Source organism: Peromyscus californicus, unplaced genomic scaffold, assembly GCF_007827085.1.
Source record: "Peromyscus californicus insignis strain IS unplaced genomic scaffold, ASM782708v3 Scaffold_3__1_contigs__length_106647218, whole genome shotgun sequence".
NCBI lineage: Eukaryota > Metazoa > Chordata > Mammalia > Rodentia > Cricetidae > Peromyscus > Peromyscus californicus.
The window spans coordinates 55,678,768-55,749,765 of NW_026294551.1; the positions used below are offsets into that span (position 1 = coordinate 55,678,768).

Genomic DNA, 70,998 nt, shown 5'->3' on the forward strand with positions numbered 1-70,998 from the left:
TCTAAGTCAGATTCTAATGGAAACCACAATGAAACAGACTAGAACAATGAACTTAATATGTTGTTCTTATTCACACCTTCTCTCTACCATCTTCTGGTACTCCACTCTTGCTAAGTACCCTCTGCACATGGCCTGGGTTCGGGTAATCAGCTGGGCCAACTTGTCATCTCTCATCTCCTCTAGGAGCCCCAGAAGACCAGCTTTGAAGAACACCTGTTTGCGGACAATGTTGAAGATCAGAAACTTCATACAAAGTTCAAATGGCAGGAAGACATGAGGCTGAATTTTGAGAGGATTACCTTGGTGTGACCAAACTTATACTGAGTGTGGTCAATGTCGATGGAGCCAAGGAGCTTCTCAGAAGCCTTCTTGCTATCGATGAATTGTCCCTCGGGGATGGCACTTGCGTTTAGCACCTTGTATCTGTTTAAACCAACCAAATAAATGACATAGCTGTTGTCTCCCTACCATAGGAATCTCCCTACCATAGAAACACCAAAGCTGTTGGGTAGTCTAACAAAAAAAAAAAAAAAGAAACCATATTACCCTTTATCTATTCTTTGTATAGTCAAAGAACACACCACAGTGTGTCCCCAAGTCACTTGAATGTATTATTTTCCTCTTTGTTAAAAGGAAAAAGCAATAGCAAAAACCTAAAAGTAATCCACAGTGAAAAATATCCAACCTCTGCTTGAAGTCTGCATAGAGGATCCTGCTTGGGAACCCCTTCCGGCAGATGCGGATGCCTTCCAGCACCCCGTTACACCTCAGCTGGTGCAGGACCAGTTCATGCTCCATGGCACCTGGAAAAAATACACATGTGTTTCACGGTCAAGGCTCTAAAGCAAACACACTGGGACATGTCTGGGTAGATACCGGAAGTGTCTTACCAGGAGTCTTAGTTTCATTAGGGATGATGCAGCGTACAAAGTGGGGGTGGGTGCTCCTCAGATTGGTCATTAGCTTATTCAGATTCTCCTATGGAGTCATAGAATATCTTGTTTAATGTGTACTGTTTCAAACACTCATATTTACAGACATAACGGCCATGGGCCACCACTCTGGTTCAGTTCTGTTGAACAGTATCAAGGTTTGGATTTTCCAGAGTCACATCTGGAATTTCTAAGTTCTTGACATGCCCTCCTGGTTTCTGTTTTGTACACCAGGAGCATGTTTCCCTGTCAGCTGCTGAGGTGGCTGCTCACTGCTGATGAATTTCTTGGCATGTGTTATGTATTTATCATGGCACTGCAAACATACAAAGGTGCCCCATCCATACACGAACCACATATTGAGATCCTTGGTCTGGATTTGCTCCTAATCCAATGTTGCCTCCAGACCTCCCATTTCTTACTTTCCTTTCACAAGCTCTTTTCTTATCCTACCACACAGCTGTGTCATCCTACTAGCTCCATAGAAAGTGTCCGTTTCATGCCTCCTTCTTGGAACTGCCAAAAACTAACAGTCATATTACTGAATATCAAAAGCTTGCCACCTTTCAGAGAGAGTCTTTCAGAATAACAAGAACTTCCATTCTTCAAGATGTAATTAAGGGCTGAGATTGCCAAGAAAAAAGTAAATTTTCCTTGAAGACTTTTTTAAAAAAAATCACATCTGGTTTCTTATATTCCCTTCCTCTGACTCACACTCCAATTCCGTCCACCGCTCACCTGTCCTCCACTTTCAAATCTACTCATTGGAGGCCTCCGCTAGTATACACTTAGGAATCTAAATCACTTGGAAGCTCTCCGAAGTTCTAGAAAACTCATGATATATGCAGTCCTCTCCTGTTGGAGATTTTTAAATGCCAAATGACCTCACTGCCGACTTCCCAAATGGAGTGTTTCCATCTGAAGCTTCTGTAACTCACTCCTGACCCTTATCTTATTTAATGAGGCATTTCTTCAAAGCTATTCTGACCTTCCCTAAAAATCAGGTTTACCACTGTCAGCTGACCCACCCCACCCCATCCCACCTACATCACATCCAGTTCCAGAGCTTTTTGAGACACTATCCACTGCCCCACCCCACCCCCCATACACATCCGCGTGAACTCTAACATCCTAAACCTATTTAGGGAGAAAATGAAATTTGTACCCTGAAGAGAGCAGACACGGTCTGGAAAGAAGAACCCTTCTTCTTAGCGGCTTTCTTTCCACCACCGCCACCAGACTCTGAGGGAGCAAGGAAAGCGCAGAGAGTCAGAAGCCAGGCTTCTCCACTTAGAATTTCCACATTACATACAAATCGCTGATTGACAATCACCTGCTTCAGCAGCTGCTGCTGCCCCAGAGAAGAGGTAAGCCAGAGTTTTCATTGAAGACTTCTGGTACAGCCCCACCACCGTCTCATTCAGGGGGTCCTTGTTCTTGTCCAGCCAGCCGGCGATGTTGTAGTCCACGGTCCCCGCGTAGTGCACCAGCGAGAAGTGGGCCTCGGCCTTGCCTTTGGCGGGCTTGGGCTTCTGGAAGTTGTTGGACTTTCCAAGATGCTGTTCATAGAGCTTGTTCTTGAAGGAGGTGTCTGTTGCCTTGGGGAACATGCACTCCTCTTCCAGGATGGAGAAGATACCCATTGGCTAGAAGGATAAATACAGAAACAAATGCCACATGAAATCTGTCTGCTCACAGAAGTGACAGATGACGTGAAGGGCTAGATTCAGACTTCAGTTCCACGGAGCTAATGAAAACTCATTTGTTTGGTCAGAGGTTACTGACTTAACGAGACTCTTAGCTATGACAAAGAAAGACAGATAGGCTTTTCTGGACTTTGTGTCTACCCAAAAAGTCTTGGAGCAGTACTTCTCAAAGTGTGGCTTCCTAACTGGTGGCACTAGAATCCCTTCCTAACAATGCAGACTCCATGGCTTATTCAGCATTTGCTGTAAAGTACTCACGGGGGTGAGAGCAGGGGACACTGTGTTCAGTGCTTGGTGTGACTTTGACACAGCTGGAGTTTGGACGTCTCTGTCTACAGCATTAGAAATTTGTATTTCAGAGGTCAATAGGAGTGAATCTAAGGATGTCAGAGAAGTAAGTAAAACTATTCTAATAAGTGCTAAATTTTTTACATGGAAATAGCTTTCAGCGTTAAGGCTTTGGTTGTAAACTCTGGGTAGACATAGAATTCTGGACTCTTTAGAACACATTCTGTCTCGAATGTGGGGAACAAGAAGAATGAAGGAGTTGGAAGATGGGGGATGGGTGCTGTGAAACACTGTCATCTGGATGTGACGTAGCTGACCATGGAACTCATGAACTCAGTAGCTGTGGTTACTTGTCCAACACCTGCAGGAGATGGGGACTGTTAACCTTTCACCTTGGATGGGAGGTCTCATAGGCCCCGCCCTTCCCTGAGGAGCTACAAGCAGTCAGTGGCAGCTGGGAAGAAGGGGGTCTCTTCTTCCGTGGTGTCGCCACTGGTAAGCTGCCCATGGTGTGGTAAGCCATCCATCCCCTCCTCCCATGCTCATGCATGCTCATGGAAACTCAGTGGATCTAAAAAATATTTTAAAAATTAAAAAAAAAAAGGAGAAAGACTTGTTGAGGAGAAGGAGTCCAGAGTTGGTGTGTGTTTGGGGGAGGGGCAAACGATGGTAATGTGGGACGGGAATAACCAAAATATGTTATATACAACATATATTATATATGTGTCTGCAAAACTGTCAGAGAACGAACATTTTTTTAAAAGAAAAAATTCTGTATCATGTTACCAGCATACTTCCCTCATTTTGTGTATAGGTAGCAATCTTCTGCCATCACACACACCAAGGTTTTTTTTTTTTTTTTTTTTTTTTTTGTTTTTGTTTTTGTTTTTCGAGACAGGGTTTCTCTGTGTAGCTTTGCGCCTTTCCTGGATCTCGCTCTGTAGACCAGGCTGGCCTCGAACTCACAAAGATCCACCTGCCTCTGCCTCCCGAGTGCTGGGATTAAAGGCGTGCGCCACCACCGCCCGGCACACCAAGGTTTTTATTGGCTTTTGTTTACACACCATACAACTGTGATCTGAAAAGGGTATACTAACCTTCTCGATGAGCTCGATGCAGGCGGCCAGGTCCATCCCAAAGTCGATGAACTCCCACTCAATGCCTTCCTTCTTGTACTCCTCCTGCTCCAGCACGAACATGTGGTGGTTGAAAAACTGTTGCAGTTTCTCGTTGGTGAAGTTGATGCACAGCTGCTCCAGGCTGTTGAACTAAATAAGTGGAGAAGCAAATTAGCCTCCGATTTCTAATGAAGGCATCTCTGGCCTCTCCTCAGCTGGGAAGGCTAACTGATCTCTTAGGATGGAGGGGTTGGGTTTTGTGGGTTTTTTTTGTCCCATTTGTAGTAAACCCCTTCATTAAAATTTCATCTAGTTATCAATATGCTCATAGAAAAAGATTTTCAAATATGAGTTCAGCATGAGACCAGTTAGAAATACGACTGGTAGGTGGAGAGTCAGTCACTTTGACTGACCGGATTGTATAGCATTCTCTCTTAGGCAGACATATTTGAGTTTACTCAGTTGCTGTCTCCATCCACTGGACCCGGTCCTTGCAGACGTCACCTTAGTGACAACCTCCCCTATTAAGCAGACAGGAATCTCAGTGTCTGTGTCTGTTTGCCATCATCTTTCCCAGTACCATTTGATGCTATTGTTGGCTAATCATCTTCTCTATCATTTACTGATTGCTGATTGTGAATTGGGGATTATACTAAGGGCTCTAAGTGCAGCAATCTCATAATTGACAAAAAGATCTGCAAGAGGGTGTTACATAGATCGGTAGGTCCTCCTTGAAATGGTGCAATGGCACATGCCATTCCAACTATCCCACAGAGAGGAAATGACAGATCCGGAGTTTAACTCCAGAGTCCACACCCTTTCCCACGTTTCCAGTCCTCTCGCATGAATCGATTTATAATGTGGTTATTTTTCATAGCATTCCCTGGATGACTACAGGAACAAGACTCGCAAATGTTTCTGCTACTACGAAGTTTCTACCAACTCACATCAAAGATCTCAAAGCCAGCGATGTCCAAGACCCCGATGAAGTACTGCCTGGGCTGCTTGGTGTCCAGCTGCTGGTTGATGCGGGTGACCATCCACAGGAACATCTTCTCATAGACAGCTTTGGCCAGGGCGCCCACAGAGTTGTACACCTTCAGAGACAGGGTAGTTCTTGTTGGCATCGTTAATGATGTCAAGGAGGTCTTGGGTGTGTGTGCTTCACAGAGGGCATGCATTTACCTGCTGCACCGTCTGGCCTTTGGTGACGTACTCATTGCCGACCTTGACCCTAGGGTAACACAAGGCTTTGAGCAGGTCAGCAGAGTTCAGATTCTGGAGATAGGCAGCCTTGTCAGCAACTGCAGAAACATAATTCAGGGTCCCAATATTACCTTCTCTAGGCCCCATAATCCTCAGAGGCAGAGTGTTGAGTAGATTGCTTTGTACGTTCTGTGTGGGGATAAACTTGTGTGTGCCCACTAGTAGCTCAGTTACAGAGGAGACAGGAGTTTGGATTATATTTTCTCTGTAAACCCACGTAGAGAGTTCAGTTTGGTTTTGACTGAGTTTGGTACCTTCTGTGCCATCTGGCTCAGCCTGCTCCTCTCGCTGCTTCTGCTTGAACTTCATGTTCCCATAATGCATCACGGCTCCCGTGAGCTTATAGATGGAGACTCTTTCATCAGAAGTGAAGCCCAGAATATCAATGGCACTCTATGAGGAGCCAAGAGAGGATAAATGTAAGGGCGGAAGACACTACTTACTTGGCAGAATTCATAGTTTACCCTAACTAGGCTATTGCTGTCGTGCTCATACATAATGTGTGACTTACATCTGTGGCCATCAACTCTTCTTGGTCATCAATGCTTGGCACTGTGATCTCCCCCTGACTGACAAAGGCGTAGTCATATGGGTTGGTGGTGATCAGGAGCATTTCTGGGTACATAGGATTCAGGGTATATGTTTAGTATTAGAAAATGTTAATGAAAGCACTAACTTCTATTTATGAATTTAAGGTTATTACCAATTAGATCTGGCTTCTTGTTAGACATGATCTGATAAAAAATGTGGTAGCTTCTTTCAGCTTTTAGCTGGAAGGTGACTCTAGACTTCTCCAGAAGATCTGTAATGGAGAGTCAACATTATCTGAGAGGGGGCTCATCAAGTGTCTTAGAGTTGTTTTAGAATATGAAGTCATCAGCTAAGTCTTCTGACCCCTGGAGATCATAGCTCAATGATCATGAGGTACCACACACTACATCTCTACAGACACTGAGTTCCCTCTGACCACCTCTAGAGTGAAGATAAAATGTACTTGCCTAAAGGAACGCTCGCTTCTCCTAGAGAAGAACCTTGACATTTAGAATATAATCTAGTCCTGAAACTGCTGCTTCCAAGAGTCTCCTGGCATTCTAATAGACAGGCTACTAAGGGAAATAGTTACCAAGGCTCAGAAATGGAAGAATCACACACTTTGAACCCATAGGCAACTCAAATACCTGTGTTACCTTGCTCTTTGAGTATTTTGAAAGTGTAATGAGCCAGGATATTTCAAACAAGTCCAAAAATGCCTGGCAGTTTCTACAGAATCATTAGCTCATGCCTGGGTGGGTAAAAGCACACTGTGGGCTTTGCCTAAGGCTGGCACTCACTGCAAGCCTGCTTGGCAGCAGAGGTGTTTTCTGGGCTCCATGCTAAGCAGGCGCTGCAGAGTGTTCCTCCAAACCCTCATTTGTTATTCTTGGATTCCAGTTAGAAGGTCCAGTTACTCACATGTTTCAATATCAGCAGAAGCCAGTTTCCCTGTGGTACCAAAGTGGATCCTGATGAATTTACCCTTGGAAGGGAAAAAGATGATGTTAGCATCAAAGGCCGAAGCACCCAGAGAGGAGTGAATGCAGTGTTTCCGCTATGGTTCCAACTGAAGTCAGAGAAGACTAGGAGACTCACAAAGCGAGAGGAGTTGTCGTTCCTCACGGTCTTGGCATTCCCAAAGGCCTCCAGCAGGGGGTTGGCACTGATGATTTGATCTTCCAGGGTCCCCTGTAAGGGAAAGATCAGTCCTCACATCTCAGGCTCAGGACTTTCTTGCCTGAGAGCCCCAACAGAGCCTAGACTTCGTGACAGTCAGACTTACCTGCATTTTGCCAGAAGGCGCCTCCTCCTTTTTCTTCTCCCCAGTGACTGCGATTGTCGCAAAGTACTGGATGACACGCTTCGTGTTCACAGTCTTCCCGGCACCGGATTCTCCACTGTCCAATCAAGACCAGTATGTGGAAAATTAAGCTTTGTGGCCGATGAAACTATTTCTGCCAACAGTATTTACTCTCTTGTGTGTCTGTCTTTACATTTCTTTCATAGTTGTCTAGGTTAGGTCTTTTCATCCTACAAATAACTCATATTGTTTCCTTTAGTTTGCACTGACAAGTAGGTAAATTCATTTATTAAGTCATTCATGTGGTATGGGTGCTTAAAATGTTCCAGGTTCTTTTTCAAGGTGCTGAGACTTGTTCTTGAGGAATCCACCAAGCAGCCACTCAACAGCTGTGTAGTGAATGGAAGGATGAGCAAGAAACACAAAGTGATGTGTGTATTCCGTGGCTGCCTTAGACTAGAGGTAAGGCTCCAGTTAGATCTCACAGGGGTTAGAAGTCCCCTAGGCAGACCTCCTCTAACATGGCTGGGGCTAACCCCAGATTACCTTCATTAGGCTGTGTGCTATCCTCTGCACTGGACTGAGCTCTGGCCAAGCTCCAGGAGGGAATTTTGCATTCCCTACTTCTGGGAATGCCATGTGACACTCTCAAGGCTATCCTGACCAGCAAAATATATTACAGCATTGTTGTTTTACACCCGGACTCAATCTACTTTCTACAGTGAGTCCAAACCAGTTCCTAGCTCCTCACTGATTGTATCATTTCTTTCAGTACTAACTAATTTCCTCTTTGAGTTTCTCATTTTCCCAGTGAGAGTAAAACACCAGTAAGTTTCAGAAGAGAAATACATACGTGATCAAAATAGACTGATTCTCCCGATCTAGAAGAAAAGCAGTGTATAGTCAGCACATGTATTAGTCACGTAGATTTTTTTCTTGAGTCTCTGTGTCATATTTTTCATGGAAGTTTTTTTTCTTTGTTTTTATTGTATTATTGTAAAGTTATAGATGGGATTTATTCTCTGATCTTTTGAGTCAAGAAGGAAAGCCATAAAATGCTGTCATAACTACATCACCACAGGAAGGGTACCCTCTTGGTTTCATATAGAGGATAGTACACTCCAAAGTCAGACACACACCTTCACCCCAGTCTCTGTAAATCTCAGTGGCACACTTCCCACTGATAACTAGCTGTTACTAGAAATGCATTATGTGCTCTGGCTTTACAAGTTAGAATGGCGATGCTCAAGCCAAGGTTAGGATTTCATTTTTAAATGGGTGGATTCACCTCACCAAGACAGAATTTCTTGTCCTGTGGACCCAGACTACAACCTTATGATTAGCCTTCCTCGAATTATTAAAGGGTGATCATGAAGACATCGCAAAGGGCTTCTGAAAGTGAAATCCTTTGTGGGGTGAAAACTTCTAGTTATAAAATGTCTAGGGACCCCAAAGACCATCTTTACTAAGCAAAAGCCACTGTCAAGAACGCGTTCTGAGGACTTAAAACATCACAGTACTTCCAAAAGTAGCCAGTACAAGTGACATTAAACTGAGGCAGTGTGGGAGTGGATGGCATGATTTGCACTCCTGTCCAAGCCGGGTCCCTCGGGTACCTTCTTCTCATTATTCAAACACACAGAGGGAAGCACACTCTTCCTGAGCAAGGAGACTATAAGACACTGAGCCGCATGAAGAAGTTGCAAGCTCTGCTGAGGTAGTGGAGGGAGAGTCAGAAGCAACAGAGTTCAGCCCCTGACCTGATCATGTCTGCCTTTCTCTACATTTTTTTTTCCGAGACAGGGTTTCCCTGTGTAGCTTTGCACCTTTCCTGGAACTCACTTGGTAGCCCAGGCTGGCCTCGAACTCACAGAGATCCGCCTGGCTCTGCCTCCCGAGTGCTGGGATTAAAGGCAGGCGCCACCACCGCCCGGCACCACCTTCTACTTTTGAGAACACCGTGTTTCGTGGATAACTAGAATGTCATGAACAATTGACTCTTTCTAAAGGTCTTTTGGACTCTCTAACATTGTTGGAGTATAGGTGATAAAAATAGTTCATATGAAAACTCACTCACCCGTCAGCATGAACTGGTAGGCGTTGTCAGAGATGGAGAAGATGTGGGGCGGGGCCTCCTGTCGCTTTTTGCCTCGGTAGGCCGCCACTACCTCTGCATTGTACACTGGCAGCCACTTGTAGGGGTTGACAGTGACGCAGAACAGGCCCGAGTAAGTCTGCATCAAGGGGGAGCGCATAATTATTGGATGGGACATTTATTATCTACTATTTAAGAAAAAAAAAAAGACAACTTAATTACTCTGTTGAGCGAAAGGGCACAAGAGAGAACTCACGTAGATCATCCAGGCTGCGTAACGCTCTTTGAGGTTGTACAGCACTGCGGGTTCGTGCAGGTGGGTCATCATGGCCATGTCCTCGATCTTGTCGTACTTGGGAGGGTTCATGGGAAAGACTTGATCATCTTTTACTGTTACAGTCTGTCCATAAACAAGAGATTTTAGGTTAGGAACTAAGTGTCAGTCAAACTAGCCCAGTGGTGTAGTGTCACCAGGTCCAGATGTTTTACTTACAGCTCCACCTTCGGTCTTGGCTGTCACCTTCCCCCCTTCCCTGCTCTGCACCGTGGCTTTCACAAAAGACTCCTTAGCATCCACCACAAACACGGATGACTTGGCATCAAAAGGCTTGTTCTGAGCCTCAATCCGCTCCTTTTCAGACTTTCGGAGGTAAGGAGCAGCCTCCCCAAAAACGGCCATCTCGGCATCGGAACTCATGGCTGCGGGCTATGGGTGGCAGCCCAGTGAGAGAGCTGGCCTGGAAGAGGAAAAAATGGTAGAAATTTAAAAACCGGGCTATTAGAATCACATGCATTTTTTTTTTCATTCCCTGACAGTTGGGTGAATGCACTGCACCACGTCTAACCACCTCCCTGGCTGCGGTGTGGTTGAAATGTCAGACTGTCTGTTCCATGCCAGTGCTGACAAGTACTTAATCATGCATTTGGATGTAGCTGTTTGTGGCTCGCCTACTGTGAGAGATGTCAAGGCTGCTTCCTGAGCCTTGTTTGTTATGTATATTAACCTTTAGAAGCTGCCTACCATCGGCTCATACAGAACCCAAAGTGAAGAAGATGCTAAAATGTTCTCTGGCTCTTTGGACTTTTTTTTTTTTTCTTTCCCATTGGAATTTCAGCACCTTGCAGCAGGGAGTCCTCCTCTTTCTGGCATCCTTCACACCTCTGAGAACACATGCTGGATGCTGAGAAGGACTCAGAGCTGGCTGCCTTGGTAATAGAACAATCCGGATATGTGGCTAAAGTTTTAGGAACTCCCTTGTATGTGGAGAGCTTTGGTTTTTATTTCCCTTAGAGACTCAGCAATTACAAAGATTATACACTAGAAGAGAAAGCAGAAAGGTGAAGAACTTGGTTTGGCCTTGTTTTGTTAAAAACGACATCCTTTTGCAGGCCTTTTATCCTATCCCTGTATTTTGGCAAACTTCATTATGTTTTCTTCCTCTTTTACTCATATTCTTTTAAATGTTTTCCCTTTAAAATCCACTTCTTGCCATTCATGAACCCTGCCAATAGGCTTCATACATTATCTGTATTGTAATTTTAAATGATACCTCTCCTGGGAAAGCTCCGTTGTGTAAACTTTTCCACATTTCTCCCTTCAAACTGCAATAACTGGTATCAAAATTAAAGTGCTTTGTCTTGCTGAAACCATTTTCTCAATATTTAAATTTTTACTTGACTGATTATGAGGCAATCTGCAGATTTACACTTTGGTAAGGCAAGGGTTGATACATTCTGTCTATCTAGACATCATCTCACAGTTCTTATTAATTAGTGCTAAAAGCTGTAGCATAAGATGCTTATGTTTTTTTCCTTTTAAATGAGTAAACTGTGTTACATTGCATGCTGTAATCACTTGAAAGACAAACTACAAAAGTAGATATAGAAAAACCTCATGCACAAAGCTCCCAAGACTCTGAGAAAGGCTCTCATACACTGCAAAGGATCTGGGTTAGTGAGATCTAGTTTCCTAAGTCCCCTTGGAGTTTTCCAAGAGAAGCATGGTCAGCCATGACATTGAAATGCTTTTCATTTTTCAACCCCAGCAGACACTTTCCAAATGCTAAAGAAGATTTCTTGCACTCAGAATGAAGAAGAAAAGAAAAAAGAAAAGAATTCCTTACCTTTAGTGATGTAACCTCAACGGTGGGTCAGAACTGTAATTAAAAAAAAAAAAATGCCTTCTCATTAAATGCTAGTGACTCCCAATCAGAGCACAGTTCTTATCTGAAGAAACCAGCAAAGGACTGGGAAGACCACAACATCTAATTACAATTGCTACAGAGTAAGTTGGTGCTTCCAGTGGGAAGGCCTGCCAGGGGCAGTGGGAGCCAGGATGTGTGGCATGCACACTAGCAGCCAGGCATCCCTTCCCGTCCACACAGAGCCCTGTCCTCACACACTCTTACCTTGAAGCTTTATGAGGAAAGACAAGTCATTCTCATTCCAAGGGTACTTTTATAGGATCAAATATGGAAAACACGTAACCTCCTCCTCTTTCTTAAAACATATTTGGCAAAACGTGTTTTTGGCAATGAAGGTCTCCAAGCCTAATTCCCCTCATATTAAAGATGTTTGGATATAATTAGAAATATTCCCTCTCACATTGGGTTAAGTATATGAACCAATCTCCTATAAATAATTTGAGTTGTTGGTGATAGGAAAACGATCCGTCCTTGGAATAATGTAAGGTGTTGTTTTAAAGACTGCTGAGTTCTGGAATCCCTGGACTTTGTTGCCTGGAGCTCTTGTGTTTCACTGAGTGCCCTGTGTGAAGGCTCTTCAGCTGCCTGCACAATTGCAATATTATACCACGGAGGAAACTCTCTGCTTCTTCCCGAGTGTCGCTAAAACAGGGCTGTCTCCTCCCAAGAAGACAGGACTTTTTTTTTGCAATTCATTGTCCTTTTTGAAGGATGCTTCAAAGCTTAATTTTAAAATCCTGTTGATGAAGAACAGCCAAAGATAGACAGCTGCTTTTGTTTCCTGCAATCTGTCACCTCTGACTCACTGTCAAATCATCCCCTTCCCACTTCAGACCTATCCCCAAACCGCTGCCTAGTCACACACACACATTCTCTCATTAAGAAAAAAAAAAAAATCAAGTTGCCTGTGAAACCCTGTTTCCTCTATGAAATGGATATGAGGAAATATTAAAAACTGGGTACTTATTGTTTATAAATGCCAGCGAGTTTGACTTCTCCAGCAGCCCCTTGGTATATATTTAATTTTTCACTTACAAACAACCCCTGAACATTGTTTCCTATTTTAACGTTTGTTCGCTTTGCCATCTGAATAGCCTTGACGTCACATGACTGCGACTGAGCCCCCAGGCTCTTGTTTGGCACCCAACTGTATTCCACTGATGAGGTAAAACAAGTTGCCACGTGAAAGTAGATCTCTATCTAGAGATGCAGGTTGTGATGATCATATGATTTTATTACTGCATGGGACTATGTGATCCACATTTCTCATTTTTCTAACAAAGCAACCAAGCTCAAAGAATAGAGGAGAGTTCCACAAGTCACACAGCAGTTTAGACTTTGGGTGACTGAGCTGGGCTCAGCACACTTGCTGGTGACACTCGTCTATCTAGAGTGAATTGGCGGCACCAGGAAGGGTCTTGAAGGGCTGTGCATCCACCAGGAACTTTCCTAGCCAACTATTAGCTGCTTTGCTCCATCAGGTATATCAGTTTGCTTCTTACGTGTCTGTTTCTTTATTGGGTACCTGTAAAATGTGGCTAGCAGTTCTCAGAGCGAACATTGTCATAATTCTCTGAATAGGATTTGATGGGAATTTTAAAACGGACTTTGGTTCTATTCTGAGAAAACTCTCCAGGGAAAAGAAAGCAAGGCCTTGGTGTTGTTGTTGTTGTTGTTGTTGCTGTTGTTGTTGTTACTACCAAGTTATAAGATGCTTAAGCATTGATGGGTGAAGTGGGGTGGGGGAATGAAAGACAGACCAATACAGCAAGAGCAAGCTTGCGCTCTTCCTAAGACCAGTGCCAACCGGGTTACCTGCTAAATTGCCTCCACGTGTCTGATGGAAACCAGTCTCAGACTTGCCACTCAAGCCAAGACACTTTTGCTTTCGGCTCAGATGGGAAGTTAGCATTTAGCTTTTCCCGGGTGCTGTCTAGGAAGGCTGTGTTTTTGGCTGTGCATCAATGCTGTCTCCAGTTCTAAAACGTTATTCTTCTAGGAAAATGTCTCAGTAATCTAGATAGCTACCATGTCTGTTTTTATATGCATTTGAGTAAACTGCTTTGAGTTTCTTGGTCTGGTCTCTTAGTCATGACTGTAGGCTCTTAATATGATTATAGAGGAAGCTATAAAGAACATGAAAAGTAGGCACATAGCTTATCAATACCAAATTATAACATATAGAATAGTGCTTTCTGTGTGTCCAGATTTGATAGACACCCTACAACTTTCATAAGAAAGAGCTATTTCCAACTGATGACACAGAAGACCCAGTGCATATACTGTGGGTATATTCATGGTATTAATATTAATGTGGGAGAGAGTATTCATGAGCTAATGAAGAATGCTTGGTGTTTGCTCTCTTTACGCAGTTGTTAAACAAGGAGAATCAATGACATGATTAGTATGAATTATCTCTGTAGAAATATACTTAGCACAATTCCTTGTCTAGACCTGGAAAATCGGGTTTGTGTGATGGGATGTAGAAGCTACCTGGGATTTGACAATACCAAGATACCAGGGACCACTAAGACGAAATAGAAATGACTTCCAGAGTTCTGTTCATTGGAACAGGCTTTCTTGATAAGTGACAACTTTATCAACTTAAAGTGTCTCGATAAACCAAAGATACATGGGAATATGTGCATATTTCTTAGCAGCTGGTTGCATGTGACTATTATCAGCCTGAGCTTTCTCAAACTTTGACACTGCTTTAGGAAGATGACAAAAGACAGGCCAGCCTAAGGATATTGCTCGCAAAGGAACTTGGGTTCTTTATTTCCTTGCAATAGGATGGAATAGAATCCTATAGGGACATGACCAAAGGCTTCACATTTTATGCCTCCCTTCAGTCACTCCCCAGCATCAGGGCTTGCTCACTCTTCACTTATGATTTTGGTGTGAACCTCCCGGCTCTTCACCCGCAGCTTGTTGACCTGGGACTCAGCGATGTCAGCCCGCTCCTCGGCTTCCTCCAGCTCGTGCTGGATCTTCCGGAATTTGGATAGATTTGTGTTGGACTGTTCCTCCTGAGAATAAAAACAGAATTGTGATAAACCCATGCTGCAATCTTTCTAAGCTCTGTAGTCGGCAGAAGCAGAATTTGGCATCAACAGAGAAGTAAAAATCTTACCCTTTCTGAGATCCTGCTTACCACTGAAATTAATTTTATGATTCGAGATTGGTATCCCAAAATTATGTCATTCCAATTTTGTAACCAAAATATCTTTTTGTAAGGATCTTATTTGTGTGTGTGTGTGTGTGTGTGTGTGTGTGTGTGTGTGTGTGTGTGTGTGTGTGTGTGTGTACGTATGTATGTATGTCGGTCTGTTTTCATTTGTGTATGCAGACACTCTTGATGACCAGAAGAGGGCGTTGGATCTCCCGGAATCTGGAGTTACAGGTTGTTAGCTGCCTGGCATGTGTGCTGGGAACCAAACTCAGATCCTCTAAGAGAAACAAGCACTCTTAATGACTGGACCATCACTTCAGCCCTGACAACCAAAATATCTGAATGGACATGTGCCATGAATAAAGCAAGGAAGAAAAAAAATCAGAGAAGTCAAGAACATAAACAAGGCCAGCTGGTTAATTCTAGCTGTTTGGTGATAATTGTTAACTGAAATTAGTGATTCCTTGTCATATTAAGGATGATTTAATAGTCATTTAAACATTAAAATGTCCATTGAAGTTTACTATAGATTATATCGACACAAAGTGATTATTTCCTCCTGCTTTTGATATAACAGTTATATTGCCAGATCCCTGAATAAGATGTTACATTGTAGGACTTAAGCCTATTTATCCACTGATAGACAATTCCTTCAGTTAAGTGTGGGTTTTAGTGTGGAGTGGGTTTTAGTATTAGTCATGTATCCGTGCTGTGGCTGCAGTCAGGAGTAAGGATGCCTTCATTTCTGCCCGCTGTCCTCCCTTGGACGGGTTTTGGTATGAGGGTTATGCGAGCTTTGTAATGTGAATTGGAATGCTTTGCCTCTTTTCTCCTGCTCTTGAACAGCTTCCACAGCTGGGGATTATCTGTCCCTTGAAATTTTGAAAGACCTATCCAGACCTGGGTCCATTTCAATAGTAATTCCGAAGTGACTCCTTTGCCCGACTTGGTAACTCATGTTCTCCAGAAAAAAAATAATCAGTGTCTTTGTGACCTGAGCTCTTTGAATGGGTTTAATATATTACACTAAAAACACTCCTCTGTGTACAAGGCATGTTTCCCTTTTTATTAGTGACATGCTATTTGCATTTCCTCTCATTTTCTTCATTAAGCTAGCTATAAATGTATTTGTTTTATTAATTCTCCCGAAGTTATCAGGTATTATTAAAATGTCAAATTAGAAAACAGCATACTCAAATCAGTTAATTACTACCTTTATTTTAACAGAACTTCTTGCTTCCATTTGTGTTATGAGTATTAATTTCTAGATTGGATATGAATTTATTCATTTATTTTTATTTTTGATTAATGCTAAAAGCCTACAAAGCAATAAATTAACCCTCTAAACAGCTTTAGCTGTGTTCCATATATTTGTAAAAATCACATCTTCCTTGTAATTTTATTTATAATAAATAATTATCTGGTAATCATGCTTTTCTAATGTCTATGTTAGCCCAAGAGTTATTTTTACTTTTACTTTCTATTTTATGTGTGCAGATATTTTGCCTGAATGTATATCTGTGAACCACTTGTTTGGCTGATGCCTGTGGAGGCCAGAAGAGGGTGTCAGATCCCCTGGAACTGAAGTTGCAGATGGTTATGGGTGCTGGGAATTGAACACAGGTCCCCTGGAAGAGTAGCCAGTCCTCTTCACTGCTGAGCTGTCTCTCCAGCCCCCAAGAATCATTTTTAAGTTTGCTTATTAACAGCTATGTGTCTGGGAATTTCTGCTTATACTTCTTATATCCATATCACTTCATCCAACCATAGCCCTCAAGAACAGCCTTATTATTTCTGTTTTTAATTTGGGGGGATTTCTTTGGAAGTTGGGGTTTTCCCTTAAAATCAAGCTATTGAAACAATAAGCAAAGAAGTACAAAGATGTACAAAGCCCTGAAGTACAGAGTCTGTACAGCAAATGCTTCTTTACTAATGAGGCAGTAAATCAAATTCTTCAGTAGCTTTTCTCAATTCTAGGACTTCACTATTCCCTCTCCTAAGGATACTCCTAAGGATACTCACAGCCTCCTCGGCTTGTCTCTTGTAAGATTTCACTTTTGCCTGGAGTTTATCCACCAAATCCTGAAGTCTGAGAATATTTTTTCGGTCTTCTTCTGTCTGCAAGATTGTTAAGAACCACAAGGCATTACTCCCAAAGCAAGTGCTGTTACTGTGTCTCACACATATCTGAAGGGGGCTTCCTTGCTACTAAGGCCCACTGCCTACCTGGTAAGTGAGCTCCTTCACCCGCCTCTCGTGTTTGCGCAGACCTTTGACGGCCTCCACATTCCGCTTCTGCTCACTCTCAACCTCGCCCTCCAGTTCACGAACCTATAAAAGGGAAAGCTCTGAGGAATTTTGATCCAATGAGGCACTGGAAGCACACAGAAATGGACAAACATAGGGACCCACCCTGGCCTCCAGTTTCTGGATCTGCTTCTTGCCGCCCTTCAGTGCCAGCTGTTCAGCCTCATCCAGACGCAGCTGCAGGTCCTTCACCGTCTGCTCCATGTTCTTCTTCATCCGCTCCAGGTGGGCGCTGGTGTCCTGCTCCTTCTTCAACTCCTCTGCCATCATGGCAGCCTTATTAGGAAATCAAGAAAGCTATTGATATCAGGAGGTCTCACTGCTCACTCTGCAAAAATGTGACTCTACTCACGTCAGTGATGGCTTTCTTGGCCTTCTCTTCTGCATTGCGGGCTTCCTGGACAATGTCCTCCATCTCTCCCTGAATTTGGGAAATGTCTGTTTCCAGCTTCTTCTTGGTGTTGATGAGGCTGGTGTTCTGGTTAAAAATAAGTGTTACACTTTCTATGCTATCAAAGTACTTAGTGGTAGTTATTTCTTGAAAAACATAAGATAATAATTTGTAAGTAAAAGAAATGCCCTTTAACATTAAAGAATTCTGTTACATACCACAGTTATAAATAGAAAAGGATAGAAATGTTGCAGAATAGTCAGCATTTTCATGTGCATTAGAAGTAGATGAATCAGCTTTATGATTTTATAATTGTTATCTGCCAATCAGACTATCCATGCACATAAATAATATTACAACAGATGTTTGCAACATGCCATTTCTTCACAATAAAAATGTCAATGTTGATAGTAAGGGTGAATAGATATAAATAGGCACCCTTAAAATGTTCTAGGGAGAAAATCAATAACAATTGCTAACATAAAACAGTGAGAGATTTCCCAGTAACACAGTGAAATTTGGCAGAAGTTAAAACCTGGCTGTTATAGTAAAAGTTCAGGCTTTTATATTCTGAGATGTTTAAGTGTTTACTGCTGGGAGGTCTTTGTACAAAACCCTACCTGGGTGTGCAGGAGCTGCACGCGCTCACTGGCATCCAGCAGCTCCTGCTCTGCAATCTTCCTGCTCCTCTCTGTCTGCTCCAGTGTGGCCCGCAGCTCCTCAATCTCAGCCTGCAGCAGGTTGGCTCTGCGCTCAACCATGGCCAGCTGTTCCTTCAGGTCCTCCTGGCCTCGGAGAGCATCATCCAGGTGCAGCTGGGTATCCTGTGCAATAAACAATCAATGAGACACCATGTCCTCGGGCTGAGTCACCCCACTCATCTGGGGCCATCTCTTGGTGCCACCTACCTTGAGGATGCCCTGTGTGTTCCTATAATTTCTCAGGGCCTCAGCAGCCATGCGGTTGGAGTGGTTCAGCTGGATTTCCATCTCATTGAGGTCTCCCTCCATCTTCTTCTTGATCCTGATGGCGTCATTCCTGCTCCTGATCTCTGCGTCCAGAGTGCTCTGCATGGATTCCACAACTCTAATGTGGTTTCTCTTGAGCTGGTCGATCTCCTCATCCTTCTCAGCAATCTTCCTGTCAATCTCAGACTTGACTTGGTTCAGCTCCAGCTGGATGCGCAGGATCTTTCCCTCTTCATGCTCCAGAGATGCCTTAAGGACAGCAAGAGGCGACATCAGCAAACCACAAAGAAGCATGCTGGAGTGTTGCCACACACAGAGAATTGTGTGCCGCACATCTGTTTACTCGCCCTGTAGGTGGACTCAATTCTTCCCGGAAATGTTGATTGGCCAAGCATGCAGCCTGTACCTCTGCTTCCTCTAAAGCAGCCTGAAGTTCACATTTCTCTTGCTCTACTTGCTTCTTTATTTTCTCCAGTTCGTGAATACGCTTTCCTCCTTCTGCGATCTGCTCAGTGAGGTCGGAAATCTCCTCTGTTAATGGGAGTGGAAAACAGGTAAGAATATGGACAAAGCATGACAGAGAAGAGATACCTCTCAGTCACGGGTACTGTTGAGAGAGAAAGGGCCTCACGTTGTAAGTTCTTATTCTCTCGCTTCAGGGTTTCGAGTTGATCCAGAGACTCCTCGTAGGCATTCTTCATCTTGAAGAGCTCAGTGCCAAGGGAGCGGGACTCCTTCTGGGATGCCTCCAGCTCGGCATGTGTTTCCTCGTATTTCTGCTTCCACTCTGCCAGGATCTGGAAAACTGAGAGCAGTGAGCTGCTGTGAAGGAGAAGGGAAGGTATGCAGAGCAAAGAGAGGATGCTTCAGGAATCACCTTGTCGAAGTTTCTCTGCTTCTTGTCCAGGGCAGCGCAGGCCGCGTTGGTCCTCTCCACATCCAGCATGAGGTCCTCCACCTCATTCTGCAGCCGCTGCTTCGTCTTCTCCAGGGAAGCACACTTGGCGTTCACGGCTTCCACGTGCTCCTCAGCTGCCTGCAGACGCTGAGCCAGCTTCTTCCTTGAAGATTAAAGTTTCAGGGAGAAGAAACCATATGAAACAGATGAAGCCTCACCATATTGAAGAATATCGGAAGCTCCATATTAATGCTATTCATTCATCCATTTAACAAGAGTCACTGGGGGCCTCTTAAGAACCAGACATGATTATACAGCAGTGGACAAGATAAATGCCACCCGTTTTGTGAAGCTCACAGACAAGTGAGAGAAATCAACAAGCAGTCAAGTCTGAAGTTTCTTAATAACACCGATAGGATGCAAGTGCAGTGATGAGAAATAAACCATGGTGGTCGGAGGGCAAGAACTCTAGCCGTTTAGGGAAGGTCTTGCTAAGAACCCAGAGTGAACTAGTTAGTGAGAGACCTACAAGGACTGTTGCTTACAGAGGGACCAGTTAGTACAGAAGCAGCAATGGACTTGCGGCACTTGGCAAAGAGCAGCAAGCTCCGTGGTTAGCAATTATTCGTTATTCTTTGCTACCTTAACTGTTAAGTCAGTGGGGCAGGGATATGTTCATCCTGTTGGGGGATTATTACGATAGTCTGGAAAACAGAAGCTGGTCTGCAATGTTCTGGCATGGGTGTGTAAAGTTTCCTGTACCATTCTCTCCCAAATGTGCACATACTTGGCCTCCTCGAGCTCCTCCGTGCGCTGGATGGCGTCCGTCTCATATTTGGTCCTCCACTGGGCCACCTCACTGTTGGCCTTGGACAGCGCCCTCTGCAGCTCAGCCTTGGATTCCTGCTCCTCCTCATACTGCTCCCGCAGCAGGTCACAGTCATGGCGGGAGGATTGCAGGGCGTGGGCCAGCGCGTTCTTGGCCTATGGAGACGGTCACACCTTCATTGTACTAGATAGTTAAGTACTCAGTCCCCTTAAAATTGATGGAGCTATCTCTTTTTAGGGTCAGCCACCAGCCTTAGATCGGTCATCACCTTTACTTCCTCTTCAAGCTGCCTCTTTAACTCCTCAATCTGTTGGGTAAATGCTTGTTTCCCCCTTGATAACTGAGACACCAGCGCTTCCTTCTCATCAAGCTGCCGTGAAAATTCACCTGGGAAACAGAAGAAACAGCGCTGCTATTCTCTAAGTGAAGAACATATTCTGAAGCCCATCTGAGAAGTAAATTTAACTCTCAGCACCCCAGGTTGAGAGTTCGGATGATTAAATTATCTGCTAACATTTTCAGACTCTGTGCAAACACTCTAGGTCTTCTAATGAAACTTTCCTAGCAATCCAGATGAATAAATACAGTTTAAATTCCTTTTCCCTCTCCATAGTGAAATCTTTCTTGTACAACGTTACGCAAAATTTGGTACTGACTGTCAAAACAAGTACCTAATATATCTACTTCTACAGATGCACGCATGTGCTCATTTGTGTGTGTGTGTGTGTGTGTGTGTGTGTGTGTGTGTGTGTGTGTGTGTGTGTGATTGCTATAGTATACATGTGGAAGTCAGGGGACAACTTTATGGAGTCAGGGCTCCCCTCCCACCTTTATATGGGATCTGGAGATTGAACTCAGCACTCCAGGCTTGTGAGGCTTTATCCACTGAGCCTCCTTGAAGACCCTTCAGAGATGATTGAGAGACGGGCATGTGCATTGCCCCATTCCAAGAGTTAGTTCATGCTGAGCTAAACAAAAGGACACGAAAGACTGGGGAAGTAACTTCATGGCAGACTACTTGCTTAGCATGTATGAGGCCCTGGGTTTGATTCCCTGAGCTGCAAAATAGGAATAGCAACAACAAAAAATACAGGCTGAGACAGAAGCCCTGGGCTCCTGTTGGAGTGATTTCTGATCCCAACAACTGCTCTGTAGATAAATCCTCATGACCTTTCTGGATTAGAGCTTGAACTAGTCATGACCTTGGATGCAGGCTGAGCCTGAGCCTTCCGGTGAATCACCCATGTTCTCAGTTACTTATATTAGGTGCTTACATCACCAGGTGATTTTATTCTTAACTATCTCATCTCTATGCTCAGACACCATCGAGATGGAGATTTACCAGATTCGGTCTGCAAGCGTCCCCTCTGGGTCGTCAGGTCATTGATCAGCCGCTGCTGTTCTTCTTCCTTGGATTTGAGTTCGCTCACCTGGTCCTCCAGGGTGCGGCACAGCTTCTCTAAGTTTCCCTGAGAGAAAGGAGGGGGGATGACAATGCTTGGAGAGAATAAGCACTGTTGTATCTAGTTTTTCTGCAAAGGAGAACAATATTGGTTTGAACAAATAAGTCAAATTATCCTATAAATTAGATAATCTAGGCAACGCCTTTCCTTTTATTGAAGTAAAATTATAAAGCTATGTGCAATAGTAATATAAAAATTTGAAGATTAGATTCTGATTTGATGACTCTCTAAGAATTATATAGTCTGTTCTCTAAGAGGATATTAAAAACACTTCACTGCTTTTACATATACTAGAACATGGCCATATAGTAAAAAATATGAGAGACCTGTTCCATCCAGCTGGAAACCTGGATGGAGAACACAGGGAATCTGTACTCAAATCACCTATTAGCAATGTGATGGTCTGATGTGTTTGCCTTCTTTGAATCCCATGTCTTGGTATGTAAAACTTGTATCATTTCTCACCTTTCTGTATTACTGCAAATGACAAATGACTTGATGTATGAGAAGTGCCCTATGCAAACTGGCCTATCCATATAGATTAGCATCATTAATATCAATTTTCCAGCCATGTACCTTGGCCTTAGACACTGTCTCTACGTTACTGGCGAGGTCATCGATCTCCATCTTCATCTCGCTCTTCTCCTTCTCCAGCTTCTGCTTGACACGCTGCAGGTTGTCAATCTGCTCCCCAAGCTCAGCCACGCTGTCTGCGTGCTTCTTCCTCAGGGTGGCTGCTGTGGCTTCATGCTGCAGGGTGGCCTCCTCCAGGTCCCTGCGCATCTTCTGGAACTCAGCCTCTCTCTTCTTGTTCATCTCGATCTGGGCTGAAGTGGCCCCACCGGCTTCTTCCAGCCTCTCACTGATCTCCTCCAGTTCCCGGGAGAGGTCAGAGCGCTGCTTCTCTGCTTTGGCTCTGGAGGCCCTCTCTGCCTCGATTTCCTCCTCCAGCTCCTCAATGCGGGCCTGGGGGTGGTGGAAAGTACAGACTCAGCTTCTTGGGTCAGTCATTTTTTTTCCGATGAGTTAGACTGATGAAAGCCATTTACTTACTTGCAACTCCTTGATCTTCTTCTGCAGTTGAATACCAACTGCCTGCTCATCTTCAATCTTGCTCTGCAGATTGCTCATTTCAAACTCTTTCCTTAAAGGAGAAACAATAGATAGAAATTCTGTTCATTGCCAACACTGTAAGCAAAGCCCTAAGCAGTTCTTTCATGCTTACTTTTTGAGCCTTTCGTCAAGCTGCTGTTTCTCATTTTCAATATCCATGATGGACTCCTGGGCTAACTTCAAGTCACCCTCAAGTTTCCTCTTGGCTCTTTCTAGGTCCATGCGAAGTTTCTTTTCTTGCTCCAAGGACCCTTCAAGCTAAGTGAATATAGTGTTGCATCAAAAGGAGTGCATAGTTTCCTTTAGAAGGAAATCATTCCCTTGATAATACACAACTTACATCATCTACTTGCTGTTCAAGCTTGATTTTGGCTTTGGTCAGGGTGTTGACTTTGTCCTCCTCTGCCTGCAGGTCATCCAGAGTCTGCTGATGGGCCTCTTGGAGGGCCTTCTTTTCCTTGGTCAGCTTGGCGATAGTTTCATCCAGGCCTGCCATCTCCTCTGTGAGGTTTTTCACCTTAGGAAGCAAAGATGCTTTGCATTACATGTTATGTTTTAATAGATTGGCTCTTATGTTTTACTTGATAATCTAAAAGGGTCATAATTTTCCATGTATATATCTCATACCTTGTTCTCTGTGGCATGCTTCTCCTTCTCAACCTTGGCCAGTGTGAGCTCAAGGTCGTCGATGTCTTTCTTCAGCTCTGAGCACTCATCCTCCAGCTTCCTCTTCTTGGCGGTCAGCTCAGCGTTGATCTCCTCCTCATCCTCAGCTCTCTCTGTCACCTCCTTGATTTTGGCCTCCAGCTGGATTTTGGTTTTGATCAGCTGGTCGCATCGTTCCTCTGCATCAGCCAAGCCTTCAGCTTCCTGGAATTGGCAATACAATCAATATTAGGAAGAAAGAACAAATGTATTTCTATGATAAAACTTTAATTTCCTTAGGTTGGTCTATTGGGTATTTTATGTTCATTTATTTATGTTCTCAAGGACTTTTGTTTCATAAACCACCTACTGTGTGCAATGCATTTTGCATATGTGCAAAAAAGAAACTATGTTGTTTTCCTTTCCTTTATGACAGTATGTTTTATAATAGATGAGAACAGTCATCTCTCAAAGGCTGATATTAATCTAAAACATAATTCATAATTTTAGACATCAAACACATTGTTCTATGGTGCTTTCATGAAATTAGTTTTCAAGTTGGCCCTTGAGAGATAGGTAGGTGTGGAAGTGTGTAGGAATCAGCTTACAGTAGAAACAGCAGGGGGCAGATGGGGAAACATTTGTGCAGACAAAGTACAAAGTGCTACAGGTGCAGATATATTTTTCTTTGTGATACTGCAGAATGGCCCTACTTAAGATGCCCTGAATTCAAACTGAGGTGTAAAGTATTAAAATAAAATTTCTTGTAACCTGTTTTTTCCCAATTAAGGAGAATTGGGAGGACAGAAAATGAGAAACACGGAATATATATGTATATATATATATGTGTGTGTGTGTGTGTGTGTGTGTGTGTGTGTGTGTGTGTATATATATATATATATATATATATATATATATATATATATATGCACTAATGATCCTCAGCCATCACCCTTTGACTGCCTAAGAGTGTGGACAGGATCTGAGTAACTATCTAGGGAGCATAGAAAGAAACTGGATGCATATTTGAAGAAAGCAGAAAGAAGACCACCTCTGTAAGCCTGGAGGAGTTATTACACTGCCCCAACTTGACAGAAGAGACCAATCTTAATAGGATATTTATATGCCAGGTGATGAGTAACGTTTAACCCAAATAGTCCTATAAATTACATTCCCAGTACAATGAAGTATTTGTAAGATGGCTGACCCAGAAGCAAGCAGTTAGTAAATTTGATGGAATAAAGGATGGGTGAAAGCACACCAGCTTAGATTCAAAGATAGAATTGTAGGTGTGATACAATAGGTCTCTGCCCATGGAGATGGAAGAAATAACAAGCATGAATTTTTGAGGTCAATAACAAACAGTAATTCATTACAGCCTGATGCAGTAGAACACTGTGACCCATCAGCTGTCTATATGGTAATATGAGGCCAGTGGATGTCAAGATGTTGTTCAAGGAAGTTTTAAAGGAAAAAAATCTCTCTCCATGTTGTCTTCGTTTTAATATATTATTTGGGATTGAATTGTGTTAATCACTTTTGAGGACTGTCTTCAAGCTGAAAAGAAGCCACAATTCCTACAGACTGATGAAATTGTTTAGACTGGAAGACGACAGTTCTACCTCCTTGTCACAGCACTGTGTGTGTTCATTGGGCAGTGAGAGAAACGTGACCATTTGGAGTCTTTAACCATCTCTCTACATTGAGTGTCTCCCTGTCAATTATACATCTCAGTTATTATGGCCAGAGTGCTAGCACTTAATTCTGATTAGTGAGACCCAAAATAGAGCCCCTTACAAACTTACAGCTTGAACTTGGAGTTGCAAATCATTTTTTTCTTTTAACAGTGACACCATCTTTTCTTCCAGTTCTTTCCTCTTTGCCTCTGACTTGGCAAGGTCATCTTTGGTTTTCTGGAACTCCTCCTTCATGGTGGCCATCTCCTTCTCTGTCTCTGCACTCTTCAGGAGAGGCTTGATCTTGAAGAAGAGCTTCATCCAAGGCCAGTGCTTAACATTCATGAAGGCTCGGATGTTGTACTGGATGCAGAAGATGGACTCCCTGAAAATGCAGTGGTTACTAATTAGATACTGTGTGGATGATGAGGTGAGAGTAAAACTCTGGAGTGAGGGTTGGAGGTTCTGTCCCCCTCCATCCCACCCTGTTCTTCACTTGCATTCAACCTTGCAGATTAGAAACATTATATCTCATGGTGATGGTCAAGAACTTGTAACCATCCACTTCTCTACATCATTGCATCTCAAACTTGGACATGGTTAAGAATCACCTGAAGAGATTATTAAAACATACTGACTCTTGAATTCAACTTTCAGAAATTCAGACTTGGGGTATTTCAATGGACATGAAATTTCACATTTTTAATAAGGTCACAAAAGTTACCAATGACACAAATTGAGGACTTCCCTTTGGGAGGCATTGCTGTTCGTCAGTGCTTCAAATACTCTCTCTAAGATAGCAGAAGGCAGTAGAAGGGGCCATGGCCCTTGATAGAGGTGGTGTGGGAGACTTCAAAAGTCAGATTTCTTTGACAGTCTCTAGTTTTACATTTTTAGTGTTGTGAAGTTTGCATTATACTTTATGGTGCTACATTTGCCTTAATCTAGGTTATTTAAAAATCATTAACCACCATGTATAGGTACCTAGCCAAACACAACATCATGACAAGTAATAAAAGTTGTCTCATGTAACTTGTGTATGTTTGAATACAGACTTGTTTATATGTGTGGATGTACAGGTGCCATGTGACATGCTTCTCATTACTGGTCCTGAGACAGGCTCTGTCATCTTTTGGTTCTTCCCCTCCATCAATTAGACTACCAGGAAGTCAACTCCTTTAATGACACGGTCGTAACTTTCTGTGAAAACTTCTTCACAAATACCCTATTATAAATTACAATAGTTCAATGATAGAAATGATCCAACTGAAGAAATAGTTTTCTATACTATGTAAAACCATTTTCTGGAACTACTATACATTTCAAGGTCCCTATTTAATGATCTGTCTAATAAAACGGTGCCATAACTAAATAAGGATAAAAATTCATCTCTGCCTACTCATTGGTATATTTTCTCCTGTTAGATAAAGAACTATCTATGTTCGATACTCCTCAACTCCTCACCCAAACACTCAGAATGTGTTCAGTGCTGACAGACCTTAAGTTCTCTCCCACTTTCCCATGGAAGTTTTATTTATTCCTTCTTGCTTTGGTCTTCTTGTCACAGCTAAGGCCTAACTGTCAGCCACCTTGAGTGTATTTCTGAAGACACAAGATGTGAATCAACTATACATTTTCATACCTTCTCTCTACCATCTTCTGGTACTCCACTCTTGCCAAGAACCCCCTGCACATGGCCTGGGTCCGGGTAATCAGCTGGGCCAACTTGTCATCTCTCATCTCCTCTAGGAGCCCCAGAAGACCAGCTTTGAAGAACACCTGTGTGTGGACAATGTTGAAGATCAGAAACTTCATACAAAATTCAAATGGCAGGAAGACATGAGGCTGAATTTTGAGAGGATTACCTTGGTGTGACCAAACTTATACTGAGTGTGGTCAATGTCGATGGAGCCAAGGAGCTTCTCAGAAGCCTTCTTGCTATCAATGAATTGTCCCTCGGGGATGGCACTTGCATTTAGCACCTTGTATCTGTTAAAGTAAGTGTAATTTGTAAAGATTTGTCTTACAAACAGTAGCCAAATTCTAAATGATTTATTTAAAATTCAAAGCTTTTTATAATTATTGTTCTTTATTCACAACAGATATTATTTGCATGGTTTTTCAACCTATTGGCTATATATTTCTAATCCATTGTGCCTGCCTTTATAGTTGCAATCTCTCTTTCTCTCTCTCTCTCTCTCTCTCATTCTAGCCAGAGTCTCTCTACATATAGCCACGGCTGTCCTAGAACTCACTATGTAGACTAGAATAGCCTCAAATCACAGAGATACACCTTCCTCTGCTTCCCAGGTGCTGGGATTAAAGGTGTACACCACCATATCCATCCAGTTCCTTTATTTTTTAATCAGACCCTGTCCTCAAGGATTGTATAATTTTGTTCACATTTAGGAGTAAATGGCCTATGCAATATAATGTGTTATCTTTGTTTGATAAATTTGCTTTAATGGAAGATCATAAGTCCAGGAAATCCGCTTTTTTAAATTAATGAATATATTAATTAACACTATTTTTTTTTTTTTTTTGGTTTTTCGAGACAGGGTTTCTCTGTGTAGCTTTGCGCCTTTCCTGGAACTCACTTGGTAGCCCAGGCTGGCCTCAAACTCACAGAGATCCGCCTGGCTCTGCCTCCCGAGTGCTGGGATTAAAGGCGTGCGCCACCACCGCCTGGCTAATTAACACTATTAACTAAAGAAAAAAATCTATGAATTTGAGAAGGAAAAGGGGAGGGGAAACATGGGAGGAGCTGGAGGGAAGAAAGGAAAATGGGAAATGATGTCACGATATTTTAATAGTAAAAAATAATAAGGAATACAGTAGATGATGTTTTTGGTGTGAGAAATGATCCCATCAGCCTAAGAGCAAACTTTGGATGCCCTTCGGTCTGGAGTACTGCTATTCTCTGTCAACTTAACCATCTCTAGACTTAGAGGAGACCAGTGCCCTGCAGCTGCCACACAGAACTCATTCTCGAATCTCAAGATCAGCTTATCAGGGAGGAGAAAAAAGATCTAACCAAGGAGCTGTCGCCACGACATGCCCCCTCTTATTCTGGGGGATACTGGGAAGCTCTTCTGTGAGAGAGAACTGAAATCAAACAAATTAAGAAGGTGACCTATTTGTAGTTAGCTCTACATGTGACATCCCAATCCAGTGACTTATTAGCTTTGACTTTAAGCAAGTAATTTGGTCTCTCTGAACCCTTCATTTGTCCAGAAAACGAGGTCATAGTAGTTCTTTTCTCAACTGTGCCATGGTGAGGGTTAAACGACATTAAGTAGTGAAAAGGTGTAGCTCTCCTAATTACTGAGGCCAGGGGACATATCTATGAGCCTTAGTGAATCTAGTGAACATTTTGCACAGCACTTAACACATACTTTTTTGTGGGGTGTTTCTTTGCTTGTTTGTCTTTTTGGGTTTTTTTTTTTTTTTTGAGTTAGAGTTTCCTTGTGTAGCCCTGGCTGTCCTGGAACTTGCTCTGGAGACCAGGTTGACCTCGAACTCACAGATTTCCACCTGTCTCTTCCTCCCAAGTGCTGGCATGAGCCAGTACTGCCCAGCTCACATAGTATCTTTTTTAAAGTTTTATAAGACTCAAAATCTTTCGTTCTTGTGTGGTCAATGAAAAACATTAGAGGCACACTTTTCACTAAATTGCTTTGCTTACATCAAACTTGTTTATACTAAACATCAAAGGCACATCATAATTAGGAGAGCCTGACCTCTGCTTGAAGTCTGCATAGAGGATCCTGCTGGGGAACCCCTTCCGGCAGATGCGGATGCCTTCCAGCACCCCGTTACACCTGAGCTGGTGCAGGACCAGTTCATGCTCCATGGCACCTGGAAATACATGTTTATTTCACAGCAGAACACAACAAAGGACACGTGGCAGTCACGCCTTGTGCTTTCCCTCTAGAGATTCTTACCGGGAGTCTTGGTTTCATTGGGGATGATGCACCGCACAAAATGTGGGTGGGTGCTCCTGAGGTTGGTCATCAGCTTGTTCAAGTTCTCCTGTAAGGTCAGGAAACCATTGTCAGACTATCAGCAGAGGGATGAGCAGTCAGTGATAGCTGTAAAATCAACCTGTGGCTTGGGTTGACTGACTGCATAACTGGTTTTCTTTCTTTTATTTAGTGTGTGTGTGTGTGTGTGTGTGTGTGTGTGTGTGTGTGTGTGTGTGTGTTTTGTATGTGTGTATTCATGCATGTATACCACTCCTGTGGAGCGTTAGGCCAACCTTGGGTGTCAGTCCATAAATGCCTTCTACCTAGTGGCTGAGACAGGGTCTCTCATTGGACTAGAACATTGCCACCTTGGCCAGAGCTTGGGGACTTAGGATCCTCTAAGGATTCATCTATCTCTGCCTCTTGCCATTGGTAGGACTGTAGAGGTACACCACCATACCGGTTTTTATTTTTATGTGGGTTTTGAGAATCTGAACTCAGACCTCCAGACCTACAGGACAAGCACTTCACTCACTGAGCCCCCTGCTGTTGGCACAGGAGGGCCAGCTTTCAATCAAAGAAGACCTTTATCACTTCTGCTGAGATGCTCTTCCTCAGTCCATCTTCCCAAATTCTTGTTGGCAGGAGGGATGTATGTTAAGAAGGCTGGCATATGTTTCTTCTCACTCTACATCAGCACTGCCCTGCTTTCCTCCTTGACCTTTGGTCACCCAACCATATTTACCTATTAGATGGTGCCTTCATCTTTTACTAAATTCTACGGTTCTTCAATAAGGAAATGAAATTCTGTACCATATTTGGACCTTGGACTTTTTTTTCAGCTCCATCGATAAGGTAATAACCTTATAACTTGGTGTTGACCTCTGATTGGATCAGTAACAACTGTATCTTATTAGCTTCTTTGTAGGTTAGCTGCTAGGTTGCATTAATTTTATTTGTTTTGATGTTGGTTTAGTTTGGGGCTTGCTGTCTTTATTATATTCTCACAGTGTATCCCAGACTGTTTTCTAATTTTCAGTCCTCCTGATTCTGCCTCCCAAGTCCAGGCTTACAGGAGTGCAGCACCATGACTGACAGCTTCTTTAGTCTTACTGACGTTTTCTTACTCTTGCTGTACATGGCTTTGGTCCTCGTCACCCAACTAGATTCTGAATGGTGGACCATTAAGTTCTGTAAGGTTTCCTAAGAGGTCCCCTCATTCTATGATGGCTTAGCATGAGAGGTGAGATAAGCTAATGTCTGAATGACTTAAATCTCTCCCATTTCATATTAACAGAAGTTGTAAATGTCAGCCCTTTTCTAATGTCTCCTGGAAAGTGTGATCTCATACTTCTGAAGCCAAATTCCTAAGGTAATTGGAGGTGTCACAGTTTGTTCTTACTCTGAACAGGGCAGACACGGTCTGGAAAGAAGACCCCTTCTTCTTAGCACCTTTCTTCGCAGCTCCACCGCCACTGGCCTCTGAAGACAGAAAAGATAGCATCATTCAAACACAGTCTTGAGTCAGGGGCCTCCATCCTGCTGATTCCTTTGCTTTCAATGCTCAAGAGGAACTTTCCTCACTCCAGGAACTTTCTCCCACCACACTGACCCTCTTGAAACCTTGTTTTTTTCAACTAAGTTCACACCCACTGTTCTGTGATTCATTATCTTTGTGGAGGTGATGTGAATAGCAGTCACGTAATAATGAAGAGGTGGACCTTCTGATACTAATTCTTAGCACACAGTGACTTCAAAAATCATCAGTAGAAACTAGCACTAAAAGGCAGAATTCGGTCACTATATTGTCTTTAATATCTCCAGATGCTTCACCTTCATTAGAATGGGAGAGTAGGAGAGAATTACAGAACCCCAGGCTTTTCATTGGTTGAGAATCAGAGAGTTCCTTTCTGGCCATTATGATAAGGTCCCTGTCAGGAAGGAGGTGAGTAGCTTACTACTCAAGGAATGAGGGGTTTGGCATGCCACCCTTCTGCTGAGGCTATCTCACCAGCCTCAAACTAATAGCTCAGTTGTAATATTTATAGAAAGTTAAGGCTTAAAGGCCTCACCTGCTTCAGCAGTTTGAGCGCCAGAGAAGAGGTAAGCTAGAGTTTTCACTGAAGACTTCTGGTACAGCCCCACCACGGTCTCATTCAGGGGGTCCTTGTTCTTGTCCAGCCAACCAGTGATGTTGTAGTCCACGGTGCCCGCATAATGAATGAGGGAGAAGTGGGCTTCGGCCTTGCCTTTGACCACCTTAGGTTTCTGGAAGTTGGCAGACTTTCCAAGATGCTGTTCATACAGCTTGTTCTTGAAGGAGGTGTCTGTCGCTTTGGGGAACATGCACTCCTCTTCCAGGATGGAGAAGATGCCCATCGGCTGGATTGAAGGTGAGACAAAGGCATCTGAGTAACCATGAGCAGTGGAGTACATGGGAAGGGCGCTCAGAGCAGACGGAGTAGGATACCTTCTCGATGAGCTCGATGCAGGCAGCCAGGTCCATCCCGAAGTCAATGAACGTCCACTCAATGCCTTCCTTCTTGTACTCCTCCTGCTCCAGCACGAACATGTGGTGGTTGAAAAACTGTTGCAGTTTCTCGTTGGTGAAGTTGATGCACAGCTGCTCCAGGCTGTTGAACTAAACAAGTAGATGTACTTATTTCTCTCTGAAATTAACTGGGCATTTTATTTACAATACTTTTTAGATGATCGTGTCAACCTCATTGGTCAGGAGAGTCTTTTTTTGTAATACAAAACAAGAAAGTATGGAAGGTTTGAGGCACATGGAAGTCTCTGTTTGTTGCTGTTTTATAGAAAGTCTTAAGTCAGCATTAATACTCTTTTCTTGAATTTGCTTAAATTTACACATTTTTTTCTGAGTTTCTACTTATTCTCCCTATGTTTATTCCAGTTGCCCCCATGTCTTCCAGGGGCCTCATCTAAGAGCAAATTCTCAGTCCTCAAAAAGCTGGTTCAGAGACTGCATTGCAGGAACACCACTGTGGTCAGAATTTCAAGTGACTGCAATTGTTATTTAGTACAAAAGGAAAACAGTAAACAAGACACAACAGGCCACGTATAATATAACAACACACATTTGTATCTTTAAGAACCCTACCAAATGTCAAATGAATTAGATGTACTGAGTAGAATTACATGCTTTTCCTTGCTTCTCTGTATTTTCCGTTAAAGCCAAGTTTTATTGTAATAATCAGAAAGAAGATAAACTTTTAAAAAGCTGTGAGCAGGAAAATGTATTTCATGATCAAATAGAAATTTTTATTTCATGATATGACATTAACAAGCATTAAATTTTAATTGCATTTAATTAATGATGATTCTAAGCCTTTCTCAGCCTTTATTATCTCCCTAAGTATTTCTCAGTGATTTCTGTACTCTCAGAGTGTATTACGTGTTACTAAGTTTCACTGTACTATTTAATATCAGCTTCCTTTATATCTTGGGGTTTTTAGTGCCCCTCCCGTTCCCCAATCAAACTTCTTCCGTCCTGCCATGAGTTGAAGGGTCTTCATTACATGTGTTGTTTGTCATTTGCTACAGGAAATGACAAGTAGGTGACAAGCAAATCTCCTTTCACATAACAGACAGTGACAAGATGGGTCCTAATACTTGGAAATTCTTAGCAATAGATTCATCGCTATGAAGATGCTCCATCAATCAAGCAACTCACATCAAAGATTTCAAAGCCAGCGATGTCCAAGACACCAATAAAGTACTGCCTGGGCTGCTTGGTGTCCAGCTGCTGGTTGATGCGGGTGACCATCCACAGGAACATCTTCTCGTACATGGCCTTGGCCAGGGCACCCACTGCGTTGGTTACCTTAAAAGATGAAGACAGAACTCTTGAAGTTATATGAGGAATGTACGATGCTTTCATCCCTTGTGGTGGCTTTTAACTATATACTTACCTGCTCTACAGTCTGGCCCTTGGTGACATACTCATTGCCAACCTTGACCCTGGGGTAGCAGAGGGCTTTGAGCAGGTCAGCAGAGTTCAGACCCTGAAGGTAGGCAGCCTTGTCAGCAACTAAAAGGAAGGGTGGATACAATGGTATTAGGGCCCAAAGAAGCCCATTTTCTTAAGAAAATGTAATCTTCATGCATGTTGCACAGTGTTTTCAGTATATTTTTAATAGTCTTGCCTATGTTCTCACAGAGTTCAAGACCTTGACTACCAAAAATCATGATCATGCTTTACACAGTATATTTTTTAATTGCTCTGTAAAGCTCAGATCTAAAATGTGAGTTTGCCTTCCTAGGAAAACTCAGAGTAACACATTAAGAACATGAGTTTCAGATGAAGCACGAAGTTAGGTGGAAGGTGCAACTACCTTCGGTGCCATCCGGCTCAGCCTGCTCCTCACGCTGCTTCTGCTTGAACTTCATGTTCCCATAATGCATCACGGCTCCCGTGAGCTTATAGATGGAGACCTTTTCATCATTGGTAAAGCCCAAAATGTCAATAGCACTCTGCCAACAAAATCAAGATGATAACTGTTAGGTTATGATCTGTTGTTTACAGCTCCTATTCCCATTCTTCCTTAGCTGGTCAAACTGAGGAAACCACATCAGCAGTACTGGAGGGAAGGGCATGGAAAGGATGCTCACTGGAGCAATGAAGTGATAGGTGTGTGTCACCTCACGGGTCAAAAGGAAGCCTCCAAGAAAAACACGACAAACCTCAGACACTTATTATTTTGAGAAGTCACACCTGGAAGTCAGCAAGGACTTTGGCAAACTCTGAGGTGAAATTGGTCAAAGCCTGTTGAGAGACAGCATCTAACCCCAGGGGCCCAGTGTTTGCTTAACACCCCCACCTCTTTCTTTGCTGTTTCTCCTGGAGGCTCTGAAGAGTTATCGGAGTGGACCACCTCTCTGCCCCTGCACAGTAATCCCTAGCATTGCTCTGTGTTCTACTTACATCTGTGGCCATCAGTTCTTCCTGGTCATCAATGCTGGCCACACTGATCTCCCCTTGGCTGACGAATGGGTAATCGTATGGGTTTGTGGTAATCAGTAGCATTTCTAAGCACATGGAAGAGAGCAAAGATGAGCACAGTCACTGTCTTCATCAAAGCAAGAGATTTCCAGATAGATTCTAAGAGAGTGAAAGATGATTGACGTGCACTAAATACCTCGAAGATGATTCCCTGTCACTGGCTAATTTTTAAACACTGTTACAATATAACAAATGGTATGCATGTATGAAATTTTCAAAGAATATAGATTACCTCATATTAGTATTTCTAGTGGCTAGTATTTAAAAATCAGAAATGAAAGCAGACTAAAGCCTCAAAGGGGAAGGGATATTATTAAGTAAATTTTGCCTATCTCTAGTGTGGAGCACTATGCAACCACCCATAATACTGCGGAGCAATATTAATAAGAAGAAACCATGACACACTCAGTAAATATATATAAATTACAGAAGTGTAACTATAACTTCAACTGTGTAAATTGTATGTATTTGTCTGCACATAATGATATAAGTATAGAAGGTAAGTAGAATGGTATTTGTCTAGGTGTTTATATGGTTATTTCATAGTGGAAATTGGAGATGGTTTTTCACTTTCCTTTCCTTTCTCAAGAATTTTTATGATAAGCAAATACAAATTTTAACCAACTTTCAAAGCTTCCCTTTTTTGATACTTGGGCTCAGCTCTGAGCTATATAAACAACCCCGTAAAGCTATTATTTTTAATGAAATAAAAAGAAAAAACTCAACAAAATTATGACATGGAGTATCAGAATGAGCACTGACAGGTGTTGTGTGGTGACTGGAGAGGAACTGACTGACATTCCTTACCAATCAGCTCTGGCTTCTTGTTGGATGTGATCTGATAAAAAATATGGTAGCTTCTCTCCGCCTTAAGCTGGAAAGTGACCCGGGACTTCTCTAGCAGATCTAGAAGAAAGCAGGAGAGCTGTAAAAACTGACACGGTGAGCAGGTTTGCTTTTCAACAGCTTGAGCGGTCCTAAGAACAGAATGGCGCTGCAGATCAGCACTCACATGTCTCGATGTCAGCGGATGCCAGTTTCCCCGTGGTGCCAAAGTGGATCCTGATGAATTTACCCTTGAAAGGAAAACTAACATGTCTACTTTGTTTTCAATAATATCAAATCACTGAAAATGTTCAAAACACTTGGAACATGACTGCTTTAATTTTAAACCATGTCAGAAACTATTTACAACAGGAATAAAATATCTATCTTCCATTTTACAAGTAGAAGGATTTTATCTTTGATTTAAGAATTTATGGATATAAATATAGGAGGTGATGCTGTGTTAATTAGCTTGAATTAATTAGCCTATAATGTATAAATATATTAAAACATCCCATTGTTTCTCATAAATAGATGCGGTTATTGATAATTAAAATTAAAAATAGAATATTTTGCAGTGTAAGTAATAACAATAACAATAAGAATAAGAAACATTCCAGAAAAGAGTCACATATCCTTTAGGCCAGAGTTTTTTGATCTGTGGAATAAGCCAAAGAAAACCACAGTATAATATACTGTGAATGAAAGATTCAAAGACAGCATCACGGACATCCTGCAGCAGATTTCAGCCAATGGACAGTGCCCGTCACAGTGTACAAGAGACTCACAAAGCGAGAGGAGTTGTCGTTCCTCACGGTCTTGGCATTCCCAAAGGCCTCCAGCAGGGGGTTGGCACTGATGATTTGATCTTCCAGGGTCCCCTGTAAGGGAAAGATCAGTCCTCACATCTCAGGCTCAGGGCTTTCTTGCCTAAGAGCCCCCAAAAGAGCCTGGACTCTGTGACAATCAGACTCACCTGCATTTTGCCAGAAGGCGCCTCCTCCTTCTTCTTGTCCCCAGTGACTGCGATTGTCGCAAAGTACTGGATGACACGCTTGGTGTTCACAGTCTTCCCGGCCCCGGATTCTCCGCTGTCAAATCAAAACAATCAGAGGAGGCTCCACATCCAGCAACTTTCCACAGCCGTGAAAAGAAGCATGAAAACCTACTTACGTGATCAGGATTGACTGATTCTCCCGGTCTGCAAAAGAAATTGCAGGCACTTAATGTCGTTTCGAACCCAATTGTGAATGACTAGAACAGTCCAAGGGTATGAAATTGATATTTCTCGGTTTAGCAGCCTTAGGGCCTGGTGCACACTGGCCTAACATCTTTCCAGTTCCCCTCTCCTCTGCTCCCCCTACTTAGCTCACATGCACCCCTTCACACCAAACCCAACCACTCTTACATCTTCCCAGAACATTTCATTCAAGGGGAGGGGTGGAATCCTGTGATGAAGAAAAATGCCTTGGTCTAAGGGGTGACTCCATGGCTGCATTTTCCTGAGGCACAAGTACTCTACCACTAAATCAATATCTAAACTAGCCCTGGCTTTTCCATCCCATTTTGATGACAACTTAAGTTAGTGACTCCTTCACGGTGGGCCAAAGGACTAATGAGACTTGGACATTGGAAATGTTTTGATGGATGAGGAGTAATAAGGGGGTAAAAGTAGAAGCTTTGACGGTATCATGGTTTCGTTGTGTTTTAAAAGGGAAGCAAGAATTTGTTCTGATGCTTTACTCTGCCTAATGAATTCTCCAGGCCCTTGCCAACGGGGCCACAGGTACATAAGATCAAGCTAGCTGAGAGAAACACCTGAGAGGTAGAGTCACAACCTAATGTCCTAACACCAGACACTCCTTAAAATCTGACTAGTTGGTTCTGGCAAAGGCAACACCCTCTGTACTGTTTGTCACAATCTATGACATGGAGGAGAAAAATCACGGAAGCCAAGTTTGTTCTCCTGCTTCTTGCCTTATGGTAATAGAGAACCAGTCTGTATGTGTGGCTGTGTCTATGTGTGCATGTATGTGTATCTGCACAGGGATGCTTGTATTTTTGTGTTTATAAGTCTCACACTGTCAATCTCTGTTGACTTTTAAACATTAAAGAGCTCATAAGCCTTCTATGCTATCTCACAGGAGCCTCTGAGAAGGGATCATCCTAAGGGATGTGATGTAATTGATTCAAGACTCTCTTTAGGGATCTGCGGGGGAGAAAGATTAGGTCCATACAAAATAGCCAAGCCACTCACCCGTCAGCATGAACTGGTAGGCGTTGTCAGAGATGGAGAAGATGTGGGGCGGGGCCTCCTGGCGCTTTTTGCCTCGGTAGGCTGCCACCACCTCAGGGTTGTACACCGGCAGCCACTTGTAGGGGTTGACAGTGACACAGAAGAGGCCCGAGTAGGTCTGTGTAAGGAAAGAGAGAATGACTACCCAAGAAGCCCTCTTGTCTGTGCAACTCACTTAGCTGGATTTTAAGAAAAAGAAGCACTTTCCATGAGTACATTTCTTCCCAGAATCAGCATGGAAGCCAATGGTTGTCAGATAGCAACATCTTTGAGGGAAATGACAGATTCAGAGTTCCTATTGCTTCCCTTGGCACTTATCATGGTTTTCCCACAGCAGGAGCATCAAAGTCATATCTGTCCATTTGATTTAGAGTGTGGACTTTAAAAAATGAGACATTTTTGTTGTTTGAAAGAAATGGGAATGTATTTCCTTTGCAGACTTGAGACAATTTGAATGTTTAAGAACATAAATTTGAACATAAATGTATTCAACAATAAGGGGTGATTGGGGACTTTGGAACATTTTGAGACAACATGATAAAAGCCCTTCAAAAACAAATGGGGCAGTATGTAGATGTAGCAGCATTGGGAAGCACTGTAAACTATTTTTGAGTTATAGAGTGACAGAGATCAAATAAATGCATCATGATTACCATGCAGGGATTTAAAAGATGTCTGTCAACTGGTTAAGGACTGGCACCCACCAGGAGCATAAATATCTGAACTGTGTGGATGTTGTCCCGCTGAATACCAGTAACAGCTAAACTGTATAAAAATACGAATATATAATATACGACACTCAAAATGTTTATTATGTGCTAGGAGATATGTTATGTGCCAGGACCCTGCAAGGCAGTCAGACTATAATATAAATAAGATGGTGTTCCTTGAGAAATTCCCAGGTAACACAGGAGATGGGAAAGTCAGTGAATGACCAGGAAAAACATAGTCAATGTGAATAAAAAAAAGGGGGGGATGTGAACAGCAGGACAAAGCCTGGAAGGGGTTCAAGGAGGGAAGGACCAGAACCAAATTATTGCTATGTGGGGAGAGAGTGAAAATGAACGGAATTTGTCCCTGAAAATTGTATTTTTAAATGTTACAGTGTGTTTATCTTTTCCTTCATTGAGATGATTCGGCAACAGCAATGGAGAGGGAAGGGAGGCCTGAGCATGTTTGATCAACACATCCGTGGTCAAGGCAGACAGCAAAGACTGTGGCCTTCCCTTGGGCGAGGAGATAAAGTGTTGCTTTCAGGATGCGCCTTACATTTGCAATAGTAACTAGTAATTCTGCTAGTGACTTCCAGGGACTAATAGATACTTGTGACACATTGGTGAGTCGGTGTGAGTGATGATGGACTTTTAGGGCACATGGTGATGACCGTAACAACCCCTGGTGGAGGGTCACTCACGTAGATCATCCAGGCTGCATAACGCTCTTTGAGGTTGTACAGCACTGCGGGTTCGTGCAGGTGGGTCATCATGGCCATGTCCTCGATCTTGTCGTACTTGGGAGGGTTCATGGGGAAAACCTGGTCTTCCTTCACCGTCAGGGTCTGGTAAACAGGAAATATAACTATCGGTGTCAAGGGAGTGACCAATCCTTCAGAATGCAGTGTAACGAGGCAGGTACAGCGTGGCAGGCTCTCTACTTACCGCTCCCGCTTCGGTTTTCACGGTCACCTTCCCTGCGTCTTTGCTCTGAATGGTGCCTTTGACGAAGGACTCCTTGGGCTCCGCCACAAAGACAGATGTTTTGGCGTCAAAAGGCCTATTCTGGGCCTCGATTCGCTCCTTTTCAGACTTTCGGAGGTAAGGAGCAGCCTCCCCGAAAACAGCCATCTCGGCGTCAGAACTCATGGCTGCTGAACTCACAGACTCTAAAGGAGATTAAAAAACAATAATAATAATAAAAATCATACAGTCTGCAATGCCCGGTATACCAGCAGGTTTTTTAAAAAATTATTATTATTTGATCTGTTTGACTATCTTCCCTGTATGTATGTGTGTACTTATGCATGTAATTGTAATATGCATGTGTATACCTGGTATCTGCAGAAGCCAGAAGGGAGTGTCAGATCCCTTGGAACTAGAGTTACAGATGGTTGTGAGGCACCGTATGGGTGCTGGGAACTGAGCTCGGGTCCTCAACGAGAGTAGCAAATGCTCTTAACCACTGAGGCTTTCTCCAGTCCAACCAGCAGATCTTCGCATTGTTTATTTCAGGGGCCCAGTAGTAAATGACGCTAGGCAGTTCTACTGCTACCAGGCTGCAGCTACTGAAGCAAACCTCACAAGAACAAAAATGCATGAGGTTGCAGGGATGTGTGCTCATTGGCCTCCAGCATTTCCCATCCTCTGAGACAGGCATCCTAGCTGGGGAACTAGGTTACAGGTAGAGTGATGATGCCAAGGATCGTGGGACCTTGGGTAAGTCTCTTGATCATTTTGAGCCTCGGTGGCTCCCTCCTTAGGGCAGGGATTATATAATACCAGCTTCTTTTCACTTTGAAGCCCTAAGGACAGGGTGGTGTAAAGTGGGAAAACCATGTTAAAATGCCTACTAAGTAATTGGAAAGGGTTCAGGCTATTACTTGCATATAAAATGTCATTTACTCTAACGTCACACATCTTTCTGGCCATGTAAGGTAAGATAACTTTATTTCCTCTTATAGAGATTCAGGCAAATTTACACAGAGTAGTTTTGGAAGACTTTTAATTTTGTTTCCCTCCCCCACCCCCTTTTGTTGGATGCTGGGTGGAGCTACTCCAGCATGATGTCTTTGCACACTAAACCAAGATCAACTCATGAAGGAGACAACCCACACCCACCCTCATCCTTGCACACCCACATGGCAGGGCTCCCAGGGCTCTCAGTTTCCTTGTACAGGACCTGAGACCTGGCAGCTTGTCCTTCACTACTTCTAGGTACAGGTAGCAGAACAATGGGAGGTGGGAACACCGAAATCCTGCTACAGTCACTGTGGGATCAAATACTTGCCCCTTGCTTAAATCTACCCCCTCAGTCTCCCTCTTCAGGATAGGGAGTAGTGATAGGGCTATGGAATACCTTATTTCCATATTGAAAAATTTGACTATGTTTTGGTTTTATAAGGTAACTTCTTCCAGGCCTATTAAAAAGTATTAAAGAACCATTGTTCTAAGAACTTCCTTTTTTATTTGTTAGAAATCATGTTTACTAAACGGCTTCTAATAGCAGGATATATTTTTACAAAACTCTGTGCCTTTCTACCAAGAAAATTTTAGTAGTTTTTTTTTTTTTCAGAGACAAAAAAAATCTATTAAATTGATTTTTGCTCACCTGTCCCAAGTCACTTTGCTACAAGTGTCCGAATCACCAATGCAGGGATGAAAGTCCTCCCTCCCTCCCTCCCCAGTCCCTTCCCTTAAAGGCAGTTGTTAGTTATTTCCTGAGTCAAGCACTTTCTCCAAGGATGCTAAGTGACAGGAAGCCAGAGGCTCTCCATCACACCTCCAGGGACTGGTTAGTGCCAACCTTACCTTATTGGTAAATGAGGAGCTGTGGCTGGGAAATAAGAGGGTCCTGTATGAGAAAAGAGGAAGCCACTCGATTAGTTGAGAGATGAAATCCCACTGGCTATGGAACGCTGAAGGCACCGGCATTCACAGATGTGAGAACGACGGAGCTGCAGCCCAGGCAGTGCCCAGTGTCCTTCTCCCACCTACCTTGGAGCTTTTTAAAGCAAGACGAGTCAGCCTTGTGCGGGACTCTTTTATATGGATAGCTATGGAAACAATGCAGCTGCCTCTTCTTTCTTAAGTCAAAAGGAATTGTCTGGCAAAAACCCTCCTGGCAATCTGGCGTCTCTGCATAATTCTCATTCATATTAAGAATGGTTGGATATAATTAGAAATATTTTTCTTATTGAGTATGTGGATAAATCTCCTATGGATAATTTGAGAAGATTCAGGCTGGTGGATAAAGACAGTGGCCAGCCAGCAGGATACCTGGCTGCCCTCACAGCTTCTTTTTGGCCCGCCAGGCACGCCATTCTTCCTAGCCTCGCATCACTTACGCATATTTCACATATTAAATGATATAAATAAAATGCATTTCTTTTAATTTTACAAGGCTTAATTTTTCACCTGTTAATCCTTTTTCTCCAGCCCAGCGAAAAATTAAGTTGCATGCATGTAACAATTGAAACACAGAGAAAAAAAAATCTTCTCTTTGTTTTCCCAGCATTCTGGGAATGTCTTGGCTCTTGTTTAAAAAAAAAAAACCAATTTTTTGGCCGAGCTGTTCCTCCATGCAGCAGCATGCCATTCCCTGCTCCCTTCTTCTGGCATGCATGCAAGAAAGAGAGTTGAGTATTTCCTAGTAGTAAAGGGTGGTTTTTGAGAGTACTTTCCAGTGTTTTTTTTTTTTCTATCATAGCACATCAAGAAAAAAAAAATGACAATATGAGTGCAATACCCCAGAGAAGTGTGGGAGAGATTTGGCTGTATATATAAATGGCTTGGGAAGGCTATTTCTTTATATCTTCTTACCTTCTTTTGTTGATAAGATATAGCAAATATACTATCTGCCATATCAAGGAAAATATTAAATAATGAATATGTTTTGAATTTCCAAATAATATCTTTTTAAAACTTTTAAAGAGAAACATGAGCTAAATCTCTCTCTCTCTCTCTCTCTCTCTCTCTCTCTCTCTCTCTCTCTCTCTCTCTCTCTCTCACACACACACACACACACACACACACACACACACACACACATGCACGCAAGCACGCACACACACACACACACACACACACCACAAATGCCCATACCTTGCTTTGTGATCAAAATATGACACTTTCCTATTCAAAAATTTTTAAGTGGAGGCAGTGGTGGCATACCCCTTTAATCCCAGCACTCAGGAGGCAGAGGCAGGCAAATCTCTGAGTCTGAGGCCAGCCTGGTCTACAGAGTGAGTTCCAGGACAGCCAGGGCTGCACAGAGAAATCCTGTCTCAAAAAAAAAAAAACCAAAAAGAAAAAAAAGAGAAGTTTTTAAGCAATGCAGACAGTTTCTGCATTCTTGATAATTAGCATCATGGAGACCTTTGCACAGGGAAGGAAGGAAGGTCTGACCACATTTTTTTCATATCTGTTAAAATGATGTATGAAGACTTTGCCCAGGCTCCTTTTCTTCCTTCACTAACAAAATATAATGTGAATTTTCTGGGATAATGGAAGCAGAATGTTAACCCATTTGAACTCTTTTACACATCATAAACTTCAAAAGTTGATGAAGCCATAATTTTTAAAATATCTACATGCTAAAATAGTCCTTGGTTGCTAAGTTGGTCAAAGGGCACATTAGTCACAGACACAGAGAAGTGCCTGACACACAGTCAAAGCTCAAGCTTTGAAGCTATCACTCTGAGCTATCGCCCAGGAGAACAATTCTGCCTTCCAGCACCTTCCTTCCGGCTGGCTGCCTTCTGGGCATGGTGCCTTGCCCCAGGCATCCTGGAACATCACCTTTCCAGCAATTACGGGGGTCTCTTGACAACGGCAGGGCCCATCACACTTTCAGCTGGCTGCTGAAATCCTCCCTGGCTCCACGGAACACACAGGCAAAGACACCATTGTGCTTGCCTCCTGTGGGGAGAGAGGAGACACAGCCAAACTCTAGCACAGCCCAGGCTACTCTCAAGGGACCCTTGTCCAGTTATCTCACAGCTAAAGGCGGTCCCAAGGTCACGTCCCAACTGCTACTCTAACACCGAGTGGATCAACATTCCACGGTGCATCCGTAACTTTTTTGAGGCTGGGACACACTGGCTGGGCAGTTCTACTTTGGTGAGCTATGCTGCCGTTAAATCCATTAAACAGATATCATTAGTGTCCGATCTGATATTTTGATATTCTCTTATTCCATTTCTGCTCCCCATGAGTGTCTTCTTTAAGTATTAAATGTTTCTCTCATTCTGTGTTGTTTCTGAACTGATCTTCATTTTCAAATCCTTTCATAGTGACTCCGTCATCTCAGAACGTATATATTGTTTCCTCCGTTTGCGAGCTCCCCCCTCAAATGTTATGTAATGCTGTGTTACACAAGTAGAAATTACCTGGTATAGTACTTTTTAGTGTAAAGAAGAAAATGCAAAGCCTCATTTCCCAGCGTTGGAGAGACAAGCCTTAGTTGTTCCCTGTGCCTTTGGCTTCATGACTTGTGGCTGGTAAATATTCTCTGACATTCTCTGACTAGCACTTTAGATAGAGGTCGGTCACTCGGGTTAATGTACTTCCCACTCTAGAAACAAGTCAAGATAAACACCCTCTCTGTGTCTCCTGGATTCCGGCACTGCTCAAATGAGTCGGGGTCTTATACTTTCCGTTGGTCACCCCCTGGGCCACGTGTCACATTCAAGTCCCATGACAACTTCAGAAATAGAGGAAATTCAAGAGTGAGCATTGGTCTATGCTGTTCAGGGAGGTTCCCAGGGCACCACAGCCACTGGCCTTGTCTACAGGAGGGCTGGATTTAGAGATTCGAAAAGACACCGGCAAAGTGGCTCAAGTCACCTCAAAACAACATGACAGCAAGATTTAAAAGTACAGGGTCCAAGTTCTTTGCAATGAAGAAGTTGTATTTTACCCTTGTTCATGGGACTGAACTAGGCCCTCTCAATGTGGGTGATAGTTGTGTGGCTTGATCTGTTTGTGGGGACCCTGGCAGTGGGACCAGGACTTATCCCGGGTACATGAACTGGCTTTTTAGAGCCCATTCCCTATGGTGGGATGCCTTGCTCAGCCTTGATGCAGGGGAAAGGGTCTTGGTCCTACCTCAACTTGGTATGCCAGCCTGTGTTGACTATCCAAGGGAGGACTTACCCACTCTGAGGAGTGAATAGGGGGTGGGGGTGGGAGGGAGTGGGGAGGAGTGGGAGAAGGGGAGGGAAAGGGAACTATGGTTGGTATGTAAAATGAAAAAGAAATTTTAAATTAAAAAAAATACAAGAGTGGAGCTAACATTTAGAAGCACACTCATGACGTTCCACATGTCTTTGCCTTAACATTCTGTCCTTCACAGCTGACCAGGAGTTACTTTTTGATGACATGTAAGCTATATGCCCTTAGAAACTTAGTATGCCTTCCCGAGACTCCATTTCCTGGTGTATAAAAGGATAAGGAAGTGCTACCACATATCAGTATTTGAGGACTAAGTGATAAAATATCTAAAAATTTAGAACAGTGTGTGGCACTCCTTGCTCACTCAGTTGATACCAACAATTGTGATGACAATGGCCCTGATATTTTATTAGCACTTATGTTGAACTTTCTGCTGCAGTAAGACTTGTTTCCTTGTCTCAGTTACCCAGCATGCACCAGGCCCCATATAAGTGCCCACTGCATTCTTCCATATCACTCTCCATGTTCATCATGGTCAAGCTCAGATCTCACCCACATATCCTTCTTGATTATTCCATCTAGTGAAGGAACCATAGTTTGGTATAGAAAGAGACAAAAAGCTGTCACCTTATGATAAATGTGAAGAAATGATAGCTTAGATTAGCTACTTGGTGGGAGTAGATGGGAAAATGGCCTAACTGCTGGCCTCTGGGGGAGGAACTAGATGCTTGGTAACAGTGGAAGGCTATGCCTTTTGGTACCCGTTGAGTTTTGTGCTTGGTATAACCAGAACGAACAGAAATGAGAGGAAGAAAGGCTTCAAGTCCCCACGGGAAGAAGAACCAGCTTCTATTGTTGCTTTTAAAATAAAAGCTGATGATTTCTCAAAAGATTATCTCACCTAGGAATTGCACTTGAAAAACGTATGAACACAGAATTTGAGACAGGAGACAAAGGCCTGGGGGAGTCAGGACTGAAGATGTGCGTTTTCAGAAGATCAGCACTCTCGCGCTCTCTCTCTCTCTCTTCTCTCTCTCTCTCTCTTCTCTCTCTCTCTCTTCTCTCTCTCTCTCTCTCTCTCTCTCTCTCTCTCTCTCTCTCTCTCTCTCTCTCTATCCCTCCCTCCCTTCTGTAGACCAAACTCCCGGTCCATGGCTCTGTAAGCAGAAAGCAATGGCTATTGATACTCCTTTCTAGGAATTTGCTGTTTGGCTGGTCCAAACTTGGTAACTATGCACCAGCAATCCACCTGTAAAAACTATGTCTGAATATCCAGATAGGGAATTTTCTAAAGCCTTCACTTTATAGAGAAAAAAAATGGAGCCATTGAGATGACTCAGCAGGCAAAGGCTCTTGCCTCCAGACCTGATGACCTGAGTTCGGTCCCCAAGACCCCCATGACAGACGGAGAAAACCAACTCCCACAAGTGTCAGAGACAGAGATGGAGACAAAGACAGACAGAAAGAGAGACAGAGTATAAATAAACACAACAACAACCAAAAGAGCAAAATAACAGCCAGCAAAGCGCCTGAGGACTCTCATGACTTAAAGTTTGTGAATCAGATGACGCGATCATTCAAAAGCCATTTTAAATTCGGTTTTCTATAGATGAAGAGACTTTGTAGTTGTTCCAGATTTAGCCTAAAAAGGTCTCGACATTATTTAGGGCTGTACTGAAATAGGTATAGAAGATAGAAGTTTGTGTCTGTGTTTGCTCACAGGTAGAATTGCCCAGGAAATTTCTGATATCCAACAGACTCCAGCTTTGAATGTAAAAAGCTCTATGAGGTGCTTAGGACAGAACAAGGTGGGCCATACCTCACCTCCCCCACCCAGGAGTCCACAGCAAAAAGCGCAACATCTAGGTGTGAAGGAACTTGGTGACTATGGAAAACTCCAGGAGAAGAGACTAACTCCCTTGAGACTAAAACATCGCTTTCTTTCTTTTAATTAAAAAAAAGTATGTAAGTATATGAATATGTCATAAATTTGAGGAAAGAACAACAAAAGAATGAAAAAGAGAAATTATTTTGTTTGCATGTTTTGAGATATATATATATATATATATATATGTATATATATATATATATATATATATATATATATATATATATCCCAGGCTAGCCCCAAACTCAGGATTCTCCTTCTCAAGTGCTGGGATGATAGGCCTGTGTCACTACACCCATCTTCAGAAATGGTTTGATGAACATAAGAAAAAAATGCATTCACTTGTGTACATGTCAGTATTCAGTTATTAGCTTGTGTCAAGTTAATATCATTATGCAACTGAGGAGTATGATCAGTGTGCATACAGGGCCTGTATTGTCCCTGTCCCTATATTGGCAGACACCAATGCACACTGCTTGAAGAGCTAAGGAATCAACACCCATTATTTCAGCAATTTCACACTTTATGTAGTGTTCTTAACCTGTAAAAACCTTCTGAGAGACACTTTTTTCTTTAACAGCTCCAAGGTGTGGATGGGACAGATAATCTCTCTTTATTTTTTTCTCTGAGAAACCATGATCCAGAAGGGAGTGAAGTGTCTCATGCACTCACATTGGAATTGGAATAAAGATGTCCTGCCCTATACTACTGCTTCTGATGCCTAATGCATACACCTCTGAGTCTAACTCCAGGCTAGTCTAACTCCCTTGGGCTGCTGATTGACATGTAAGTTACTAAACTGCTAGCTTATTGGGGCATCATGTAGCATTTTGAGGAAGATGATGTATAAATTAATAAACTAGTAGCCTTGTTCAGGCACAATATAATATTGTGACAAAGTTAATGTAATAAATATAACAAGAGTTATTCAGGAATGCAGAAAATTTAAATAGCGAGCCCAGAAAAGACGGGATAAAAGAGTCATCCACACCCAGTCTTTGCTCCCCTCTTCCTTCAGTCCCTTCAAGTTCAATGTGCTGACAGTACCAACAGAATTCTTTTATTATCATTTTACGAAAGCTTGTTAGCATTTATTATTATTATTATTATTATTATTATTATTATTATTATTATTATTATTATTATTTATAATGGGTTTCATGATGGCATTTCCATGCATGTATATAATGTATTTTGAGCGTATCCCCCTGAGAGCCAATGAAGGAATGTATAGGATTTGACAGGTACAAGTCCTGGGAAAAAGAAATTCTTGATGCAAAAATGGAAGCAGAGCTTTCTGTGTTTCCTCTCTGCATGCTCTCTCTCTCTCCTCTCTCTCTCTTTCTCTCTCTCTCTCTCTCTCTCTCTCTCTCTCTCTCTCTCTCTCTCTCTCTCCCTCTCTCTCTCTCTCTCTCTCTCCTTTCTAATAAAGCTCTTTCTAACTCTGAAAAAAATGGAAGCAGAAAGAGTGAACCTAGAAGAGGGGAAATTCGAAGTCTGTCTGGGGAAGTCTTGTGTGAGGGAGGAGTCTAGGGAAGCAGGGATGGGATGAGTCAGAAGCCGCTGCTCTGACTGACTCATTAACAACGATTGTCCTGTTCCAGAATTCCACAAGGCTGACCAGAATGTTTCCTTTTTGCCTTTGTCCTCAGACCATTGACCTCCCTTCACCCCCACAAACCTTCTGCCTGTTTCATGGCTGGTTGCTCCTCTCGCTGTTTTGAGACTGAGTCTGGCTCTGGGCCTGGCCTTGAGCTCACCGTCCCCTTCCTTCAGGCTCCACTGCACCTGCCTCCCTCTACCGTATTTTGTGTTTTCATCATTTTTCACACAGTTCGGTGCTCTCTGCTTGGTTTTCCCTCCTCGACATGTGTACCAGCTACACTGACCTCCTCCATCCAACACCTCCTCTTGTTCTCTCCCCAACCCCAGAACACATTCAGGGATTCTGTCGGGGCTCCTAATCTTCCACCTTTCCTCCTTAACCAATATCTTCACCCATGTGGATCCTGCTTGAAACTGAAAACAGCATTGCTTTGCTTCTGCCCAGTTCCTATGCTATACCATGAGCCCTGCTTACAGCCTGGGACAACAAAAGGGTTTTATGGGGCTGTGAGCCAAACAACACTGTCAAGGCCTGAGGTTGTAGTTAAGAGATAGAGGCCTTGCTTAGGGTGTGTAAGGCCCGCACGCGCGCACACACACACCCAAAGGCAGCTTTGGCATGAATCTAGAATAGTCCATCAGTGAGCCCTTGAATGGTTTCATACAGGATTTAGTAAAGTCTACCCAACATTTCTTTGAGAAATTTTTTTGTCTTTGACTACAATGAGATTTCTAAAGTTAACTTCTAGAGCTGGGGGAAAAAGTCACTGAGTGACCTAATTCTGTTTTCTTTACTTCAATTACAACAAGGAAAAGTCAAGATGCTTTTGATTTTGTTTGAGAAATCATCTCCCACCAAAAACAAATAAACAAACAAAAAACCTAAGAATTCTACATCCATGACATCCATGCCTTCCTCCAAAAAAAGAAAAGAAAGAGTGTGAACTGGGCTGAGCGAGTCTCATGGCTGAGAAAGGAAAGATTTTTGTTCTTTCTGTGAACCGGACATTTCAAGGAGACCTACGTGTGGGCTGCCTTCCTTTTCTTCCCGGTTCTGGCTTGCTCTGGGTCAAGTAACTGTTCTGGTGAGGAGCTGCTGAAAGGAAGGCTGTGTTCCAAGGCTGAGGGGTATTTTTAGGGCTTGAGGAGGAAGGGCTTTTTTTATATGAAGAGAAGGATGGGCATGTCATCCAAAGCTCTGGTCCTGTGAAGAAGCTGAAACTTGGCACGGTTCAAGAAGCTAACTGGGAGAAGATCAAAGCCAGAGGCCTGGTTTCCAGAAGCCAAATGCTGGAGACCCGCTTCTTCTGGTCCAGCTGGAAAATTGAACACAGAAGTTTCCATGGATTTTCTCATTTCTTGCCCCCTTCTATTATAAATAACCAGCAAACACACACATTTGTTTGTTTCAATTGATTTGTTGGAAGGTACTGCTTTATATCCTGTATTCTTTCTCCCTTGAGCAAAAAGAAAAACAAACTAAAAACCACTGAAATACCCATGATATAGCATATCCTACAGGAAAACATTAGTTAGCTAATTCTGTCCTCAAAGTAGACAGCCTGTGAAGACCTGACGGACTGAACTCAACAGCCTGTATGCATGTGGGTGAAGTGTATGCTTCTTAGTCACACTACTGTAGTTTGAGTCTGAATTGCCCCCCAACACCATGGACTTGGTCCCAGCTTTGTGGTGGAATCTTCAGTTCTTTGGGACACTGTGAATGTGTTCTTGGCCTTTGGGGCTAGTAACACTCCGACTTTTCCTATTCTTTCTTTTGTTACCTCTCCACGATACAAATGGCTTGATGTGCTGTCTCTCTATAGGCTCAAACCAATGGAGCCAATTAGTCATAGAACATCTAAAACTGAGCCAAAGTGAACCTTTCTCTTTACAAGTTGACAGTCTCAGGTATTTGTTACAGTAACAGGGAGCCGACTCACAAATATGCTCAACACTCACACACATACTTAACAAAAAAGTACATTGCAGGTTGGAAGAAAGAGAAAGTGGGAATAGCAAAATTCCATCTTTCCGGGATGATTCAGACTCATTACGGGGTGCCTAGCTGTTATACAGATACTCCCTACTGGAGTCATATTAAAGCAAATTCTTCTAAACTGGCATTAAGAAAAGACAATAGGAAGGACATGATGATACACACCTTGAGTCCCAGTGTCTAGGAGGCAGAGATAGGCAGATGTCTATGAGTTCAAGGCCAGCCTGATCTACATAGTAAGCTTCTTGCCATCCAGGGATACACAGTGAGATGTTGTCTCCCAAAAAAGGAAGGGGTCAATAATTAACGATTTATGGGAAATATAGGAATTTCTGGGAACTGTCCTGTTCAACCTTGTGGTTTCAATTTTACAAAAAGTCTTTATTTCTCCAAAGACTGTGCTGTCCATCCATCCATCAGTCTGTCATATAGCTTCTATTCTCTGGAGACCCCCAATTGACATGGTGACAAGTACTGAAACCGATGCTTGAATTTGCTGCTTGTAACATATTGGAAGTAGACAGACCTCGAATTAGTTTTCCCTGGATAACTTCCTGTTTTCTTCTATGAGTCCAAAGATTACTCATTTCTAAAATGTGCAGGTTTCTCCAGCCATTCCCATCCCTGCTGAGGCCCTGACCACGTAGCACCTATTCAGCAAGGTAACTGAACTGTCTACAAAAACTTAGGCTGTATTATGCCTCTACCACAACATAGGTTTCTTGAACTAGGGGTATTGCTTGTGTTTATTTCAATATTCCCTACACACCCTGCAGTCTCTACACAATGAGTACGTGGTTCTTTAGTGATGTTTAGTCTTGGGCACATGTAAGAACTGCCTGCAGATTCTTGAATTCTGTGTCCTGGATACCAGCTCCCAAAGTGTCCCCACACCAACAGCTTCAGCCTTACTTGAGAATTCGGTAACTGTACAAATTATCAAACCCCATTCCTGACCTACTGTGTCGGAAACTCGGGGTTGAGACCCAGATTCTATGATTTTGGGGTGCACTAAAGCTTGAATCAGAAGATATAGAGAATTCAAGAAATCCCCGGGAAAGCACTACTATTTGATAAAATCACAAGGTTATAGGTGGGGCCAATTTAGCTCACCGTAACATCTCCATCTCCAGGGCCTATCTTGGTACCAGACGCATGGTCTGGACACCCGCAAATGTGTTGAATTAAAAAAAAGAAATGCAGTTTTTTGAGGCTCATAAGTTGAATAATGAGCAACCATATTTCTCATGTGTGCTGGCTTTTACAAGAAGTAATTGCAACAGGCCCTTGGAAGATGAAATACTCCCTCTGAAGGTGCAAATTACTGCCGAGCACCAGTTACTGCACAAATTGTGTGCTTGTGGCTTATCAGGGAGTTCCAGCTAAGGACCTAGCTATAAAGAATTCTGGGGGGGGGAAAAACAAGCCAAAAGGTCACCCTTTAAAAGTTCAAATGTCTTCAACAAATTAAATTTTGTATTTTTTTTTCTATGAGAAGTTGTCCTGTTGAGCTCCGTGCTCTCTTCTGAACTGTAGTGAGGACAGAGCTCTCCACACTGCAGAATAAAGAAAGGGCATCCTTCTGTGTAGAGGGTAGAGCAGAGGTAGGAGTAACTAAAGCTGCAAGGGACCACTGTCTCCAAAAGGCATGGTTTACATGCTCTTTACACAGTCAATTGCCACATGCATATCATTCGGGACAAAATAGGGAATACACCAGGGCATTTAAGAGTTCACAACCCAGAAGAGAAATTAGATCCTGAAAACAGACAGCTACATTCTCTCTTCATCCTCCACAGCGCTGCAAGGTGCTTACCAAACATATGTTCTTTAATTTGTCTATTTGTTCAAATACAAATTTACTGTCTTCATTTCTCGTAGAACCCAAGTGAGAGTTCTCATTCACACCTGGGTCTGACCACAAAAGCATCTCCCATGCTCAGTGAAGACAGTCAACATATCTTGAGTAAGATACTGACGAAGAAAATACAACCCTAACATGCATGTTACTATTCAAAATGTGGACCCCACCTTAGGTGTCCGCTTCCTGTTCTCTGATGATGAGCCATGCCCTAGGTTCTTGTGGATCAACACAGTTCATATCCTGATGATGAAATTTACCACTGGGTGGCCTGGACCATATTGCTTTCTTAAAAAAAAAATCTTTTAAGTTAATTTATTCTTTGACCATATGATAGATAGATAGATAGATAGATAGATAGATAGATAGATAGATAGATGGGATATATCCTACCTATCTCTCTGTATCTGTGTGTGTAATACATTCTGGTCACACTCATGCCTCAACATCCTCTCATCCCAACTAACCTCCTCCTCCTTCCCATCAAGTCCCCACCCTACTTTCACATCTTTTTGTTTTGTTTTTCTTAATGACCCACTGTGTTTAACAGTGGCCACTCAGGGCCGCCCATGGAGCATAGGTGTAATACTATGCACTGGTGCATGGGTAACTCACCAGTGGCTCCACCACTGAAGGCAATGTCTTCCTCTTCTTTAACAGCCCTTAACTGCTATTAGCTTCCCTGGGTGAAATAGGGCCCCATAAGCCCTCCGGGAGATGTGACTGAATGTTTACTGATTCACTATTGTGTGGAATACTCCTTTGCACTGTGTGAAGATGTGTCACTGTGACTGGTTTAATAAAGAGATGTGTGGCCATTAGCTAAGCAGGAAGAGGGTAGGCAGAACTTCTGGAGAGAGATCTGGGAAGAAGAAAGGAGGAGTCGCCAGCCAGGTGCAGAATAACCAGGATGGGCAAAATGGAGATGAGGTAACAAAGGTGTGGAAGAATGTAGATTGAAAAATATGGGTTAATTTAAGTTATAAGAGCTAGTTAGAAACAAGCCTAAGCTAAGGCTGAGCTTTCATAATTGATAATAAGTCCCTGTGCCATTATTTGTAAGCTGGCAGCCCAAAGAAAAAGCCTGCTACAAGGCCCCATGCAGGCCACCGTGGCTACTGTGAGTTCATGAGAGTCACAGTATTTGCCAGCCCTCCTTCCTCTGGTGTGCCTCTTCTGCTCACCTCCTCTTCAAAGTGCATCTCATTACATCACTCGTTCTCGGTGTCTTGACAAGCAAGCTATAAGTCCCTGCCTTAACCACCTTCTGCTGCAAAGAAAAACTTTTGACAGCTTCTGCTCCCTCCTGATTGTAACAGTGTGGTGACCAGAGGACAGAGTGGACAGGAAACACTCAACGTGGTGTGCTAGGATTAGCTGTTGTGGGGCTAGAACATTCTAACCTTGTCTTCTTCAATCCCCCGCCCCAAGCTAGAAATAATCATTCAAGATGGAAACTTCAGGCTGTCCTGGAAGCTTGAAAAGAAGTCATGAAGGACTCAGGTGTTTTGGGTAGATTTTAGATTTCCTCAGATACTTTTGAGAAGGTGAGAGGTCTTTGTCCGGCCTTCCTATCTTCTTGGAAAATAAGAGAAAGATTAATGGTATTGACATTAGCTAGAATGATCAGCATTTGCCCTGCATCATCTCATGTGATACTCTTTGCAGTGGTTCTCAACCTTTCTAATGCTGAGACCCTTCAATATTGTTCATGTTGTGGTGACTCCCAACCATAAAATTATTTCGTTAAGACCCAAAAGTTAACCTGTAAGTCCCACCTGCCCAAGGACCAGGTAACTTCCTGGAATGCTGGGAGTTGTAGTTCTTGAAAAATAACAGCCAAGTCACATGGGAAAAATACAGTGGCAGTATAAGTTTGTCTATAAAAGTACCTACAACACATGTGTCATTGCCACTTAGCTGGGAATTCCAGAGAGTGATCCTGACCAAAGTCCATCCTGGTCAGTATTGAATTAAAGCTTGCTTCAAATTTGGCTTAAAAATTGTGGAATTGGTTTTTTCCCTTCACAAATCTCAGTACTAACTGTTGCTGTTTCATAACTGCAATTTTGCTATTGTTGTTAATCTTAATGAAAGTATCTTACATGCAGGATATCTGATGTGTGACCTCCGAAAGGGTTGAGAACCACTGTCTTTCAGTCTTTATTACATGAGCAAACCAATTTCCTGCAGTGTTGAAAAATGGCTTTTAATAGTTCCAAGAACTGTTGACTCATAACCTTGAAGCTATAAATGTCTTTATGAACAGTGCTATATATGTTACATTTTAAAGCACTTGGTTTGTGTTGTTTGTGGGAAGCTGTGTCTACGTAAAGTAGCAAGGCCATGTTTGTCCTAAGGACAATTTTAGAGGCAACCTGGTGGTAATTAATTCAGCAGGACTCCCCAGTATAGCTCCAATTAACCCAAACGGTATTAAGGGACTTCAAAAATTAGGAGCACAACTCGAGGAATTTCTTCCCTGTGGCAGTATATTTCACAAATAAAATTATAAACACAGAAAATAACTTTAAAACATGACGCAGGGCTTGATTTATCCTGACAGAATTGCCGTTTATCCTGTTAAAGTCATTTTAAATTCCATTCTTATTACTAGAGGCATCAGTAATTTTAACAAAAGGAGTTTTATGTGTGGAAATAAATATACCTGATGTATTCATAGAATCGCTGAACACTTTTCAGAACTGTGTTTCAAACTCTTCCTCTGCTGAGATGAGATGGACTTTTCTATGTATCTTGTCTTTGGTATCTTCCATGAGGAGCACCTTCTAGTGTGGAGAAGCCTGGGCAATCATGAAACCTGGTAAGACAGCTGCAGTAAGATCATGTGACTACCCAAGCTCCTATCATCCTAAGGCCAGGAGGGGAATACTTGGTCCTGATTTTTGTGTACAGATGACTTCTCCAATGGAAACATCCTTCATTTCCCCCCCCACCCCTTCTCCCTCCTCTTCCCCACCTCCCTCTCCCCCTCTCCCTTACTCCTCCCTTCTCTTTCTTATCCAACACCATCTCTCCAACGTTCACCAATGACTTGCTTCCATAAACCCCACAGGGAATGGTCATGAAAGCATCTCAGTGGGCCCAGGCATTAGATTTTCGCTTTCCAACCTGTGCTAATACAGACTTGTCATCAGAGTTTAAGGTCCCAGGTTACAGCATTCTTTGTTTTAAGATTTATTTCCTTTATGTGTATAAGTGTTTTGCCTGCATGTGTGCATGTGCACCACATGCATGCCTGGAACCCATGGAGGCCAGAAGAGGGCATTGGAACAGAAGCTGTAGATGGTTGTGAGCCACCACGTCGGGGCTGGGAACAGAACGCAGGTCCATTGCAAGAGCCGTCAGTGCTCTTTACCATCTCTCTGGCCCCAAGACATAGTGTTCTTCTCACACTTGAACTCTTGCTTTGGTTTTGCTTTTCTCCCTCACATAAAAAACAAAAACACAAATAAACACTACAAATGCAGATGGGTGTACACAAACTAGGCCTGGAACACAGTCAGAAAGTCTCTCCTTTCCTCAACAACTACTTCTTGTTGGGAAACTGGGCTCAGGGTGGCAAAGCAACAGGTCTGGACTGAATGAGAATCCCTTCTAGCCAGTAGGGATCTGGCATGGCCTAGCATCCATCCCTTCTCTTAGGACAGGCTTTCCTGGACTTCCTTGATGAAGTATTTCTTCAGTCCCCCGAGGCTCTTCTTTCAAATCCCTTTCCTCAAGCTAATTGAGTAGTAATGAAGCTAGTTCATATTTTACAGTCAGTAATACACTGTTGTATACATCGGTGATCTTTTAAACTTTAAGTAGGTAGAGTTATCCATGAGTGCTCTTCATTTCCCTTATCTTTCTGTCTCACTGTAAGCAGTGTAGCACCCGGCCCTCTCTAGACTAGTGTGTGCACACTTTTAATAGGCACATATGAAATGTTTCAGTTTAAAAAAAATATTGGCCAGACATGATGGTACATACTTATCATCCCAACAGTCAGGAGGCAGAAGGATCAGTTCAAGGTCACCCTTAGTTAAATAGCAAGCTCCATAAGATCCTGTCTTAAAACAAAGAAAGGCAGAAGCAAGAAATACAAAGAAAGAGAGAAAGAAAGAAAGAAAGAAAGAAAGAAAGAAAGGAAGGAAGGAAGGAAGGAAGGAAGGAAGGAAGGAAGGAAGGAAGGAAGGAAGGAAGGAATTGTGTTCTACATAAAAACATCTTTTCGTGTGGGCAAACATATTAATAGCTGCTGTGCAGTGTGAATATATTCTATTTCATTTCTGATGGGCCTCCACTCTTGCTCTCTCTCCATTAGAAACTATACTGCTGTGAACTCTCTCACCCTTTCTGAAGGATGTTTTCCATAATCTTGTTTTATACAATTAGTTCTCTTTTATTGCAGCTAAAATTTAATTTTGTATAACATGAAAATTTAAAGTTTACTTTAAAAATTATTATATGTATTTATTTAGCATTGGCAGTGAAGCATGTGTATCACATATGTACGCAGCAGCCAGAGGACAATTTACAGGAAACGGTTCCACTGCTTGACTGTGTGTGACTTGGGGGTTGAATTTAGGTCATCAGGCTTGGCAGCCAGCACCTTTACCTGCTGAGCCATCTCTCCAGCTCTTAAACTTAACTTTTAAAAGATAGCTATATGTTAGTCTCCAATTATTTAATGAATCCAGTTCTTCCTTGGTATCCAAGGGGAACTGGGTCCAGGACCCTTACTGGGTGTTACAACCCACCAATGGTCAAGTCTCCTCCATACAATGACATGGTGTTTTCCTGGTTCTCTCACATTCTCTCATGTATTTCAAAACTTCTCTAGCCTGTTTATAATACTTAATGCAGTATAAAGCCCATAAAATACCTGATAGACTCTACTTGGGAAATAACAAGAGGCAAGTGTCTGCACATATCCAGTACAGAAACAGTACAAATATTTCTTCCCTCTCTGATTGGCTGAATCTGCCTCAGAGGAACTTTCTAGATAGGGTGGGTTGACTGCAGCCCACCTATGTATGGTTGAAAGCACTAAGTTTATCATAAACTAAGTTTATCAAAGCTGTCTACCTGGCTTCAACTTCTCCCATTGATTCATGTTCTCTGCCCACAGAGAACGGGTCCCACACTCCAGCCATGTTGCAACTGGGTCTTCAGAAATGCCTACCTATTGGCTTGTTCAAGCATCTTTATTCTTTATTGTTTAACTCATCTTTATATGATGAGTTAAATGCTCATCATATTGAAGAATCAACCAGCCCTTGGAATTCTCCTGTATTTGTTATAAAAAAAAAAAAATCTGGTAAATGGAGAATGGTAACAGACCTTAGAGCAATTAACAAAGTAATTCAGCCAATGGGCTCTTTACAATCTGGAGTTCCTTTGCCTACTCTGTTACCAAAAGGATGGCCTCTCATAGTTATTGATTTAAAAGACTGTTTCTTTTCAATACCCTTACAAGAAAAAGACAGAGAAAGATTTGCTTTCACAGTGCCTACTTATAATAATTCTCAACCGGTTAAAAGATTTCAATGGAGGGTTCTCCCACAGGGAATGTTGAATAGCCCAACTTTGTGCCAATATTTTGTAAAACAGCCATTAGAAGTGGTACGTAAAAAATTTCCTAAATCTATAATTTATCATTATATGGATGACATTTTATTAGCTGATTCAAATGCAGATACTTTAGAAAGAATGTTTGAAAAAGTAAAGAAAATTTTGCCTTGCTGGGGATTACAAATTGCTTTAGAAAAGGTACAAAGAGGAGATTCTATTAATTATTTAGGATATAAAATAGAACTTCAAAAAATTAGACCTCAAAAAGTGCAAATTAGGAGAGATCGACTACAGACTCTTAATGACTTTCAAAGATTATTTGGAGACATTTCTCATCTAAGAACTATTGTTGGGGTAAAAAATGATGAACTGAATAATTTGTTTAAAACCTTAGAAGGTGATAAGGACTTAAATAGTCCAAGAGAATTATCACCTGAAGCTGAGAAAGAATTGGCCTTGGTAGAAAAGAAAGTACATGAAGGGCACGTAGATCGTATTGATCCAAAGCTGGATTGCATTTTGGTTATTTTACCTTCTAGGCATTCCCCAAGAGGAATATTAATGCAAAGGGAAGATATTATATTGGAATGGATATTTTTACCAAATAAACCAAATAAAAAATTAAAAACTTATGTGGAAAAAATCTCTGACTTGATTTGGAAAGGAAAATTGAGACTTCGTCAATTAGCAGGAATAGACCCAGCAGAAATTGTCGTACCTTTAACTAAGGAGGACATTGAAAAATTATGGATAGAAAATGAAGCTTGGCAAAAAGCTTGTAGTAACTTTTTGGGAGAAATTAACAGCAAATATCCCAAAAGCAATAGAATTGATCTTATAAAGAGAGCTGATTGGATCTTGCCTCGAATTGTGAGGAAAAAACCCATATCTGGAGTTCGTACATTTTATACAGATGCCAACAAACAAGGAAAGGCAGGTTACAAATCAGAAAATTTAAGTAAAGTGGTTCAAAGTCCTTATAATTCAGTTCAAAAATCAGAATTGTATGCTATTCTGTTGGTATTAATGGATTTTTCAGAACCTCTCAATATAGTAACTGACTCTCAGTATGCTGAAAGAGTAGTATTACATATTGAGACTGCAGAATTTATCCACGATGCTTCAGAATTAACTTCATTATTTATTCAATTACAAGATACAATCAGAAAAAGGAGTCATCCTTTATATATAACTCGCATCCGATCCCATACTGGTCTGCCAGGCCCTCTAGCACAAGGCAATGATGAGATTGATAAATTATTGATAGGAAATGTGCTGGAGGCCTCAGAATTTCATAAAAAACATCATGTAAATAGTAAAGGTTTAAAAAAGGATTTTTCCATAACCTGGCAACAAGCCAAAGAAATAGTAAAGAAATGTCCTACTTGTTCCTTCTACAATCAAACACCATTACAGCAGGATGTAACCCAAAGGGTACTCAGAGGAATGAAATCTGGCAGATGGACGTGTTTCACTTTGCAGAATTTGGAAAACTGAAATATGTACACCACACTATAGATACTTATTCAGGATTTCAATGGGCAACTGCTTTGAGTTCTGAAAAAGCTGATTCTGTAATCACTCATTTGCTAGAAGTTATGGCCATTATGGGTATACCTGCACAAATCAAAACTGATAATGCTCCATCATATGTCTCTGTTAAAATGAAACAGTTTTTTGCTTATTATAATATAAACCATGTTACAGGTATACCACATAATCCTACAGGTCAAGCAGTTATAGAAAGATCAAACAGAACTCTAAAGGATATGCTAAATAAACAAAAAGGAGTAACGAAAAACCCCAGAAATAGACTACATAATGCTCTATTAACTTTGAATTTTCTCAATGCCAATGAGAAAGGAACAACAGCTGCAGAGAGACACTGGATAATAGAAAAAACTACAGAATTAAATCAACCTATATACTTTAAGGATGTGCTGACCTCAGAATGGAAACCAGGGTATGTGTTACGTTGGGGACGAGGTTTTGCTTTTATTTCTACAGGAGAAGATAAGCTGTGGGTACCATCAAAATTGATAAAGGTTCGATTTGAACAAGAGAGACCTCTTAATTAGAGGAGGTGATAGTTCATCAACTATCGTAAACATCCAATTTAAACTAACTTACACCAGTAACACATGCCTTTTCATTTAATCAGATAACTTGTCAAAAAGGAACATCCCCAAAAAACCTTGGGGAAAGGTTTTTGTTTTTGTCTTTTAGGAGAATGAAGGTTAAGGAATTTGAAGAACACTGGACAAATGAGACAACTGAAGAAAAGGGACAAATCATCTATCCTAAGAAACAGAGTGAAATGGCGTATGGGTATGTTATCTAAAAAAATTTTATGTCTTCCTAAATGTTTGTTTCTGCTTTTCTTTAAAGATTTAACACTATTTAACTTCTAATAGTCCCAGTTCAATTAAAATTTAAAGCTGACTTTGGAGTTGGAGAATGGCTCTCTCCTTCTTTAAACTCAAGCATGTTGTTAAAAGGAAAATGCAAACTCCCTGTATCATGCCAGAAGTAAAGAGCCATCTTCTGCTATGGGACAGGAGAAAAGCCAAATTAATTAAGGGACTATTCTATTACGAATCTCAACTTTTTGATTCTATTCTGATTCTTTAAACTTTTCTTAAAGTATGAATTTTATATCAAAATTTACAAGATCAATATATATAGATATATATACATTTTAAACTTTGTTAAGATATAAATTGTCATATAGAGTACTAACTAATTCTAAAAAGTCGCATATATAGTCTTTGTGTTCGAGTCTCTTAATCAGTTTTTTGCAGGAAATCACGGTTAGGCCTAACATCAACTGAAGTCTCCAGGAAGAAGATGGGGCCCCACAACAACAACAATTCCACGTGGACAATAATAACATCACTAAGCTGACAAACATCAGCTACAGATCAGCTTTGAACTACAAAGTGCTCAGAGCAATTTTGAGAAGAGCTAGCTGAGATGATCCAGTCTCAAAGACTACTTGAATAAGGATTTGAGATAAACCCTGAAATTTGGCATTATACACAGACTGGATAACGAAGGATATATTTACCTTTCCTAGAATTTGACAATTTACCTAAAATTTTTCTTTCAGGATAAAGATACCTTCGCCCATACCAAGCAGGAAGCAATTTCAAGAATACGACGCCCACATTCCCAAAGAGGTGGTGTGGGGCAGTTGGTTTTTTTTTTTGGTCTTTTAATGGGTTTTGGGTCTGGGATAATTTTCATTGATTAGGGGGGTTGGTTACAAGTTGTTATCAAGGGTTAGGAAAAAGGCTAAGCAAAGGAGATTAGATTTAAGGTTCTTATAAAAAAAAAAAGAAAGAAAGAAAAGAAAAATGTAAATACTTTACATTGGATTGGATTGTTTTATATTGTATACAAATTATATATATTGAAATTGATATTGTTAGAAAATGTTATATATATTTTTCTAATTGTACCGTTCATCTAACAATGTAATGCAATTTTCTGATCCTTGAATGTTATTACCAACTATTAGGATATAAAGAAATGAAAGTTAGTAGTTAGATATTATAATAGAACTTGTAGTTATATTAGGTATGTTTTCAAGATTGAGTAGATATATTTTAGATAGACAGGTTATCTTCAAACCCTTCAGAGATCTACAGAATATGGCATTTAAAATGTTTTAATAACTTAGAAATTTTTTCTTTTTTGTTATGACTATGAGACATGTCGGCTCCTGGCAGTACCAATCTACTTCAGAGAAAATATGGGCATTGAAGAAACTGCATATGGAGTTAACTTTCATTGTGGCAAAAGTTAGCCACTGGACAACAAAGTATCCTCGAATCAACAGGACAAAATGGACAGACAGGACATAAAACAAAGGATTACTGATTCTTGCCAAAACAAGTGTGGTTATGGCTTTATCAAAAGGCATCTTCAGAGGCCAGGACAATATGGCACCATCCCTGAAGTGGCCTTCGCAATTCGAAAAAGGTACAGTGCCCTTTTCTTCGAAGGCAGCTGAACAGGCAGTGGGCCGATGGCCTCTGATGTGCAATGGAACAGCAGCTGAAACAGTTATTCTTGAAGAGTAACTAAGCTCACGCCTCTCAATAGTAGACTGGCATTTGATGGAGGGATATGGAGAAGAATGGGATGCTGAGATGAAGCCATATAAACACAGCCAAGAGGAATGGACAGCTGAATTAAAAAACCATCAACAATTTCCAGAATTTAAAATCCTGAATCATGACATGACACTAGTGGAATTCAGGTGTTTCTGGTACATGGACTACTCTCACTCAATGTGAGGTTGAACTGTTGACCTTGTGTACATCCTACTTCACAAATGAGTCTGTCAGATATGCTAAGCCTATAGGCTGAAGATGATGCCCCAGCACTTTGGAGAAACCTCAGGTGACTGTCCAGACAGCTGTCTGTTTCTGTCAACTCACAAATTTTTTGGAAGCTGCTTATGTGCACTTCCTGTTTTTATTTTTGTTAGCTAATATTATTTCCTTCTTGGGTCTCTGAGGGAGTTGAAGATTAGTTAGTTATAGTTGAAGGTTAGTTAGTTATAGTTGAAGATTAATTAGGATACATTTTGGACTTACCAAAATAGGATAGATAATGAAATTATTTTCTCTGAATTTGTCAAATACAAATGGACTAGACATTGTTTAGGTATTTATTACTTGTATATATTGTATATAGTTATTGTACTTTTGTATATAGTTTTTCTTATATTAGTTATAAGCTTTTTCTTTTTTTCCTTTTTATTAAAATAGAAAAGGGGAAATATGGTGATATTTTATTTGTATTAAAATGTTATTTGTATGTTAATAAATAAAGTTGCCCGGGGGTCAGAGCTATTAGCAAGCCATAGGAAACCAGGGCAGTGGTAGCGTACGCTTGTAATTCCAGCACTTGGTAGGCAGAGCTGGGTAAGTCTCTGTGTGTTCAGGGATACAGCCATTATTGGATACACATGCCTTTAATCTTAATACCAATCATGGAAAACCTGGAGGCCTATACAGACAGGCCGTGAGGAGGCGGTCATGTGGTTGGGTTTACAACCAATGAGAAGGCAGGACAGGAACTCTATATAAAGACTTTAACACAGGGGTAGCTCTGGTTCGGAGAGGTAGGACCACCGCAGGAGGAAGGGTGAGGTTTTAGCTCTTAGCTCTGACCTCTTGGCTTTCTTCTTTGCATTGGTTCTGTGTTTCTTATTTAATAAGAAGGTTGGATACATCTACACTTCCTGTATGCTTTCTCTTCTAGCTGAATTTCAGTATTTCCTTCCCGTCCCAACTTCAACTTCAAAATTGTATTAGCAATTTTAATGAACCTAGAACTAACTTTGGATGGAGATGCTCAGGTCTGTGAGTTTGGAAGTATGCATAAATTAGAGTGAACACAACTACGGTCAAGACATAGAACAACTACATCAATCAAAAAAAAAAACAAAAACAAAAACAAAAAAAAAACCTCCCAAACCTCCCTGTCCACAACTTCATCACCATCATACTTTCCTCCAGTTGTGAAACTTGACCCTGATGATCCCTATGTGGTCCCTGCCACGGAATTCTCTTCTCCTTAAGAATAGTATATAATTGGAAACATATAGTTACATAACTCCCTGAGGCCCGCTTTTTGACTCAGCACCCCTGAGATTCTCCAAGTTCCTTATCATGTCAGCCGTCTAATCTTTCTTCATTGCTGAGATGCACCATTGCATAGATGTACCACAGTTTACCCATCCTCCTCCACCAAGGAGAATTCACAGTGTCTGCAGTTTGGGACTGTTATGATTAGCACTGTCTTGAGCATCTGTGTACTGGTTTTTATACACATATATGTGTGTTTTTTTATTTCCTGGAGTTAAATCAAGAATTGAGAAGCAAGTGTAGATTTAACTTTGTAAAAAAAACTGCCAAAAGCAGCAGTATGAGTTTTAGCTCTTCCATATTATTTTTGGTAGTTGGTACTGTAATTTTTGGTTTTGTTTGAGACAGGATTTCTCTTTGTAGCTCTGTATAGTTGTGGTGGTTTGAGTAAGAATGGACCCCATAAGCTCATAGATTTGAGTGCTTGGTCATCAGGGAGTGGCACTATTAGGAGGTGTGACCTTGTTGGAGTAGGTGTGACCTTGTTGGAGTAGGTATGACCTTGTTGGAGGAAGTGTGTCACTGGGGGTGGGCTTTGGTGTTTCAATTGCTCAAGCCAGGCCCAGTATCTCTCTCTCCTTCCTGCTGCCTGCAGATCTGGATGCAGAGCTCTCAGCTTCTCCAGCACCATGTCTGCCTGCATGCTGCCATGCTTCCTGCCATGCCGATAATGGACTAAACCTCTGAAACTGTAAGCCAGTCCTAATGAAATGCTTTCTTTTATAAGAGTTGCCGTGGTCATGGTGTCTCTTCACAGCAATAGAACATTAACTAAAGCAATAGTCAAGGCTGGCCCAGAACTCACAGAGTCCACCGGCCTTGTCTCCTGAGTGATGGGATTAAAGGTGTATGCCACCAAGCCTTGTTGGTATTGCGTGTAAGTTTTTTTCTTCTTTTTAAAGATTTATTTATTTAATATATGTTGTATATGTTGGTGTTTTGCCTGCATGTACGCCTGTATGAGGGTGTCAGATCCCCTGGAACTGGAATTATAGACAGTTGTGAACTGCTACGTGGTTGCTGGGAATTGAAACTAGGTCATCTGGAAGAGCAGTCAGTGCTCTTAACTGCTTGGGCCATCTCTCCAGCCACCTGTATGCAGTTTTTCATTGAAATCATTCCTGTAAGTGTGAAATGGTATCTCATTCGGATTTGATGGCGTCTTTCTGATGACAAATGGTGTTGAACATCTTTTCATGTGTTTATAAACCTTTCTTATATTTTCACTCATGAAGCATCTATTGAAATCGTTTGCTTATTTTTTCTCCTTGTCTATTTTTTATGTTTATTTTTATTTTATTTATTTTATGTGTCTGGGTGATTTGTGAGACCCTCTATCTCCATTTAACAAGGATAAAGGAAGGAGAAAGTTAGTTCACTGAAGAGGGCTGAGTAGACCTGCTGTGTGCTGGGCATACACGCTCATTACTTATTCTTCCTGAGATGCCTCCAGAACTGGACAGGTCCAGCCTTTCCAGCTCAGCCACCTGACTGCCTACACATGCACCAACAAACCACAGGGATTCACATTGAATGTGATAAAGGTGTCTGTGGCCGTGACAGTTACAGAGTAAGGCACATCAAGAGGGTCTTTTGTGACAGAGCAGCACATCTTCACGTACCCAGCATGGCATGGTTATAGAGGCTGGGCCAGACCATCATAGCCACTTACTGGCCGTATGGCCTCATAAGGAGAGACACTGCCTTTTTGAATCCCCTGCAAGTGGTGACGACATGCTATCTGGAGGGCTTCTCTGAAGGCTAATGCAGCACAAAGGTGAAGTGCTGGTGTGACATAGTGTGACCCTACTCTAGGCTGACACCTGATGCCTCTCAAATGTTCACATTTGCTTATTTTTAAGACGTTACTTCTTACTAGTGAATTTTAAAATTCTTTATAAATTCTGGATGCAGATTCTTTTGTTTGGCTAAGCCATCCTCATGAGACTATGTCCCATGTGGTCACATAGGACCCTACACTACTAAAGACCTGTGCTGTTTAATGTTTGGCTGTTGCATCCTTAAAATATTTTTTCTTTGTGCGTGTGTGCGTGCGTGTGTGCGTGCATGCGTGCGTGCGTATGTGTGTGTGTGTGTGTGTGTGTGTGTGTGTGTGTGTGTGTGTGTGCACTGTGTGTGTGTAGAGGCATGAAGTTGATGTTTGGAATCTTCCTCAATGGTTCTTCCATTTGTTTGTCTTTTTGAGTCAGAATCTCTCAGTAAAATTCAGAACAGGTTCCCATGACCAGTTGGCATTTACGTGGGTTCAGGAGACACAAATGATAGTCTCTCGAATACACAGCAAGAACTATAACCTGTGGTCCATCTCCCTATATCTTGCCATCCTTAATGATGTTGCAATGAGGGTCCCATGTTTTCATTTTCTACTTGGCCCCAGAACCAGGTAGCTGCTCACGTTTGTTAGATGTGACATGTAATTGCTTTTGGCCTCGTCACGGCTTGTCTTTCTATTCTCTTGACATAGTCTTTCCCAGAGCAAAGTTTTAAGCTTTGATGAAGCCTAAATGTATCAATTTCCTCTTTGATAGCTGGTGCTTTGAACTCTTTGATGGCAGAAGTTTTCTCGTCTGTCATCTTGTAAGTGTGTTATGGCTATGTTTCTCATTGAGAGATGTGAGCCATTTTACTTCCTTTTATACAATTTATGAGACTTGGTTTTTTTACACCCAACCTCTGATTGGCAATATTTTGACTTGCAGATTAACTTAGGACAAAGGCCACTTTACAGCGCAGCGTCTTCCCATCAGAGACCACGATGAGACTGTTTTCCGTCAGATCCTTCTTTCATCTCCTATAAAGTTTCATGTTTTTTATTCATATGTGTCTCACACATTTTTACTAGTTGACTGGTGGGGATTGTGTATTTTTTTATTGCATGAGATCTGTTCTCTGTGGCACCTCCTGAATCATAGCTGAAGAACTGAAGCAGCAAAGTATGCCAATGAAGAACTGAAGTAAAAAAGACAGTTATTGCCTCCCCCTTGATCTTACATCACAAGGACTGCCAGTTGTTTGCTTCAGGCAGGCTCTGAGAGAGACAGGCAGTCCTTCTCTTCATATCCTGGTTCCCTTATGAGCACTGGGGTGGGGGTGGGGCGAGGTTGGCAGGCAAGTCCTGCTGGAATGATGCCTCTGGCCAGCAGTGTGGGGAGGGAACTGACTCCTCAGAGAACTGCCTCTAAATTGCTACAAGGTACTAAGGGCTCTTGTTCATAGCTATGGGTTTTAAGAGCTAACTGCACCAGGCACATAAGCACATTTTATCAATTCATATTTAGTCAACTGCCAGCTAACTTAGCTATTGAGAATTTTTTTTCTCACATAAGGAGGACTCTGGGGGTGGGCTCTTGCTGATATTAGCTCAGCATTTCGCAATGCCATTGGAAATCCAAACTCTTCTTTTCTTTCAGATTTTTTTTAAAATAATCTTTTTTGATTTGGAATGACTTTGAAGTCACAGAGAAGCCGTAAAGAAGATACAAAGGTTTTATGTGCATTTTACCCAGTTTCCTGTCACTTTAACACATTAATCAAAAATAAGAAATTTGTATTGATACTGTTGATTAAACAGAGTTTTCATTGGCATTTTTGTCAGTTTGCCCATGAGTGTGCTTGTGCAGTCCAGAATCCGGGCCCTGCCTCATTGTCTCTAGTCCCCAGGTCTCCTCAGGCATCTCTCAGCCTCTCAGTGTCTTGGGTCCTCACTTGCTTTTTCATGGTTTTGGCATTTCTGGAAGAATGCTGGTTGGATATTTTATAGGACATTCCTCACTTTGATTTGTCTAATGGTTTCTCCTGACCACACTGAGATGACTTGGGGAGTTCCACCGTAGACATGGAATGCCCTTCTCACTGCATCCTTTCAAGTGATTCATGATTTTAACATGACAAACAACAGTGATGTCAGTCTCTCAAAAGTTAACCTCTGTGGTGGTTTACCTTCAGTGTCAACTGACTAAACTTGGAGTCACCTAGGAGACACACCTCTGGACCTGTCTGTGGGCTTGTTTTCAGAGGGGTTTAACTAGGAGGAAGAGCCAGCCAGGCCTGGTGGACCGCGTGTGATTCAGGCACTTACAAGGCTGAGGAGAAAAAAAATCCACTATGAATGTGGGTGGTACCACTCTGTGGTCTGGGGGCCAGGACTGAATAAAAAGGGGGAGGGGAATCCAGCTGAGTATCAGCATTCCTTGTTTTCTGCTTCCTGGACTGCTCACATGTGAGGTGTCCCAGTCACACATTCACTCCTCCATCACCTCCCAGGCCTTGCCTGCCCTCTTTTACTGGGAGCCAAAACAAATCCTTCCTCCTTTGGTTTGCTTCTTGTTAGATATTTGGCCACATTAAAGAGAAAGTACCAGATCCAAATGGTGATGTTAAACTTGATTACTGCGGTAGTCTCAGCCAGATCTCTTAGTCATTTTATTATGGAGGATTTAAAACATACGTGAAAAAAATTGGCCCGGATGGGTGTGTGTCTATCCGGTTTCCACAACTTTTGGTGTTATATCATTTACCTACACATTTATTCTTTCCACTAGCTTCCACTGGGCAACTCGGAAGCAAGTTCTAGGCACCATATTTAACCTATAAATATTTCAATGTGAGTCACTAGTCGCTAAGGACTTCTAGAAAAATAGCCATTAACAGTGTCATTAAAACTGTAACTGTAGTTTGTTTCAAGGCTGTTTCTGTTTTCCCTCTCCACCCTCTTGGCTTGGAGTTCTTCATCCTTGCTGGTTAACAGCTGCCAGAGAGCATCTCTGGATTCAACCAGCGAGGTAGGGTTAACAAGAGATCAGAATTTTCTCTCGCCCCTTCTCCCACTGCAGTATGTTCATTGGCCAGGGCAGGTCACGTGGCTACCACACGTAACTGGGGAAGATAGGAAATCCAATACTTAGCTTTTCAGCCTCCCTAATTGAGGACGGCATGGGATGATGAGGTTGGGAATCGCTACTAAGTGAACCAACACAAAGTTTATCTTTCACACTAATTTGAGAGAATGGAAAGGACTTGGTTGGCACTTCCCACCAAACTAGTCATTAGGACCAGACAGGGATTGAGCAGAATTGGCAGCTGGAGCCATGGCAATGCTCAAGTTACTCCCGCCTTTGGCTTAGTGAGGCCTTAAGGCTGTGGCCTAGCTGCACCTATTAAGGGAAGCTGAAGACCCGACTGTGGGGCTGTAGAGAGCGGGGCTGGGGTCTGACAGTCAGGTTAATTTGTCTTCAGTGACTCCAAGGCAGAGTTGTCAGGGAAAGTCATTCTGCAGGGCAGAAAATCAGAGCGATGCTAGATTGCCCAGTACCTAAGTTAGTAGATGTTAGAAACGCTATCCAAGCAGGAACTATGGAAGAAGTGCTCAGTGGAGATGACTGTAGGGAGAATTTTGTAAAATGTTTAAAAATTACTTAGAAGTCACTTTCAATGTTCTATAATTTAACATACTTCTAAGAATATTAAAAAAAAATAAAACAACCTGACATGCCATTGATTCTAAGGCACATCTTGATGCCAGGGGATGCATCTTAATATTGATGGGATGGGTTTTCTGATTAGACTACATATGAATCTTTGGGATCCTCAGTCATGATCTGTTGCTTTTTTGAACTCTAATCTGATTGATATCGTTGTATTGTATGTGTATGCCTATACAGCACCACCAGCCAGTGCTGACCAAGAAAGACCACACTCTCAATTTTTTTTTTTCACCATAAATTGCTTTGTTTGTTCAGATTTTCGTGTGATGGGGTCATTTGGTTTGTCCTTCAAGTCGACATAGTGTTTTTGGATTTACCCACTTTATGGTACATCAGTACTTGAGCCCTTCTTTAAAACCCCCTAGTAGCAGCTTGTTATAAAAATGTTTAGCCATCTATTCTCCTGCCAATGGGCATTTGAGTCATTTCTAGGAGATATATATATATATATATATATATATATATATATATATATATATATATATATATATGGATTTTTTCACAGACTTATGTGTAATTTCTTTGGGTAAGTATCTAGACTGGAGTTGCTGGATTGTAAAGCCATCTTATATTTAACTTTATAGTAAACTGCCAGGTAGCTTTTCATATTGATTTTACCATTTTACACTCCCACCTACAAGGTGTGAGACTCCAGTTTCTCTGTGCCCTTAATTCATAACACTGATACCACTCATCTGCTAATTTTAGCTTTAGTTTCATCTGCTAGACTTAAACATCTTGCTTTGATTTTAAATTTGCTTTTGCTTGATGACATAATGTTGAGTATCTTTTAGTGTCTTGCTGGCCATTTGTATAGCTTCTCTTGAGAAGTTCTCACTTAAGATTTCTGAGAGCATGGCTTAGTGATAGTATATGCATTTGCAAAGCCCTGGCTTCAATCCATAAGAAAAAGGAGGAGGAGGAGGGGGAGAGAGGAGGAGGAGGAGGAGGAGGAGGAGGAGGAGGAGGAGGAGGAGGAGGAGAAGGAGAAGTTCTCTCTTATTGAATGGTAGATACTCTTAAGTGCTGATCTTTTTGTCAGCTGTGTGTTTTGCAAGAAACAAACACCTGTATGAAGAAATACCACCAGTGCCGAAGCAACCTGAACCTCAAGTCAAACCACCAGCTACGAGCTTCAGCAGGCTCTGCATTTCCCCTAGTTCTCCTTCTGCAGGACTTTGGATTCTGTGATATTTTTCTCTAGAATGCTGGAGCCCAGAGAGGATTTAATAAGTTGCTCAGTGCCACTCAGCTTGTAAGGGACAGGACCAGGCAGGACTCCACAGCCATCTGAGAAGTGAGTCTGGGTATGGAGTGCTGAGACACAGGTCAAGACAGAAGAACAAAACAAAGCCATGCCAGAAGTGGGAAGCCAATGAGTCTTTAAAAGCCAAGATAGACCAGGGCTGTTCCTTGGAATGGAGAGCAGGTGCTTCAAACAACTGGTTTATCTTTAAAAGAAATTCCCGGTCATTTTCTTCTGACTTGCTTTTGGCAGTTAAATAAAATCAAGGAAGAAGAAGGCACTGGCTCCCTTCACTTCCTGGGGGGCTTAGGTTTATGTTTAGGCTGGGTAAAATAAAGGAATTTGGAGCTTCCTATTAGTTTATAAGTATATGCTTTGACGGAAAAAAAATCAAACCAAACATACTAGTGGCAAAAACAGAAGGTAAATTAGGCCAGCATCAAGTTCTGAGCTCAGGGAACAAGCCCCTCGTCTGTGTTCCAGGAAGGAGCGAAAACGACATATTTCAGATCCGAGCTAATTCTTTCCTTTTAGCTAAATTGCTCATGACTGAACAGTCCTTTTATGTGTCAAGAAAATGGTCCTTTCTCTCCCTGATCTTCCATTAAAAGCAGTGGGACAATTATTTCTTCCTACTGATTAATCTGATAATGCAAATTCTGAAACGTGTGGAACCCAAATTTAGAGCTTCCTCTAAAGACCACATCTTCGAAAGAAAGGCGATTCGTCAAGGACCTGCTTCAGAAAGCCGCGTTTGAAAGCTCAGACAGCTCTGATGAAGAAAGAAGAACAATGGCGGGAGAAGTGTCTGATTAGGACTAAAAAAGTTTTAAAGGGGGTGGAACTTTTCAGAGGAGCTAAAACCAGATGGATGCACAAGAACTGGATGGCATACCAATGGCAAAAATAACTCAAGAAAAAAAAATATTTCAAATCAGTCAACCCTAAATGACAGGTCTCTTTTGCAAGTATTGGCTGAAGTATTTTGCTTTACTAGAGGGTCCTGTAGAGGAGATTGATCTAGAAGCTTGCATAGATAAGAGAGACTCTCTCAGTAAGACCACAGGTTCCCAAGAAAACTCCTTGGCCTTGGATCAGAAAGCAAGGAAACAGAATAGTCTAGAAGGAAGGAGAAAGGGCATGAACCCAGTGTGATAGAGACATCAGTCTGGAGATGTGGTATAGACCAGCATGGGAGAGCAAAGAGGTCAGAGACAAGGGAGGTTCCTGACTCAATGGGAGGCAGGCCGAGGGGAGGTGAATCAACTCTGCAGCAGTCTCGCTAAGAGAGCATGGGTGGCCTGAGTGCTGCCTTTTGAGTTTATTTGCTCCCACCTGTCAAATCCAACCTACCTAAATTTAACAGGCACGTCTTGGAATGGTTCCTGTTCTTCTCCAGCTCCCGTTGGAGAAGAGCAGTGTTCTCTCAACCATAGGATTTATTTCATTGCTCCTCTTTGCATCTGCTTCCTCCAAACAGTTCTTTGGCAGCAGCATGAATCTTCCTGCCAGCTTCACCCTGGGCAACCACTTCCACTTAAAACTTGGAGCTATGAATCCCTCACTAGCCAACAGTCTCTTACTCGATGCAGGATGGGGTGGGAGGGGGGGCACTCCTTTTTACTCTACTGTTGGACATTGTCTTTCTCCCAGTCTCTTCAAAACCAACACACTGATCTTGATCTATGAAAACTTCTTTATTGGAGAATTACAAGAGAGGGTTTTGATAGTCCATATAAGGCTAATAGTGACTATGT

At 42.1% G+C, this 70,998-nt stretch overlaps 2 protein-coding genes across 3 annotated transcripts in view; both read right to left on the reverse strand.

Annotated features, from left to right (window-relative positions):
• Window positions 1-11,973, reverse strand: part of LOC128121912 (myosin-1) — a 25,665-nt gene extending 13,692 nt beyond the window's left edge. Inside the window, exons 1-21 of the mRNA XM_052756990.1 lie at window positions 11,648-11,973; window positions 11,363-11,395; window positions 9,733-9,976; window positions 9,496-9,639; window positions 9,222-9,378; window positions 7,998-8,025; window positions 7,127-7,241; window positions 6,940-7,032; window positions 6,763-6,826; window positions 6,014-6,112; window positions 5,822-5,925; window positions 5,565-5,703; window positions 5,230-5,348; window positions 4,992-5,141; window positions 4,024-4,194; window positions 2,266-2,578; window positions 2,098-2,174; window positions 891-978; window positions 686-803; window positions 300-423; window positions 77-213 (exon numbers count right to left, since the gene is read on the reverse strand). Coding sequence (XP_052612950.1) covers window positions 77-213; window positions 300-423; window positions 686-803; window positions 891-978; window positions 2,098-2,174; window positions 2,266-2,578; window positions 4,024-4,194; window positions 4,992-5,141; window positions 5,230-5,348; window positions 5,565-5,703; window positions 5,822-5,925; window positions 6,014-6,112; window positions 6,763-6,826; window positions 6,940-7,032; window positions 7,127-7,241; window positions 7,998-8,025; window positions 9,222-9,378; window positions 9,496-9,639; window positions 9,733-9,936 — 2,444 coding nt within the window. The 5' untranslated portion in view covers window positions 9,937-9,976; window positions 11,363-11,395; window positions 11,648-11,973. The remainder of the gene's footprint in view (window positions 1-76; window positions 214-299; window positions 424-685; window positions 804-890; window positions 979-2,097; window positions 2,175-2,265; window positions 2,579-4,023; window positions 4,195-4,991; window positions 5,142-5,229; window positions 5,349-5,564; window positions 5,704-5,821; window positions 5,926-6,013; window positions 6,113-6,762; window positions 6,827-6,939; window positions 7,033-7,126; window positions 7,242-7,997; window positions 8,026-9,221; window positions 9,379-9,495; window positions 9,640-9,732; window positions 9,977-11,362; window positions 11,396-11,647) is intronic.
• A 2,218-nt stretch (window positions 11,974-14,191) lies between these two features.
• Window positions 14,192-40,836, reverse strand: LOC128121913 (myosin-2). 2 transcript variants are annotated; one of them, XM_052756992.1, is made up of 40 exons: window positions 40,725-40,836; window positions 40,539-40,581; window positions 38,673-38,896; window positions 38,429-38,572; window positions 36,976-37,132; window positions 35,892-35,919; window positions 35,695-35,809; window positions 35,507-35,599; window positions 34,906-34,969; window positions 34,701-34,799; window positions 33,816-33,919; window positions 33,226-33,364; window positions 32,803-32,921; window positions 32,565-32,714; window positions 31,341-31,511; window positions 30,943-31,252; window positions 30,273-30,352; window positions 28,850-28,937; window positions 28,646-28,763; window positions 26,771-26,894; window positions 26,548-26,684; window positions 25,035-25,290; window positions 23,212-23,454; window positions 22,925-23,101; window positions 22,697-22,842; window positions 22,525-22,615; window positions 22,048-22,437; window positions 21,351-21,477; window positions 20,277-20,395; window positions 19,967-20,163; window positions 19,159-19,342; window positions 18,913-19,078; window positions 18,688-18,812; window positions 18,222-18,530; window positions 17,934-18,137; window positions 17,275-17,400; window positions 17,028-17,198; window positions 16,842-16,946; window positions 16,638-16,733; window positions 14,192-14,472 (listed from the first exon to the last, which is right to left on the reverse strand). In XM_052756992.1, the coding sequence occupies exons 3-40, from the start codon at window positions 38,874-38,876 to the stop codon at window positions 14,320-14,322; spliced, it is 5,829 nt and encodes a 1,942-aa protein (XP_052612952.1). In that variant the 5' UTR covers window positions 38,877-38,896; window positions 40,539-40,581; window positions 40,725-40,836; the 3' UTR covers window positions 14,192-14,319. The 2 variants fall into 2 exon arrangements, with proteins under 2 accessions (XP_052612952.1, XP_052612951.1); XM_052756991.1 differs by lacking the exon at window positions 40,725-40,836 and having other exon boundaries at window positions 40,539-40,696.
• Window positions 40,837-70,998: the final 30,162 nt, after the last annotated feature.

What these genes read in the sequence shown, in the direction of transcription:
- LOC128121913 (XM_052756992.1), bottom strand. Translation starts at nt 38,876, where the DNA reads ATGAGTTCTGACGCCGAGATGGCTGTTTTCGGGGAGGCTGCTCCTTAC. An exon ending in ATGCAGCCTGGATGATCTAC is followed by an intron (nt 37,133 to 38,428) that starts GTGAGTGACCCT and finishes TTCCTTACACAG; the next exon opens with ACCTACTCGGGCCTCTTCTG. An exon ending in TGCAGCTCCTGCACACCCAG is followed by an intron (nt 17,401 to 17,933) that starts GTAGGGTTTTGT and finishes ATTTTTAACCAG; the next exon opens with AACACCAGCCTCATCAACAC.